The sequence below is a fragment of the Sciurus carolinensis genome, chromosome 1 (genome assembly GCF_902686445.1).
Source record: "Sciurus carolinensis chromosome 1, mSciCar1.2, whole genome shotgun sequence".
NCBI lineage: Eukaryota > Metazoa > Chordata > Mammalia > Rodentia > Sciuridae > Sciurus > Sciurus carolinensis.
The window spans coordinates 50936756-51008844 of NC_062213.1; the positions used below are offsets into that span (position 1 = coordinate 50936756).

Sequence of the window (72089 nt, forward strand, 5' to 3'; positions counted from 1 at the left end):
GCCATATTTTTGTGAAATGTTGTGATAGTGAGTAACAGGCAGGCAAGGGTAGCAAGACAGCTTCTATCTCTGGGGGTCCCACAAAGACATCCTACTTGGAGGCTCATTATTATTTGTTTATGGGAAGGAAGTTCTGAGAGTGCTTTGCATTATGGGTTCCACACATCATGGGGTATGTGAAACGGGCTTACAAGAGCCCCATGCTAGTTGTCATTACAAACACAAATCCCACACCTTGGGGAAAGGAAGTCAATAAGCTGAACACCTTCAAACTGATGTTTAAAGGCAAGAGATCACTTTAGAGAAAATTAATTCCAGCAGGGGGGCTCTAAAGAGAGCTAAAACTTGAAAAACAACAACAAAATTGCAGCTATTCAAAAAAGAACTCATTCTAAATGAAGTGAATTTCTCATGTTGCCTGTTAAAACTGTCTTTCAGTTAAATCTTTTTAGTTTTAGGACATAAGAGAATATTGCATTGTAGATCTTTCGAATATATTGCTCCCTGGGATACTCCCTAATTACTTGTTTTGCTCTCTTTATTTTTCTAAAGTATACTAAAGACTGAGAATAGAATGTGATATATTTATATATTTTTTCATGTTTTCCACCAATATTATTCATGAAAAAGAAAAATGAGTTTTCCCTGAATGATAGACTGACTTTAACGAGGTTTTGATTTGGCATAATTCCTTATGTCCTTATACTGGAATATTCTTTCAGGGCTGGTTTATAACTTGTGGAGCACATCTTTCACAAACCAAATTACGTAATTAAATAAATTTGTGAAATGAAAGCCAGAGAGTTGTTCTACAAAGTTTTTACCATTCAGAATCTCCATTGTTCAAGACATAGTCTAGGGTCTATCTAACTCTACATGCTGTCTAACGCTACTTTTTTTTTTTTTTTTTTTTTTTTTCTGGTAGCACTGGGGATTGAAACCAGGGCCTTGTGTTTGTGAGGCAAGCACTCTACCAACTGAGTTATATCCTCGGCCCTAACTCTGCTTTTTAAAACAGGGTATAGGATGGAAGGAACCTGGCACTGAATGGAACATATGTCCCATACGTGAGTGTCACACTTGACTCTCTTATAAGAATTCGACTTTTGGGCAATAAATAGCAGTTGAGAAAGATTTTTTTTTTTTTAGAAGCTGGTAGAAGGCCAATCTGTTTAATTATTCTTTAATAAAACAACACTGGAACAGAGTTCATGAACCAAGGATTAAATACTATTTCCATTTATTCGGCTGTGATGTTTACACACTAAACAAACTGATGTAAAAATAAAAGTTCATTTAAAACTGACATATCTAAAGCTCATTTTAACGACTTTATTACTTTAATTAAGTTAAAATACATAATTTAAATAACTTGAATGCTATTATGAATAAATAGCATTTAGTTGCAAATCATGTTTACGCTGTCTGCCATATAACAAAACAATTATGCACAAGAAAGAAATGTAGGCAGGGGACACCATGTATTAGGATAGCATTCTACACACTACAAATTATTCTTTCTTAGAAGTTTGTTGATTTAAGTGAGTATACTTATGATTAGTTTGACATTTTAAATTGGTGAGGCCTGAGAATGTAGCTCATGGCAGAGTGCTTGTCTAGCTGCAGGAGGCCTTGGGTTAGATCCCTAACACTCAACTAAAACAAAACAGAGCTTGGTGAAAGTCCTTGAAAGTACAAGTTTCAAATGCATAGGAAGTTAAGTTTTGTCTCTAGACCAGAATTATTTTATCAATAACACTTCCAGTTCCTGGTGCTTCACAAAAGAGAACTACTCAGTGGTTCCATCAATGTTTTCATTTTTAAATATTTGGAATCAGTGTCTGTACTAGACAATTTCAAGAAACATGGTTCAGGATTAGGGGGATATTCTTCACAAAGTTTCCTTGCTATGTGGCTAGAACATGAGAGGATTTGTAGCTGATGACGCAGAAACATGTAGCTGGGAGAAACCAGACACATGGAAGGAATATCTGCCTTATGAAATTAGGTTTCAAATTAATAGTGGATACTTCCTATTTGTTCGACCATACTTACCAAACAATCCTTATTCCTGGGGTCCCTGAGGCATGGCTACTGTTTTTTGAATGGCATTTTGATATTTAACCTCTTTCTTTTTCCTTCTTTTTTCCATTCTGCTTGTATAGCCTGTTTGCAAATTAGTTCAAAAGCTTGAGATCCAAAAGCATAGTTGTTCACCTTCTTTTTCTTCTGTTTCCTTTTCTTATTTCTGTTGCAGCCCCAGGGATTGAACCCAGGGCCCGGTGTGTGCAGGCAAGCACTCTTTCCAATGAACTAGCTACACCTTGAGTCCTAGTTACTTGCCATCTTGAAACCAACCTCCTCTGTCTTCTGGCAGCTGGAAAATTCTGAGGGTTATTTGCTAAGAAAAGTCTTTTATTTGGTTCATTTGCAGGGTGGGCTTATATTCTCTCAGCTATAACCAAGTCATCTTCAAAATACAGTTCTTCCAGGAACTTGTGACTAATTGACCCATAATAGACATGACCTATTAAGCCAAACTAAAAATTAAGTCAACTAGAAAAGAAATAACACAATTGAAAGTGCAATGGACCAGAAATTGGGAGTTTTGACCTTCATCTTGGGTTCTTCAACTTGCCAGGAAAGTGATCTTGACTTGCTTGACCTCAACTGAATTCCACTGCCACATCTTTTATATATATATATATATATATTTTTTTTACATGTATACAATATATTTTATATATAACTATGAATGAACATATTGTATATATTACATATATGCACATTCACATAGTACATGTATAGATATATAAGTGAATGAATGAAATGTATTAAAATATGATTATAATACTTACACATAATTTAAAAAACATTTTATTTTTGCATTTGCCCTAGAATATTCATCCGGGTTCTAGATATCTATTGTTCTTCTGTCTCAGGATTACCAAGAGGGTGAAGGTCATGTCTCTTTCAGCGGTAAGAGGGCTAGTGCAATGCCAGACACAGACCAGCTTCCACTGTTTGATTAATGTAATAGAGTATTGTGATTTTTTTTTTTTTTTTTGAGGGTGAGAGATATTGGGGATTGAATCTCAGGACCACTCTACTACAGAGCAACATCTCCAGTGAATTTATTTATTTATTTAAAAAAAATTTTTTTAGTTGTAGATGGACACAATTCCTTTGTTTTATTTATTCATTTTTATGTGGTGCTGAGGATCGAACCCAGTGCCTCGCAGGTGCTAGGCAAGCTCATTACCACTGAGTCACAATCCCAGCCCCTATTTATTATTTTTTGAGACAGGGTTTCAAAAGTTAAGTTGCTGATGCTCGCCTTGAACCTGCGATCCTCCTACCTCAGCCAGCCGACTTGCTGGGACTCCAGGCATGCACCACCACGCCTGGAACGCCTGGCTGTGATAATGGGCATAGCGTCTGAATATGTGCTCAGCCACAGAAACATAAAAGTTCTTCAGAAGGACTGCATACTCCATGGACTTATATGATTTTATGTGTTCACTTTCTTCACAATTTGGAGACCAGAAAGTGGTGGCCCAGAGGGTTAAGCCCAGGCTCCTGCCTTCTACACCACCTTGTTTTTACCTTGTTAAATTTTACTTGTAAGCAGTTGGTCAATGTTGATCAAGGTGCTGAGACATTTGAAGGGTTATCCTCTTAACTGGGATCCCGCTGGGGTCTCTTTTGCAGTCGCCCTGGGAGCTGGTGAGGGGTCCCGCCCCCTTCCAGCTGTCCTGAGGATAAGTGCGCAAGGCTGGGGCCGCTCCTTACTGAGCCCCCATCTTCCCCGGAGCGCTGTGGGACGCTTGTGGCACGGGATGGGTTGCGGCACCAGCAAGAAGGTGATCCCGGAGCCGCCCGCGCTGGCCGGGGTCAAGCCCGAGGGTCAAAACCGAGGCAACGCGGGAGGTGTCGGGCCCCGGCTGGAGGGGGTGGCGCAGGCGGCTCAGAGCATGCAGGTGGCCCGCTTCCGAGCCAAGTTCGACTCCCGGGTCCTCGCCAGGTAAAACGCCCTGTGAAGCACCAGGAGGGACTGGCCTGGGGCTGGGTTGAGAAAGATAAAGTATTGACTGAACTGCCTTAACTTTAGACAGGTTTATTCCAGATTGTAGGTCTTAAGTCTCCCTAAGTTCTTTCTCCTTTGAGAAAGGAACGTCTTTTTCAAGGACCTCCAAACCATCCCTTTGAATTGTCATCCTCAAGGAAGATAGGGCCACTATCTCCCAGACTCTGTGGGAGGGTGGGAGCAACTTCAGCAAGAATCAGTTAGCAAGCACTGATGGCCATCATGCCCACAGCGACCCCCACTATTTCTGCATCGGCTCATTGAAGCGCCTGAAACTTCTCTTGCTTTTTAAAAAAGAGCTTTGAGTTCACTCTCTCCCCTATTGCAGTCTTGAATCCTACTAGATGGTCTGGAATAGAGGCTTCCCCACTGTTTTTAGTAAGTGTCCAATATAAGTTCTTCTTGACATCTGTGAGCCAGGAGTGCAAAGAAGAGGAAAAGGATGGCAAGAGCAGACTCAAGAAGGGGGAGGGAATTCCTGTCCTTGAGGCTGGAAGGAGGAAGCCTCCCAAGCCCCACAAACTCCAAAGGGGAGGAATGCTGCCACTTGTATCCTGGGGCTGGGCCAGTAGGCTTGGTTTGCAAGTATCGGCTACTAATTCTATAAATAGGATTGTAGTTAGTGGAATAGGATGGGCTTTTGAGTCAGTCACACTTGAGATCCACTCTGATCTCTTCTATCATGTGCCATTTTGGAATGTTTCTTTGTCTTTCTTCTTTTTCCATTTCTGCCTCTGTAAAATGGGAATAATAATATCTATTGCATTGTTGTGAGGATAACTCAAATAATATGTATAAATCATGCTGCACAGTGCATGGCACAAGGCCTCATTTAGGTATTAGTGCAATGCTTATTTTATTTCTTTTTTAGTTCTTGAGTTTAGGTATTCAACTCAGGACCTCCTACATGCTAAGGGATCACTCTACCTCTGAGCCAATGCTTATTTTTGTCTTCATGAAATACAATTAAGACTTAGCTGGCCCTATGCAGGAAATGAGCAGACTGCAGGTTGATTGGCCTGAAAACTAATTTCCTCAGAATGTTATGTTGGACATGTCAATCAAGGGAGTCACGGAATCCCCTTTTGCTCTGCAGTATTTGGTGGGACACAGTAATGGGTGGGCCAGTTGTCTTCTCCACACTTGTAGTCCTAGAATTTATGTGCTCAATTCATTAAGGTGGTCCACTCAGAATCCATGTAGAGCCATTCCCAGCTTCCTGGAGAGCTTTACAATGATGATTGGAGGATCAGTCCAGTAGCTGCTAAGAGAAGAGCCAAACTGGTAATGTGACTGAACTTGAATCTGAGTGGACATAGGCTCTTTTCAAGACTGAAATGGCTAAATGACATCTTTGGTCATCTACTCTGCTGGGTCTACTCTATTTATTTCACTAATTCCCACCCTTTTGAGTGTAAAGGAGGTATAACATTTTAAAGACTTCCAAGACTATCTGAGAGATCATCTTTAACTGATGAAGAGTTGAACCCCAGAAGATTAAGAAGCTTGTCCAAGATCGTGGCTGAATTGGGAACACAGTTCTCTTTCCTTTCCATTTTGATTCCATCTATCACTCTAGCAGAAAAGAGATGATAGAATTTAAATCTGACTATATTTCCTTCTTTTAGGGAGCTCATTGTAATTGCTTCCACCAGGCAGTGATATTATAGTATTATTATTTCCATGTTTTTGGAGGTTTTTTTTTTTTTTTTTTTTTTGAGTTGCTGGGCATTGAACCCCAGGTCCTTGTGCATGCCAGGAAAGCCCTCTACCACTGAGCTGCATCCTTAACTCCTCCGTTTCAATTTTTAAAACCCATGTTCAAAAATTCCCTGCTGTAGCAGCTGAAGTTAAAGTAATATTTTCAACTTACACAATCTGGGTTGATGTGAAGTTGTACTATCTTACAAAAGTGATTTTGAAGCTGCTTTGTGGGAAATGGGAATGGATGAGTGGAAGTGTAGGAAATGGAAAGACCTCATAAATGCATTTACCTTGCTCTATTCCATCCCCACTTAAAGTTCAAAATATATGTAATGATTCAGGAAAAATATGTATTCTGGGAATGAGTCTCTCATTTGACTTTTTGCTGCCCTTCTGTGTTATGCACTATACAAGGTCACAGTCCAAGGTGGTCAACATCTATGGCCAGCAGGGACTCCCAGGCAAGGCTGAGGTTACAGGAATTTGTTACGGAACATGGCACAGGTTGTTAATCAATGTAAGAACATTTATTTCCACTGCTTTAAATCTTGGCTTGAAGCCTCCTGTTCCCTTCACTGCCAAATCACTAGCATTTTTCCCCCAAATATTTTGTATTTAACAGTATTGAACAAAACTCTTTTTATTTGAGCAAAATATTATAGTTCCTGAAAAATAGTATTTTGTTTGATAACTGATGATGAATTCTGTGAGCAAATGAGTTTGCTTGCAATTTTCAGGGTATAGCGATAAATTAGTATTTGCAAAGTGCTTTCATCCATGTTAGAGGTAATGTAAAATTTGATCTGAAAAGCAATAGGATTTGAAATGCCTGTGATTATCTTCAAAACCACACAGAGAATACATGTGAATAAAAGAGCAGACTTGGACAGGGGAGAGGGGAAAATCTATTTAAGATTACTAAATTGCTATGTTTTGATAAGGTAATTGGCCAGAAAATTAAATGCACTATGTAGAACAAAAACTGCTTTCTGTAAGCTGGTACAGCCAAATGTCATTTTTATTCAGTAAGGCAAAAATAAAAATATAAGAATAAGCTCAGAAAAAGAAATAAGGTCACTTAAAGTACACTGATATTTGCATTTGAAACTTTGGTATTGCGTATGTGATAAAAGAATTGTCTTCTTCCTGGGTACATTCCATCCTCTGACATCCTTCCTTGGGAGAGATTTTCAAAAAAGAGAATACTAAATTATGGTGCAAGTAAGAAAATCTGGGTTCTAGTCCTATTTTAAGCAAAAAATTGACTAACTTGTTTTTCAGACTCCCTCATCTGTACAATGGGCAATTGGGTTAAATATGGTTTCTGCTGAAAAAATAAAGGATTTTAAGTCTAGCGCTTTTTCAACATTTCTTCAATAAAGGTTGAAGGCTAAATTGGATAGGATTCTTGAATTTAAGTAGAAGTTTATTCAGAAATATTAAAATGTAAGATTCTTAGTCTGAAATCTGAGCTGACTTCCCGGCCTTTTTGTGAGACAACTAATTGACATACATCCTGTGTTAAAATTCTCTTTACTGCTGCTTAGAAATTGCAAATGCAGGAGTGTGGGAAAGAGGGTGGAGTCTGTGGAAAGCTGTGGCTTCAGGATGGGCCTAACACACTCCTACCCAGACCTCTGAAACCTGCTGTTAAAATAGCTCAGCCAAGTTTACTTTTTCTATATTAAGAACTACTGTGGATGAGGTATGCTTGGGACTGAACCCAAAGTCAGATAACCCAAAGAACATGCTGTTTGCCCCCTAATATGGTATCCTCCCTCTTTTCAGAACTTATAAACAGGAGTGAACTTCTTTTTTATTCTCTCCACCTGATTTGATTGTTACTGGGGGAGAATGGTAGAAACAAATTTTGGAGGAAGGAAAGAAAAGAGTAGAGGGAGGCCCTAAAATTCTTTAAGGAAACTGAAGTGAAAAACATTTGAAGAGGTTGAATTTGAATCCCATCAATTCCAACCACCATCTGTGAGGCCTTGGGAAGTCCTTTACTCCTTTTATTTTTTTTAAGCTTTTATTTCCTTATCGGAAAAAGGGGGCTATTATTATATCATCTACTAGAGTTCCCCTAGGGATGAAATTTAGAACAAAAATTCCTGGCACACAATAAATGCATAATAAATGGTAGCTGTTGTTATTAAGACTGTCTTTCTACCAACTAAAGATCTTTGTATCATTTGTTCCATTTCAACAAAGGATCTGGAGTAGCTTTCAAAAATAAATATGAGCAGTAATAAACAAGGAAATCTGGTGGGGGGAGTATAAGGATAGGAAAGATGTTAGCATAAAACCTGGACTTCAATGATTTTGAGACTCGTCACTTCAGAGGACAATGGCTTTGCATCTTCTTCCCAACAGATATGACATCAAGGCCATCATCGGGACAGGCAGTTTCAGCAAGGTTGTCAGGGTGGAGCGGAAGACCACCAAGAAACCTTTTGCCATTAAGGTAATGGAAACCAGAGTGAAAGAAGGTCGGGAAGCGTGTGAGGCTGAGCTCAGCGTCCTGAGGCGGGTTAGCCATCGTTACGTTGTCCAGCTGGAGGAGATCTTCGAGACCCAGGATCGAGTTTACCTGGTGATGGAGCTGGCTACTGGAGGGGAGCTCTTTGATCGACTGGTTGCTCAGGGTTCATTTACAGAGCGGGATGCTGTCAGAATCCTCTGCATGGTTGCTGATGGGATTAGGTATTTGCACGCTTTGCGAATAACTCACAGGGACCTAAAGCCTGAAAATCTCTTATATTATCATCCAGGTGCAGAGTCGAAAATTTTAATCACAGATTTTGGTTTAGCACACTCAGGGAACAAAAGTGGCGACTGGACGATGAGGACGCTCTGCGGGACCCCGGAGTACATGGCCCCTGAGGTTTTGTTAAGGAAACCTTATACCAGTGCAGTGGACATGTGGGCGCTGGGCGTAATCACATATGTTTTACTTAGCGGATCCCTGCCTTTTGATGACGAAAGCCACACAAGACTTTACAGGAAGATTCTGAAAGGCAAATATAATTACACAGGAGAGGTAAGAGAGCAGTACTGTATGCCTGTCGTGTGAGCCTAGAATAAAGTTTCTCAGACATTTAAGGCAGGATGATTCTCTATTGGCGGGGGTGGGAGTGGGCTGGGGGATGGGGTTGTCCTGTGCACCTATCTCTGGCCTCTACTCACTAAAACCAGTAACTCAGCTTCCCCAGTTGTAACACTCAAAGTGTCATTGTTAAAGTGTTTCTTGTTTGGGCATAATTGTCCCTGATTGAGAGCCCTTGGTGTCAAGGAACCAAGGACCATGATGACTGAGCTCTATGGTTAGCGGTGAATTGCTGGTATTGCAGACAATGGAGTTAGTCTGAGGGTTTTTCCTTCCCTCTGTACTGGGGGTCTGATCTGGACAAACAGAGTAATGTATCACTTAGAAGCTAGGCATGGTGCTCGGATGTTTGGTGATGGATTTTCTGCCTCAACTCTAGATGATCCAAACCCATTTTGTGATGTAGTGTTTACTCTGTGAAGTGTTTATGCTCCCAGCTTTGGTAAAATATTTAGGTATTGTTTAAACTCAGAACTCTCATTGCTCCTGAATGTGCTCACTTTTCGTTGCTCTGGGCAGGGAAGGAAAGTTGCTGAGGATTATGTGGGGGAAACTAGACAAAATAGTAAATTTATTTTATGTAGGACAAGTGACCTAACTTCTATTACTTTGAATTCTTCATAAAGAAAAATACTGACAGCTTTGTTATACCCACTTAACAAATGTAACACCTATCTATAATGCATTATCTTAAGTAAAATTAAATAACAGATTGAAAAATATTATTTTCATGTTCTAATGGAGCTTTTATTATACATGTATGTGTTTTTAAGAACTCATACAAATTAGTGAATAAGAAGTAAAACTTATGATATGGAAGTAGTAAAGGACAGGAAGAATTCAAACAGTGAAATACTATTGATTATTAAAAATTTTTAAATGTCCAGCCTCACTAATGACCAAAGAAATGCAATTGAAAACAAAAATATCCTTCTTTTTGCCTTTTAGATTGAAAAAGTTACAAAACCTAATTCAAATTAATTCTGATCATTGCTTGTAATGTATTAAACTCTTCATTCATTGCTGGTAGAGGGGGAATTGTCAGTTTTCCTGGAAAGTTGGTTGCATCTAGAACTATTAAAAAAAAAAAAAAAGTACATATTTTGATTGGCAATTCCCCTTCTAAGACCCTGAGGAAGTAATCCCAGATGAAACAAAGGCTTCAGGATGCTCATCTGAGTTGTATTTACAAACATTATCCTAGGAGAATGTTTGAATAAATTATGGAATATCTGCATGATACAGTATTCTAGCCCCTGATTTATGCTCATTTAAAAATTTTAAGGACATTGGAAAATGTTCACAATATACTGCCAAATGGAGAAAAAGGAGCTGGTTTGGGGATTATGGATCATTTGTTTTCTTCTTTACATTTTAAATATTTTATATTCTTGTATTTGTTTTGTGTACAAGTAACATATATTTCTGTTTTGGTTATCTATCTTTGCAACAGTTGGTTACTCAATAATAGATAACCACAATGAGGGGCTTAAAACAATACCCATTTTCTCTGCCTCATGATTCTGTGGTTTGATGGGGCTCATCTTAGGGAGATTTTTCCACCACGTGCTATGGGGTAGGGATGCAGTCATCCGGGGAATTGACTGGAATGGAACGTCCACTCAAATGTCTGACATCTTGGTGAGGATGGCTGGAAAGTCGGGTTCGTTCTCCTCTCTGGGCCTCTCAGGGTGTCTTTTTCTGCATGCTATTTCTCCAGCAGGGCTGCCAGACTTCTTACAGGGCAGTTTAAAGCTGCTAAAGTGGAGTACTCCAAGAGAGAGTGGAAGTTGGCAGTTATCTTTAAGGCTGGATGTGGAAAAGGCTCAGGATCACTTCTACCTCATTCCAAGTGAGAGGGAACCATATGGAGTATGGTTACTGGATGGTGTCCTCCATTGAGTGGCCATGTTTGACCAGATATCTCAATACATTTCTTTTAGTGTGAAAAAATAATCGACAATATTATGTTAAAAGTCTTTTTGTCAGGCTTATTCATAAGGGTTTCTAAGTTTGGGTTTCTCAGAAACAATCCTGAGAGGAGGATTCATGTGCAAGTGATTTACTATGGACAGACTCCCAGAGAGACAGAGCAGGTAGTGGGGGAAGCAGGACAGGGAAGCTCAGAGGCCCAGGTCACAGAGGGTCACCTCATTCAGCAGAGAAGTTATTTCTCAGTGTTGTCTGGAGGCAGAGAGGTATGTTTGTACACATACCTTTCTGCTGCTCACATGGGGTTGTTGCTGGTGATAATTCCCCAGCTTTCTGGGGTTCAGGCAAAATTAAAGAGTCAAATGTGCTGGGTATTAGAATCTAAGCACTTCAAAGGAGGGTTATATGCCTGAATACAGAGAAGAGGGCCCAGAGCCCAGATGGAGCACTGATACCTTCTCCACAGTGGAAACCCCAAACACCTCTGTTTCTCTAGGAGATGCCTGTCTGTAGCCCCAGAGTACTGACAGTTGTGGGAGTGTAGAACTTACAATAAGTTATTGCTTATAGAGTCACTTGACTGTCTTCCTCATGTTGACCAGGCAACTCACATCCGTCATATTAACATTTTCTTTTAATATTACCATAAATCTTAGTCGACTTAGGTCACCATAACAGAAATCACAGTCTGGGTGACATAAACAACAGACATTTACTTCTCACAGTTTTGGAGGCTTGGAAGTCAGGATTAAGGTGCTGGCAAGGTGGTTTCACTCTGAGGCCTCCTCTCCTAGCTTGTAGATGGCTGCTATCTTGCTGTAGGCTCACGTGACCTAGACTGGATGCTCACAGAGAGTGAGAATGAGCCTTCTGGTGTTTCTTCTTATAAACACTAATTCTCAGACCAGGGCCTCACCTTTAACCTAAGCTTAGTTACTTCTTTTCAACCTTAATTACTCCCTTAGAGGGAGTGTCTTTGAATATAGCCAAACTGGGGATCAGAGTTTCAACACATGAATTTTATGGGCACAGAAATCTCTAGTCCATAACACCTCAGAGTCATGGTGGTGGACCCCCAAAACTGTATCATCATAGTTTTTTGTCTGTCATCATATTATTACATACTTAGCACTTATTGACAAGCCTATTAATTCCTAATGCACGAATTTATTTAAAACTTAGGGTGACTACCTAGTCTGAATACCTAAGCGTGGTAGAGACAGTAAAGGCCACCAAATCCTGTCCACATCGTAATACCCAGACTTGAGAATGCTGGCTTACATGACAAAAAGGGAATTTGCAGATGTGATTAAATTAAGGGTCTTGAGATGGGGAGTTCATCCTGGATTATTTGGGACCTTAGAGTAGGTCAAATTTAGAGAGAGGAGAGATAGCTATGGAAACAGGTTAGAGTTATGTGCTTTGAAGATGGAGGAAGGGGACATGAGTCAAGGAATGATGGCAGTAATAAGAAACTGGAAAAGGCCAGGAACAATTTCTCCCCAGAGACTCTTAAAGGAACACAGTTCTGGTGGTACCTTCATTTCAGACTGTAAAATCCATTTTGAACTTTTGGTTTACAGATCTATAAGAAAGTTTACCTTTTAAAAAAAGTCTGTAAGTCTATAACAGAAATTTCAGGAATGACATATTGTATGAGTTGTGTCTTTTCTCTGGAATTCAGGTGGAAAAAGTGAATTAAATAGGATAAGAGCTTCCAGAAATCCATATGCTATATACGTCTTATGGTGAAGAGGAGAGATATGTTTAATATAAACTCCCAACTTCTCTTTCTCTCTCTCTCTCTCTCTCTCTCTCTCTCTCTCTCTCTCTCTCTCTCTCTCTTTCTTTGGGGGCAGAGGTTCTAAGGATTGAACCCAGGTCCTTGAGCATACTAGGCAAGTGCTCTTTCACTAAACTATATCACAAAACTTCTGAACACCAAATATTTTGCTAGAAACCCAGTCAATCTATGCATGAGGTCACCCACCTATAAGTAAAAATTAACTGTAATACTGCTGTTTTCTCTTTGGATTTTAGTATTAAATGTATTCTATTTCATGAAGTCTCCATGCCCAGCTAGGCTTCACCTTTTAAAGATTCCACTATCTCCCAGCACTGCAACATTTGGGGACCAAACCTTTAATGCATAGCCCTTTGGGGGATACTTAAGATCCACCCTGTAGCACTGTGGGAGCAATGGAAGAGAGACATCACTGCTTCAGAGACTTGGATTAGATTCCACAAAGAAGGTGACATTTCTGCAGTATTGGAGGAAAAGTGAGAAGTTTCTCAAAGGGAGGAGATTAACACATTCCAAATAGAACAAAACATGGAAAAGCACATAAAAGGGAATAAATTGACTATTGAAATGTAAGAATTTCTGAGCTTGTGTGTGTACTTATACATGTGTGTGTACAATGGTTAGGGACACAATCTGGAACAATACTGGCTGAATTCCATTACCAGCTCTGACATTTACTAACTCTGCAACTTTGGTCATGCTTTTTAACCTCTCTGTATCTCTGTTTCCACATTAAATAGGAGGAGAGCTTCCATTATTGTTTGTAAAACAGTAGGGTTGTTGCAAAGATTAAGTGAACTAACAGATGTAAGTGCTTAGAATAGTTTCACGTGTGGTCCAGAGTCAGAGCTATCTATGGGTTAGCTATTTCTGTTATTGTTACTATTAATTTGGGAAACTGAGGTTGAAAGTTTGCATATCACTTAAGTAAGTTATTAGTTATATATTTTTTAACAGTACAAAAATTATTTACCAGGTCTACCTTATCTTTTAAATGGAATAGTGAACAAAGCCTGGTGTTAGAATTTTAATATTAATGATACATTGTAAGCATTCTTGCCAATAAGTGGGCAACTATACATTCTTAATTCCCCTATATCACAGTAAATTTTTTTTTGGTGGGAAATAATTTGATAATAAAATGAATCTTACAATCTTGTCAGCCAGGTGACAAGGATAAACATTGATATTAAAAATGTGTGTGTGTGTGTGTGTATTTTGTTTATTTAAAAACCCACATGGACATTGATTAAAAAATGATCCCCACCTGCTTAGACTCACCTAGGATCCCTAGAGGAAAGTTGATTGATATACTCCCTTAGAAGTAACAATTTGATAGATAATGCTTATTTTCACCAGATACGACCCCAATTTCATTCTGTTCTGTTATCTCCACGAATATCTCTTTATTTAGTCTTCATTTGGGTGGTTAAGCAGGAAAAAAAAAAAATGGAGAGGAGAGTAGAAGATTCAGTGCTGTAATTCCATTTCCTCTTTCCGCCACAGATAGAATTCTAGTAAAGATTAGGCCCTATTTCAGTTAGGACTGCTTAGCCATAATTCCTGCAATTTAGCTTTCATTTCCATGGCTTAGTTTATATATATATACACGCACACACACACACACACATATATATAGACAGAGAAAGAGAGAAAGATGCTCAGTAGTTTTTAATTATGTTTATTTAAAAATATACTTTAAGGAAAATTTTAATGGTTATAAAATCTCATAAAACACTCTATCACTTCCTTCATCTTTGCTCCAAGGACTTACCTTCAAGGGAACACATATAAATCATCTTCCCTTAAACCCAATCACAGACAATGAGTGTTTTTCGGGACTGGAATTGGTGCTGCATTATTTTGTCTGTGCTGATGTTACCTTTAGACGGGGATGGTGATAAATGGAGTGGAAGAGAAGCCGGGTCATCTGCTCCTTTGATTTTGCTGCACTTCTCCACTTTGCTATCATTGGTGGAATTCTGGAGCTGAGGGGGAAAGTGTTACATGTATAAAATTGATAGAGACCTGGAAGTATCTGGATTTCATATTGTGCTTATATCATTTATATTATGACTTCTGAGGGCCATACTATAGGAACTAGTTCTAAAATGTATGTTGGGTATGGAAGAAAGAATCAATTGCTGATTTGGAGTTCAAGAGGTAAGCTGTTTGTTTTGATGACTCTTTTTAGGTTCTTTTCTTGGAGAAGGTGGAACACTTCTCTTTTCAACCTCTGATGCTTTGAAAAATGATAGGTGCTCAAAAAACTTAAACTACTCAATCCTTTTCAATTTCAGCATTATCTTGGCGGGTAAAGAAGTGGGATCCCTTCCCTATGGCAGAACCTCTTCACTCACAAAAGTAACCTCTTCATGAGCCTGGGACGGGGTTAATTTCCTCACCATATTTAAGTTATGTGTCGCCTATAACCTATGAATGTGGATTCACTTTTTCCAGAGTTCACAAATGCCTGGGAAAATGGAGCGTTTTAAATCTGATATAATTAGCCAAAGCTTTGTCTTGGAGCAGTTTCAGCTTTGGCAAAGGTAAAGCATAATTTAAAGTCTGCTTTATAGATGGGGAATAAAGAAAAACATTAAATATTGATGACATAAAGAAAATCTATGGAATCTCTTGCTGTGTGAGAAGAGGAAGAATACTTTCCCCCTAGTTTATTGCTAATGCAGTCATGGGGAGTTAATCCATCCTTTTGGGCATGTTGCATAAAATTTGATTTTGAAGGCTTGAGTAAATCATACCAAGACTAAACACTAATGTTAAGGAAGGAGAATGCAAGTTGAGGGTTGTCACCAGTAGAAATTTTTACTAAAATTACTATTTTTTAGGGGATAAATGCTACATTGAGAAGTTTTTATGCAAGGATTTGAATGATAACTTCTTCATATTATTATTATTATTATTATTATTATTATTATTATTATTATTATTTTGGTGCTGGTGAATCAAACCCGTGACCTCATGTATGCTAGGCAAGTGCTCTGCTCCCGAACTACAAACCCAAGCCCCACAATTTGCTTTTTTAAAAAATAGATATTTGTAGATTTTTTGAAAACTATTTAACTCCATCCTCAATTACCATATTCTTCAACAAACTCTATATTTAGGAAACTGTAATATTAATTACAACCCTAAATTTCAAAGGTTTGCGTGCAGAATTTAAGAGACTGTCTGATTGTGTGTGTGTGTGTGTGTGTGTGTATGTGTTTGTAATGCGCGTCTCTTAAATAGGTATTTTTAATGATTCTCTGTGGGCATTTCTGCAAAAGAACTAAGAAATATGAAAACTTTGACTCGTCACAGGAATATTATTTGTTTTTAAAATCAGTTTCTTAGTTTTTATATGTTTATCAATCTTTTGCACACACTTTAACCCTACTAATAGGTGTTCATGAAAAGAAGAAAATAAAAATACAAATTCTTTTTTTGCTTTTCTCTGTGCTGGAGATTGAACCCAGGCCCTCACATAGGTGAGGTGAGTGCTTTATCATCCAGCTACATCTCCATCCCTAAAATGTGAGTCTTAAATGATTGGGTCTTTTGTCTTCTGCAGGGGATGCTGGGAATGTCCCTGGGGATTCCCAGGGCTCAGGTGAGAAGAAGGAAAGGGACTACACGAAGCTGTGTATGACCCTTAGAAGCAGAAAGTTTAATTTAGGAGCTGATACAGGAAATGAGAAGGAAGGAAGTAGGGCCTGATTGTGGGATCAAGGATGAGGACAGAAAAGAGAACAGGAGAGGACGGATGTGGAGTACAGAGCCAGAGAATGGAAAAGTTGGGAGATAGGCCAGAGTGGGAGGACCATGCTGAGAATAAACTGGCAAGACCCTCACCAGGGTAGGGTCAAGGTGTGTAGAGCTAAGAAAGCCAGAGTCTTATAAAGGTCCTGGACTAAGTAAGCACTAGGAGAAAATTGTTCATCAAGAAATTAGAAAGCAATAAATGACAATCATTCCTTACTTTTCTGTTTGAAGGAAAGAGTCAAGACATAGAACATAAGATACCATTCCTTCTAAATTTCTTTTACTGCTCTGAAGCTAGTAAGTAGTTCAATTCCTAGTATTAAATTTCAGTTTTATGCCTTTTTTTGTTATTGTTGTTCTATACAGTTTAGCCAATCTTTATTATAGGAAAAAAGAACAACAGGTGAAGAACCAGAATTAGATGAGCAAAGAAAATGTAAAAAAGGCCTGAATTATTTACGAATATTATCATTTACTTGCAAATAAATTAATCGAACTATCTTTGTATGAAAAAGTTCTATCTTTATTTTCACATACTTCATTAACCCAGAACATTTTTTCCGGGGGATGCTGGGGATGAAGCCCAGGGCCTGACATGCTAGGTGAGTGCTCTACCCACTGGGCTTCACCCCAGTCAACATTATTTTTTTGAAATAAAATATGGTAATAAAATATGGAGCTGGTTTGGAAAGTACTGGATAATTTTCATATTCCATTCCTCTAAATATCATCAGCCAATGTATCCACAAGAGCTAAGGAAGGAGTTGTGAAGATATAATAGTAACCCCCCCCAAAAAAAATACAGTAACAAAAAACTACATAGTATGGTATAGTTTGAAGATTATTTTTATATACTCGATTTGATCCTAGTACCATCTTGTGAAAATGGTATGAGCATCCCAATTTTTCTGAGGAGTAATCTTCGAGCTGAGGTTGCAAAGCTGAGTGTGGCTGGGCAGTCTGTCTAGTACAGGTCCACTGACCTCAATCTCTTGTTAGTTCCTCATTAAAGTGGATTAACAGGCTGTCCCAAGGCAGTGTCAACCTGAGATTGCTGAAAAAAGATTGACGAAGGTGAATTTTCGAGGCAGTGGGGATGGTTGAGCCTGGGAGGAGAAATTAGAAGGAAAGCTTCATTGAATGTAAAGTGAATGTAAAGTGAATGTAAAGTGAATGTAAATGTAGATGAAGGCCTTGAATGATGTCGTCAGGTGACAGCTGGTCCAGAGTAGGGATTTGATTCACTGTGCGATCTCCTAATTGGATTTAGTCCTATATCACTATTAGCTGAAAAAGTTTTGAGGATACTCACTCATTTGCTTTTCATTTGCAGAATATGTGCATGCATAGATATTAGTTTATTTTTTGCTTTATTAAACATAGACAAAAATTAAATTTGGAATAAGAAGATAAAAATGAAATAGAAGCTCATTTTCTTCCTGTACCTACCCTTTTCTCATATGCAATGTGAAACTGACTCATAGATACTGTCTGATCTTTATGGCTCAGGAATTGTGTAATTTATAACTTGTATTTGAATAATAAGCTTTGGCTGAAGAACTTTTTTTCCAGCACACCAGTTACCTTATTTTCTGAAATTGCTGTTTTAATGTTCATTCACTTAGGGTCATTTTAATGAGCTCTCCATAAACCTTGCAGCACATATTTTATATTCTTTCCAGAAAGATTCAGTTGCTTGTCCGAAAATGTTCCATTGGAGACATCTAATTTAACATTCATTTAAATAATTTTGAGCCCAGATAAATGTGTCTGGATCTAGGGCCAAACAGATGTCTAGCCAAAATCAGAGGGCGAGTCCCTGTGTCAGCCCCGGATGTGCTTTGTCTAGACTAGCAACGTGTGCATTTTATTTTTCCCATATTTTGATATTTGAAAAATATGTTCATTTACTTCATGGCTCCTATTTTGGGGATAAATATTTCTCATGTCTCATTTATCTAAATAAACTGAAGCAAAAAAGAAATTCTTTCGCTGGCTTCTTGTTATTCAAATTTAGGTTAACAGACTACTAAGAGATTGGAGTATATGATGTCTACCAATGGACGTTGATTTTTCCTTACACAAAGGAAATGGCAATAGATTCTAAAGATTCCCTTATATAATATAATAGATAAAATTTAAAACACACACACACACACACACACACACACACACACACACCAAGCAGATATTATGTTTTAGATACAGAAAATGCGCAGTTTTTTCAACATTTCTTCCTTTGTGGAGGCTGGCTGATACAGAATTTAGTTTTTTTCTAGGTATTTGCTATGTAGTTGGTAATTAGAGTTGTGTGTGTGTATGTGTGTGTGTGTGTGTGTTGGGGATCAGATGCAGGCATAACTAGGCAAGTGTGCCACCATCCAGTTACAGCTTCAGTCCTGTGTTGGTAAGTAACACAGGAAACAAGTTTAAATATAAAGCAGTAGCTCATTTGTTCCCTTTTATAAATGTTGCCGTAACTGCTCCTGTTGTACTTAAGGTATGTGTGAATGTGGTGCATATGGACAGAAAGAGTCTGAACTCTCAGGCAGCTAGTTGTGCATACCACACTGTGCTGTCCCTCTGCTACAGGCCGAATTCCATTTGTAGTCAACTGATTGGGAACAAAGAGAGCCCTGTGTGTTTGAGGGAATTCACCACAGGAGGATCTGTTGCTGAATTGCCCTTGCTGTTCTTCCCCTTCTCTCTCCAGGCTGCGGAAGCAGAGGCATCCTAAGCTTGGAGTAAACTTTCAAAGGGAGAGGCAAGTTGTTAATTCCTCAATCCACTCTGTTTTCCATTCTAGCTCATTCTTGGAGTCATGGGGATTCTGTGAGATGATCGCAGTGTGATAAACTCTAACCTATTGATGGGGCTTATCAAAATCAGCAGCTTTGCCTGGTTCAGCTCCTATGTGGGAACTTGAGCTGTGAATGGTGGCTTGCTAGACAGATTTCTGGAAAGAAATTCTCATTTGCTGGTCAGAGAGTTTAGAGGAGAATTTCTATGTTTGCTTTTTTTTTTTTTAATTTTGTTAAATAAATTTATTGAGGGTTTCTCCCAAAAGTAACTTTTTAGATTCACTAATATGCTACAGTAACATAGTATTCAAATTGTTTACTTGAAAAAGTCATTTGGATTTGATAGACCCTGGTCTGTTCAAGAATATGAATATCTTTGTGTGGGTTTTTATTTATTGTATTTTACTCATTTATTTTTCTTCTCAGCCTTGGCCAAATATTTCTCACTTGGCAAAGGACTTTATAGACAGACTACTGATTTTGGAGGCTAGTCATCGAATGTCAGCTGGCCAGGCCCTGGACCATCCCTGGGTGATCACCATGGCTGCAGGGGCTTCCATGAGCAATCTTCAGAGAGCCATTTCCTGGAACCTCACGCAGAGGACATCTCCCCAGTCTCAGAGTTCAGGATCTGCACAATCTTCTAAGTCACGTTATTCTCACAAATCAAAACACATGTGGACCAAGAGAAGCATAAGAAGAGCTGAACCACCGCTATCTGCACTTTTGTAAGCAGATGATTCTAAAACCATTTTGTTCAATGTTAAGCCAGATTCATGAGCTCCATTAATAGCATCAGCTTAAGGGGGACCATTTCATCATGACTAGGACAGCTTAAAGCTCCAAGGACATGAGAGCATATGGTTATTATTGATAACATTGACCTTTATCTTTAGCATTTTTTGGGTCTATTATTCTTCCTATATCTATATTTATTTCCTGAAAATATAATTCTGCAAAAAGATAAATTGTGTAGGAAAGCTGGGTGTGGTGGTGGGTGTCTGTAATCCCAGCTGCTGTAGTCTGGGGCAGGAGGGTTGCAAGTTTAAGTCCAGCCTGTCATCCCAGGAGGAACCTGTCTCAAAATAAAATGAAAAAAGGCTGGGGATGTAGATCAGTGGTATTTTCCTTGCCTAGTGTGTGAGGCCCTGAGATCAATCCCTAGAATGCACACACACACACACACACACACACACACACACACACAAAAGTGTTGATTCTTTTGATCTATTAGTGGCATTTCTAGAAATTGTCCTACATGTATTGCATTCTTGCCAGAGTGTATAAAGTATTGCTATTTATACAAACAGAAACTACAAGTAAATGCCTTTCAAAAGGGCAGCTTGAAGTGTGTTACATCTCAGCACAGGGCTACCATTTATGCAGTTATTGAAAATGATGTGACAGACTTAATGTCATTTTGTAGGATATGTTATTGTGTTAAATGAAGGAACAAAATGTTGATGACTATTGCAGTCTGATCTTGGTGTGAGAAAAATGTAGTCTGAAGCTCAAAAGATTGGTAGGCACTTGATCAAAATAGTTATTATTTCTGGGAAAGGAATAGGAAGTTTTGGGTGGGAGGGAAATGTTTACTTTTCATTTCACATGTATTCCTGACTTCAAAAATTTTTAATTGATGTATTTATCCCAAGTCTGTAGTAAAAAGGAAATCCAATTAAAAAATGCAAGTTGCAGGAGGGAAATCATTGAAAAGAGAAGAAGCTTGAATTAGCAGCCCTACAGGAATTAGTGAATGACTAATCAGATGTGAAAACTGTTTCTTATTAATTGGATATTTTATATATTTGTCACTTAAATTTTTCAGAATTAAAAAATCAATCAAAATTTATAATGATATTAGTTATCTTTAGTGATTGTAAAAGTTTCAAAAAATTAAAAAATAAAGTTTTTTTTTTTTTTTAACATGTAGCCGTGTAATTTTATTCTAACATTTATTGAGCATTTACTCTGTGCCAAGTACCATGCTAGGATCTTTAACATACATTATTTTATTTGCTTCTTATAACACACCTATGAAGTAAGTTTTATTCTTAACTTTCTTAACTTGGTTTTATATATGAAACAGAGATATGAAGTAACTTATTCAAGATCACCCATAGGTAAATAACAGATCTGGAATCAGAAACTCAGAACTTGTTTAACTTCTATGTTGGATCATTTCCAAGAAATAAGAATGCAAAGTGTAGGTCATAATGCCTTAGAGATTTTTTTTTTTAAATACTGCCAGAAAGAACCAATGGTGTACAATGTTGTGCAAAGTTATAGTGTAAATATTGGTAGTTTCCATGGATAATTGATTTTCCTGCCCTTTGCCAATGTAAGTGACCTTGAGGTGTTTTTCCATCAACAACGGCCTTTCACTTGCTTCCTCAAATCCAGAGGTAGGACTTGGTTATTGCTGGGGCAACAGAGGCATGGCTAGGAGAGATGGGCCTGGGCTGGGGAGAGGGGTCAAGCTTCTCTGCAATGGCAGAGAGCTGGGAATTGAGGGAGGCTATCTGGGATAGAAGGGACCAGGAGAAATCTAGACCGGTGGTCAAGAAAAGGAGGGTCAGTGTTGTGATTTGGATCTGAAATGGTCCCCCAAAGTTCATGTGTTGTGGACTTGGTCCCCAGTGCAGCAATGTCCAGAGGTGGGGCTTTGGGGAAGTGATCGGATCATGAAGGCTCTGACTTCATCAGTGGATTCATCCATTTATAGCTGAATGGACTACAGGAAGTAGTGAAAACTGTAGGCAGGTGGGACAAAGTTGGAGGAAGGAGGTCACTGGGGGCATGCCCTTGGAGACTAGACTTTATCCCTGGTCCCTTTCTCTCTTTCTCAGCTTCTTCACTGTCATGAGCTAAGCAGCTTTCTTCTGCCACATACTTCCACCATGATGCCTCACTTCAGAGCCAAAGCAATGGAGCCGTTGGACCATGGACTGAAACCTCTGAAACTCTGAGCCAAAATAAAGCTTTCCTTGTCTAGCTTGTTCACATTGGGTATTTTAGTCCTGAAGGTGAAAAGCTAACACTGAGAAACTCAGGTAGAAGGAGATAATGAAGTGTCAGAGCGTCCCCTTAGACTTGGAACTGAGCCAGGATCCTCTGAGTACCTGGTTACATGGTCATGGAAACCATTTCTGAGAGAACCTGCAGGATGCAAGGACTGAGGTAGACAGCGGCTTCTGTCTCAACTGCAGAGACCAGGCCTTATCTTTGAAAGCCCAGAACTTGGTAACCCACACGTAGCAGGCACACAGTGTTTGAAAATGACTTGAGGACTGTTTTCTGTGTTCCCTTTGCCTCACAGTCCCCTGCTCTGCAGCTTAAGTTCCCACTGAAGATTTTCTAAATGGCTTGAACATTTGTAGAGTTTGGGTAAGTGAGAGGGGAGAAGGCGTGTGATAATGGCAAAATCTATGCTGGGAATTTTCATTAGTGGAAAAATAATCCTTCTGTTTCCTGTGGAGCACTTGCTGCACCCTCACTAATGGTCCCCTAATCTTGAAAAACTGGTTGAATAATTAGTTCTCGTCTCTCCAACATGTGTAAAGTTCTTACACATACACATCACTTGGTATTGTGAAATCCTGAGAAACATACACTAGCCTCTTCATGTTTTGACCCTCTTCTGCCATCCTCTGGTGGAATTAGGTATTGCAATCAATCCAATTTCTATATATTTGGATATTATTTGTTTACACCAACAGATTCATATGAATAGGGTGAAAAGAACACCCAGATTATTTTATAATAAAAACATTCTCTCTCACATTTCTTTTCTCATTACTTTAAGGAAACCACTACTTTTTTTTCTAGTAGAAAACACAAATTTCTCCTGAGCAATATTAACTTGCCTTTTATTACAGTCTCATATTCATTTAGGTTTTATCTTGTATTATTATTTGTCATTAGTTCTCTTATCTTAGTATTTTATTTCTCACCTCTTTTTCCTGTCTCCTGGATTCTGTGGTAGCTCATTATCATCTTTGCTTGCCATGTTTTAAAACTGTTTGTCCAAAAGATCTAATTTCCACGATGCATGGAGAATGTTGGTGACTGTACGCTGAGGAATTCCATGTTTGACATAATCTAAATAACAGAAATCAAGTTCATATTAATTATATTTAGTCGTCTTTTCATATTAGCATGTATCATGCCACTGTTCATTAACCACACAGCTATGGGAGGGGAACAGTCTTTGAGATGTGTAAAATTCTGTTAAAGTTAAATTGTTTAGGCTACAGTATATATGCCTTCAATTTAATATGGCCAATAATTCCTCTTCGTGTTTTTTTTTTAAGCCTATCATAGAAGCTTTACATTTAAAAAGCCCCACTTTAAGTAAGCACAAGTTAAATTCACAGAGAAAGGTTCTAAATCTTAGAACATGAGTCCATGAAAGCATGACTCTTGAGACCTAAGATAGTGTATTAGTTCCCAGCGCTGCTGTAACAAATTTCCTCAAACTGGGTGGCCATAAACAATAGAATGAAACTCTCTTGCAGTTCTGGTGGCACCACTACGGTTCCTTCAGGAGGCTCTCTCTGTCCTTCTTCTGGGGGTTGCTGGCAAACCTTGCCATTCTGTGCGTTGTGACGCTACCCCCAACCCACCCCTGATTTCTGCCTCCTCTCTCACTTGACCTTTCCTCTGTGCGTCTGTCTTTTCCTTTTCCATCTTTTCTAAGGATACACCCATCATTAGATTTAGGGCTTATCCTAATTCAGGATAATAACATCTCTTGATCCTTACCTTAATTACACTTGGGAAAAACCCTTATACCAAGTAAGGTCACAGACTCTGCTTGGACATATCTTTTAGGGATCACTGTGCAAACCATTACAGATGGCAATTAGCACCCATGGTGGAGAGAATAGTTGATGTCCTTCCTTAGAAATGGCTTTCCAGGGCTGGGAAGATAGCTCAGTTGGTAAAGTGCTTGCCTTGCAGGCACAAAGCTGTGGGTTCCATTCTCAGCACCACAAAAAAAAAGAAAATGGCTTTCCAAATCATTGTCTTTCCTGTTGCCTCTGGCCTGGGCTTTGGGGACCCTCTTTCAATATTTCATGGATTGTTGCTTTTGGTATTAACTAATAGATTTGTTTGGAACAGTGTTCTGTATAATTGTTCCAATTCTATAAAGTTAAATATTCTTGCAGTTTCACTTCAGGAAGAGAAAATTTTATTTGTCTCAGAAATAATTAATTCAAAGAACCAGATATTCCAGTCTTTATTCATTTTTTCATATAGTTTCCTATTTTAAAGGTTTTAGGTGTTTTATTCTTTTTACTTTTACCTTTTTTTAAAAATTCATTTTTATTGTAAACAAATGGGATGCATCTTGTTTCTCTGTTTGTACATGAAGTAGAGGCATACCATTTGTGTAATCATACATTTACCCAGGGTAATAGTTTTTGATTCATTCTGTTATTTTTTCCCTCCCCCCCACTTCTCCCACCCCTCTTATCCCTCTATAGAGTCCCTCCTTCCTCCATTCTTGCCCCCCTCCCACCCCCATATGTGTCATCATCCGCTTATCAGTGAGATCATTCATCCTTTGGTTTTTTGAGATTGGCTTATCTCACTTAGCATGATATTCTCCAACTGCATCCATTTGCCTGCAAATGCCATAATTTTATCATTCTTTATGGCTGAGTAATATTCCATTGTATATATATACCACAGTTTCTTTATCCATTCATCAATTGAGGGGTATCTAGGTTGGTTCCACAATCTGGCTATTGTGAATTGAGCAGCTATGAACATTGTTGTGGCTGTATCTCTGTAGTATGCTGATTTTAAGTCCTTTGAGTATAGGCCAAGGAGTGGGATAGCTGGGTCAAATGGTGGTTCCATTCCAAGTTTTCTAAGGAATCTCCACACTGCTTTCCAGAGTGGCTGCACTAATTTGCAGCCCCACCAGCAATGTATGAGTATACCTTTTCCCCCACATCCTCGGTTTTAGGTATTTTATATAAGTAAAGATACAAAAATCATTTTTTTGGAATGGAATAGGAGCTCAGGAAAAAATATAATAAAAATATAAGGGATAGGAAACAGCTAGAAGGCAAGTTTATAATCTAGACATTCAAAATGAAAATTAAAAAATTAAAAAACATAAGTTGTTGACGGTAAGTTGCTAAGGATAAGCTTCATATTTGACTCCCTGTTTTCTAGCAGATCATTCAGAGGAGGTAAGTAGTACATGCTTTGAAGTATTCACAACACTAAAGCAAATTAATTTCAATTTGTTGTAAAGGATAGCTCACATGGCTTTCATGCAATCTTCCAAAAATACTCTTTCTTGCCATGTCTTGGTTTGTAGCACACAGTGGTGGTTCTAGGCTGTGTTGGTGACCAGTACCTTGAAGGTGACTGCCCAGCAGTGTCAGCTCTGGGTATGGCCATCTGCTTTAGCTGGCACCCGTGGGGCTAGCCGACCGCCATGCCGAAGAGAAGCTGCCTCCTCTTCATGCGGAGGTAGGGTGAGGACACATCTTTGGAGGCCGCCAGGATTTTCTCCCGAAATTGGAGCCTGCTGCAGTGCCCCAAAGAAAGGCAAACAAGGTCACCCAAACTCCACAGTAAATGTCACGGATAACTTATATTTGAAAAAAATCTTAAAGTGTCTGTGCCCAAATACTTGGGTTGCAAAAAAATAAAATATCAGCAGAATTTCACAGAACTGTTAAAATGATTCTCCTTTCCTGTTGTGCTTTTTTCCTAAAATAAACAGGGGTATTATTATTTCTAGGGAAATGGAATAAATTAACATCTGTAGAACTAATATTTTTGTTAGTTGCAAATTGAAGGTCATCTGACAAAAATGATAGCTTTGGTTTTAAAACAGATCACCAGCCCCGCTGCAGGCCTCAGATAGCAGGTTTATTTATCTATTGGAAACACACTTGGAGGCTGGGGCAGAACTCGGTGGCAGAGCAAGTATGTAGCCTGTGTGAGGACCTGGGTGGGATCCCCAGGACCCAAGGGGGGAAAGCAAACCTAGCTTGTGGCAGCAGAGCTTCGTGATACACATTTTAAAACAGTCACTCTCTATGACATTCTTTTATATGGAATTTCTTATCAGTTATTAACACATTTTCTTGATAAAATAAGTGATCTAGCTGCACAAAGGATCTCCTCTCATTGGCCAGGGAAAATTCTCGTTTTCATCCAAAGAGCAAAGGAAGGTTTCCTTGCTTCAGCCAGACCAGAGAAAAGCCAATTTCATTTGCTTCCCATGGTAGTGGGAAGTTATGGGATGGGGGAAGGAGGGTGATGTTGAATATTTGACCCTGCACATCTCCTGTCCCCTTCACCATTTAAAGTGGGCAGAGTCCACAGCAGGAGGGGTGCTGATGCGCTCCGTGTCTGCGGTGCTGTCCAGGGGATTAGCTGGCGGGTGCAGTTGGGTAGCTCTCCTCTGGGTGGAGATGCAAGAGTGCTACTTGTTCTTGTAAACCATCTAAAGTTAGATTCATGCCCCGGGCGATGTTCCTGGTTCCAACCTGGTGTGGCAGCTCTGACCCCAGTTTAGAGCCACTTCAGAAGAGCCCTGCTTCACTGGGTGCCAGCGCTGACCAGTGAGACGCAGTACTGGACAGCTTGCATTAGCATCACTGGCGTGTTAAGAACATTCCCTGCGGTAATAAAGGCCATCTTGCTGTGCCTTGTGTCTGTTAGGGACAAGCGGAATAGTGAGAAGAGGGAAGATGGGGTGGGAGAGAGTGCTTCCTGGCCCTCTTGGGAGAGTCCTGTGTTGGCAAGAAAAAAGAGAAAACAGAAGGAGGAGGAGTCAGGACATGGCCACTTAGCATACACTCCACACATGACGGCAACCAAGGGACTCATCTTCCCCAGCAGGCGTTAATCTGAAACAAAGCCTACTTCCAAAGTGGAGAAGTTCCCAGAGTGGTTTGTGAGTCACAACTTGGGTTTGAGGGTTTCCCTAATCCAGGCTCCAGCCAGGACAGGGGACCTGGGACTGGCACCTTTCCAGGGGATGACGGTCTCCATGGGCAATTCCAGACGAAACCGGAGACAAGGTGACTGAGGAGACTGCACTCAAAAGCCAGCATGAAAGCCAGGGAGGACAGTCCCAGTTTGGAAATGTGACTGTGCACAAACGTTAGCTGCCAAGGGCTCTGGGTACAAAAACTGACCACAGAAAACAGTCTTCTTAGTGGAAAAAAGTGCGGTGCCCTGGTGAGAAATGTCTTCCATGAAAGGTCAGTGTTTTGGAAACAAATGTTTCCATCTTCACATATGGGATACTGACTATAGGGCCTTCTTCCTAAAAGGTATCAGTGGCTGCTGGATGGTCTTCAGAGTTCCTACCCACTCACCAGGTGCGGTGGTACATGCCTGTAATCCCAGCTACTTGGAGGCTGAGGCTGAAGAATCCCAAGGTGGAGTCCAGCCTCAGCAACCTAGCAGAACTCGTTTCAAAATAACATTTCACAAAAGGGCTGGAGATGAAGCTCAATGGTAGAGTAGTATGTGCCATTGAAATACACACACACATGTGTGTGAGGAATCATTTACAGCTTTGACGGTCATTAAAAACAGAGAAGGAATGAATCTCATTTAGAAGCATCTTATCACAATGGTGCAAAGTATCATGGAAGACTTCCAATAATGATATAACTAATCATATTGGTCTTATTAAATACATATTTTAATGAAATAAATATTTATTGTTATTTTACACTAATATAATTTAAAATTATTTTGAATCAGTTTTAAACATTTAAAATAAAAATTATGTAAAAAGTAGTGTTGACTTTCCCTTATGAAATTTCTAATTTAGCATTATTTTCCTAAATTATTTGTTAATATAGTGGCATATTTGTATAATTGTAAAGTATAGCAAAATACAGGAATGTATTTGCTGATAAGAACTAGAAAGTTTAGGTACCATTCATAAAAGCTATCAGAAGACTATTTTTAACCATCAGCACACTCAGGTAAATGTAAGTTATTGATGTTAGAAGTCCTGAGGTCTAGAGAGCCTGCACAAAGGGAGAAAATCTTTATTACCAGCACCTGGGAGCATTCATCTCCAGGATATACAAAGAAGTCAAAAAGCTTAGCGCCAAAAACAAACAAACAAACAAAACAAAACAAAACAAAAAACCAAATAATCCAATCAATAAATGGGCTAAGGAACTGAATAGTCACTTCACAGAAGAAGAAATATCAATGGTCAAAAAACGTGAAAAAATGTTCAACATCTCTAGCAATTAGAGAAATGCAAATCAAAACTACACTGAACTTCCATCTCATCCAGTCACAATGGCAGTTATCAAGAATATAAGTAACAATAAATGATGGTGAGGATGTGGGGAAAAGATTCACTTATACATTGATGGTGGAACTGCAAATTGGTGCAATCACTCTGGCAAGCATAGAGATTCCTTAGAACACTTGGAATGGAACTATCATTTGACCCAATTATCCCACTCCTCAGTTTATACCAGAAAGGAGTTAAAATCAACATACCACAGTGACACAGCCACTTTGATGTTTATAGCAACTCAATTCACAATAGCCAAGCCATGGAACCTACCTAGATGCCCCACCACAGATGAATGAATAAAGAAAATGTGGTATGTATTCATAATGGAATACTACTCCACCATGAAGAAGAATAAAATTATGGCATTTGCTAGTAAATGGATGGAACTGGAGAGTATCATGCTAAGTGAAAAAAGTCAGTCCCTCCAAAACAAAGGCAGAATGTTCTCTCTGATATGTGGATGCTCACCCACAACAAGGGAGGGGAAGATTAGAAGTTCATTGGACTAGATAAAGAGGAAAGAAGGAAAGGGAGGGAAATGGGAATAGACAAGACAGTAGAATGAATTGAACATAACTTTCCTCTCTTTACATATGAATAAATGACCAATATAACTCCACATCATATGCAACCACAATTATTGAATCCTATTTGGAACAAGTTATACTTACTCTATGTATGTATAATGCGAGAAAATATACTCTTGTTATGTATATCTAGAAAGAACAAATAAAAAAATTAAAGTCTGCTTTGAGCTCAGGAACATACCTTCAGCTGAGTCTTGTCCACAGAATAAAGTCAAATTACAAAATAAACTGGTTAATCCTAACAGATCTACCCCACAGGGTGCTTTGGAGCCTGCTTGTGGCCTGTAGTCCAGCCTGTATTTTATCCAGAAGAGGAAACAAAAAATGGCATCATTTCCTGCACAAAGTCTAATGAGCTAATGGTTCATAACTTCAGAAAAGAAAAGATTTGCTCTTTTTAAAAAATAGGAAAGATCACATCTTGTTCCAGAGAGAAGGGATATAGTTACTCATCTTATGAAGGTAATCAGACCAGGTGGAAGCCTAAACAGTCCTGGGGGTAAAATGTCACATTGTTAGTCAAATCCTTAGTGATTTTTCAGTCTTCCCTAAATAAAAGTTACTATTATTCACAAAATTTTTCTAAAATTAACTTTAGTCTTTAAGAATAAAATAGCTGTCCTTACCCAATTCTATTTTATCCTCAATGGATCATAGTAAATCTTCTAAGTAATTATAAATATTATGCTTTCAGAAGTTATGTCAAATTTAAAATTTGCTTCAGTGAATGGTACCATCCTAAATGTGCAAGAGGAGTTTGGGAAGCCAGATGCAGACTGCAGGAGTCAATGACCAGGGCACGTGGACGCTTTGCCTGCAGGACTGACTGTCCTTTTCCCGAGGGGCAGGTGTGACAGAGGTGTGACTCCTGGTCATGTGTGGCTCCTCTGGGGGATCATGAGTAACTATCACTTCCACCCATCAGGTCTTTCTGCCTCTCTTTCTAATCTTTGAGGCATTAAAAACCCTCTTTTTAGTTTCCTTACCCTTTCCTACATGTACTACCTACTGCACGTGTGGTCATAGGGTGACCTGAAGTTCCAGAAACTGCAACTTACTTCAGTGATCCTGCTGTGGTCTTGGCATGATCCCGTGGGAACTGTGCTCACCAGTCACCTACACACAAACTTGACACGTGTACCTTGCCTAATGCAGTCCTGCTGCAGGACAGCACTAGCATAAATTGTTATGAAAGCAGAATCTGAAATGGACTTGAGTCATCTCATCACCTGGATCCTAAACAGTGCTGACACTTGGCTGGCCCCCGCTATGGTTGACAACTCGCAGTTACAGAGTCGTGATTATCTCAGGAGAACAATGGCTGTCTCTGTCTTCTCGATCAGTCTCATGACTATCCAACTCATGAATTTCTAATTTTTTATACATAACTTTTATTGTTTCTTTATTCTCAGATTATAACAGATGTACGTGCTTTTTGTACCAATCTCTAAATCCCAAAGAGAAAATCAAATTATTTGGGATAATAACCCTCAGAGCTCTCTGCCGCTCCCGGTGCCGTACTTTGTAAATATGTACACGCTGTGTAGAACTGTTTTTGTTTTTATAGTGAAATTTTCTCTCTTTAAGTATTCTTCCATAAGTATATTTTTATGACTACTTGGTGCTTCATCACATGGATATATCCTAACTGAGCAAGTCATTATCCTACTTTGAAGTATTTTTAAAATTTTGCTATTGTCAATAAGTGGTATAATGAAAATCCTTACAACATCATTATTTCTACATTTGTTCTTGGCATAAATTCTGAGAATGGAATTGCCAGATCCAAGAGCATGGACTTTTTACTCTCTTGAAAGTTTGTATGAAATTACCCTTTCTTCATTTTTGCCAGTGTCTTAGGTGGGTAGTTTAAAAAGAATCCACTTACTCAAGTGAAACAATATATCTTGATTTAATTTGGATTCCTTTGTTTTACAATTATAAATGATCTCAAAGTAAGTTGGAGGGTAGAAACTAGAGCTAAGGATATATGTGTGTAAGGATAGGTGTTTGTTATTTTGACAAACTTATTTGTCTCCACCTTTTATTTTCTTGCCTGTAAGAATAAAACAAAAACCCACTCGTTAAATACTTTGTTCTATAATTTATTGAAAAGTTACATAAAATAGCTTATTTTAATGAGGTGTTCTGGTAACCTCCTTTAAACCACCCCTGGAGCATCAGAGCCTAGTGAGTGGCAAGATCAAGGCTTGTCTGCTGTAGGCCTGAGGGATCATGGGCAGGTAACTTACAACCTTCAATCTGAGGCAGCGGTCGGAACAGACTGTCGTTTGTACCAACACTTGTGTAGGATGAAATGTTGATAAAAGGAGGGAAATTGCATTTATCTTGTCTCCATAGTACCTACAACTATTTTCACTGAAATGCTGTGGTTCTGACAGCTGTCATACTTGCAGTGTATGCTGGTGTCTAACAGGCACTTTATTATCCAAGGAGTAGGAAACATAAAAACCCTGACACCACTCACTGGAGACTTCTCAGGAGTGAAAATACCAACTTTTTATTCTATTTTGTTGAAATATTTGAGATGGTTCAATGTACAATTACGAAATCATGTCCCATTCTTGAAAAATCAATAAGCAAGAAACGAGCAAATATGGTGGGTTGTTCCTCATTAGAACTGGGCAGGCTAATCCCAAGGATATTGAGCAAGAAAGTTGAGCCTGCATATGCTTCTCATTAGGCAAATGTTAACACTGCACGTTTTGAACCTTAGTTCCTCTGTCTCAAGTGTAAGACATTTTCTGTGAATAAGGACCCTTGACAGCCACATAAGCAGGCCATTGAGATAGAAATGCCCAATGCCTCAGTTAAAGCAACTTACAGAAAAAATGATTGACTACCAGACATTTTTGTTATTCTTTGTAAAAGTACATGTGTATCTTATAATGCAATCATTTGGGGTATCAAAATTTTCCTTTGAAGGTAGTCTAATGCTACTAAATTATTGACATTTCTTCTCTCATCCATTCAGATTTACTTAGAGCCTCTCTTATTCCAGGCAGTATGCACACAGTATGACGACCACAAACATGAATGAAGGCGGGTTTCTACCAGTCCAGGAAAATGGAAATGGAAACACAAAACAAAACACATGGACTTGACAGTAATTACTTTTTTTTCTCCCCTGTTTTGTACCAGGAATTGAGCCCTGTGGTCCTCTACCACTGAACTACATTCCCAGCTCTTTTTATTTTTTATTTTGAGACAGGGTCTAGCTAAGTTGCTGAGGGCCTCACTAAGATGTTGAGACTTGTCTTGAACGTGCCGTCCTCCTGCTTCAACCTTCTGAGTGACTGGGGTTAGGGGCATGCACCACCTCACCTGGCAAAAATGATTGCTTTCAAATATGTACAGAGCAAGATATTAACAGAGAGGACTTCCAACTTCATATGCAGGCACTCACTGCTCATTCTTACCAATGTTTTGTGAAAGTTATGTACTATGATACAGATGCTTATTTCTAGGAAAGTGGGTTGTATTAATAACCATTTGACACTAGATGGTGCCATAAGACATTCATATGTTAATATTTTGGCAGATGAGTGATAGTTTAAGCTGAAGCGTGAGGTTGAAACACTGGGGAAAAATGCAGTTTATAAAGTCAATATGTTTTGCTTTCATAAAATCAATATATTTTAAAAAACACATACCTTTTAGATTGTTATAGAATAGATTTTTCATTTAAAATTTATATATTGATATTGTTACCATATAGCATATAGTTCCATTTTTTAAAAAAAATTTCAGACCCAACCTTTATTAAACAGTTACTGTTTTCTATGTCAAGAAAAGTGGAGGTGGAATTTCTCCTAGTAATGAAGAAAATGCATTCCAATGAACCTCTTTATTTTCAGAAAACTGAGAAGAATAGATAAAATTGGAGAGGAGAAATATTAGAGAACTAAGGTTATAATATGAAAAAAATTTGATAATTTAAACAAATTCTAATTTAATGAATAAGCAACTAATGAGTCTTCCTGTGTATTACAACCTGGGTTAAATGCTTTTTAAATACAAATATCACAGGCGCTGGGGCTGTAGCTCAGTGACTGAGCACTTCTTTGCACGTGCTAGGCACTGGGTTTGATTCTCAGCACCACATAAAAATAAATAAATAAAATAGAGGTATGGTGTCTATCTACAACTAAAAAAAATTATAAAAATGCAAATATCCTTATTGATGGTAGAGGAAACTAGTCTCATAAAAATTAACAATTTGCAATAAATCACAGTTAATAAGTGCCAGAATGATTAAACTAATGTTAGATTGTCAACAATCAAATGCATACCTTAATGTGAATTTTAACATTCAATTCTGTTCTTTAAATATCTGTTCTTTAAATTTGTTCTTTAAATATCTTTTCTGTACCATTGATATTCACTCTTTCTGCTATTTCTATTAAACAAATGTTGGGGCTCCTTCATTTATCTTTCAGGTATTTCATTTTTCATTTTTTTTTTTTTTATCATTCCATGGCATGTTCTGGATAATTTCCCCAATTTTATCTTCTGATTTTTCAACTTTTTTCGACTCTGTTCAATCCGTTGCTCAATCTTCTTATGAGCTTTTTGTTCTTATAGTCGTCTGTTTTGTTTGTTCCTTTTCAGAAGATCTTGTCTTAGAGATTCTATTGGGGATGAAGTTTAATAAAAGAGGTTAAATAAAGGGGAAGCTCTGACCCTATCATGCATCCTGATACCCCTGGTTACTAGCAGTGTACTCTGGGGGGGTTTGCATAACCTCTCTGGGCCTCAGTTTCCTCATTCATAAAGCTAGTAGTACCTACTCGTAGGGTTACATTGAGCAAGTATAAATCACCCGTGTGACACAGTGGGCATAGCGCTTTGTATGGAAGTGCTCAGTAACTGCCATCTTTGTTAGTAAGCCTTTGTTTGTCTCTGATTTGCTCCATGATCAGAAGTTCTTGAGACGTGACCTCTGTTATCTGTTGTATCTGCTGGCGTTCTCCAGGGCTGCTCATTCCTCTGGGCAATTTGTGATTTTTATCGATGAACTTAAATTGCTTTCCATGACATCATGCTGGTGCCCTGGTTGTGAAGTGTCCTCGTGGGGTGGGGCACATTTGCCTTTGCAGGTCTGGACCAACTTGGATGATAATTTCTCAGTTCGTGTGGGGCCTGATGGAGGCAGTGCCACCTGCGTCCCACACTTATTTTGGGATGTTGGGACTGTTGTTCTGATCTTTTAGAATTGACTTTCTTTGCATCCAAGTCCCCTTCACGCTGTGTCCCTGAGCCCAAAGGAGTGGGTGGGGCCCTTTCTAGCTTTACTTCCAGAATTGATTGGCTTTTTAGGGCTGCCAGATTTAAATAGAAAAGATCCTCGCTTTGGTGGCCCAGTTCTGTCCATATGTGGGCATCCCCATCCTCTCAGAGGCTCAAATCTCAGTTCCAGTCCTGAGGCCTCTATTCAGCTCAAAGACTGATGGCCTGTCTGGTTTGGCTTCTTCTCACGACTCTGGCACCCAATCTGATTTTGTTTAAAATGTACTTGTGAAGAGTATCTCCCTTTTGCACTTAGGCTTTCCACTCTTACCTGTTATCTAGAATTTTGGAGTTTTGGAAAAAAGAATGTTTTCCTACTCATTCCATCTACCATATGGACTGGAAGTCCACTTAAACCATTAGGAAGAAACCCTGCATTGGGAAAGACAAGATGAGGAAGGGGTGAAACAAGTAGTGGCTGTGCTCAGGTCCTGTGCCCAGCATCCCACTCCCCTGGGGAATTACATCCTGAACTCTGCCCGCTGTGGAGATGCCGACCCATAGCCACTTCACTCTGGTCTTCCAGCTGAAGCAATCTGAGGCTCCTGGCTTTCTCACCCTACCTGTGGATGCGGGTTGATGGAAGTCAGGTTTTGTGCCTCTCTCAGGGAGTCTCCCCCCTTGATTTTGCCTCTGATTCCTAGTGACATGACCAGTTTGGGCAATGTTCTCTTTGTGATCCTTGCTGCTTCCAGATCTGCAAGAGGATCACATAGAATGTGCTTCAGATTGTGCCAATAACTTCTGCATCATTTCTACTCACCCTCATTTCAATAGTCCTGCCTCTCCTCCACCCAAATTCCCACCTCCCAGCATTCTGATCCTTCTAAGTCCTGGCCTCCAAAAGCTATGAAACTGAGACAGAAATTGTCTTGGTGGCTGGGTGTGGTGGTATATTTCTGTAATCCCAGTAGCTTAGGAGGCTGAGGCAGGAGGATCATGAGTTCAAAGTCAGCCTCAGCAACAGTGGGTTGCTAAGCAACTCAGTAAGACCCTGTCTCTAAATAAAATACAAAATAGGACTGGGGATGTGGCTCAGTGGTCAGGTGCCCCTGAATTCAATCCCTAGTACAAATGAAAAAAAAACAAAAAACAAAAAACAAAAAAGAAATTGTCTTGGCTAATACTTTTAAAAGAAGACAAATCAGACTTTTATTCCTGGGTAATTTGCTAATAGGGAAATCATTGTAATGAAGATATCTTTCATCCAGTGATGTGGATATGTATTTAAAAGTTATTCCTTAGAAAAACACCCCCTTCACTCCCCAGTTTACATAGGCATCTTATAGGATCCTACAGGCAGCATCAGATTGGCCTTGAGAACAGCTGAGAGCACTATTGATTCATTGGTGTGAAGTCATTCCGCTCTTTTGGTTGCTACCTCTCTTCCCATATTGAACTTGCTCTTCTCTCTATAACCTTAATGGCATCAAGACTTCCCAGTGTTCCAAGCCAAAAATCTCAAAGTCAGCTTCATTGTATTTTGTCCACTGTGTTCTTTGTTCAGATATTCACCAAGGCATATCAAATTCCACTCAGGTATCCCTTAACTTCTGTTTTATTGCCTTCTCTTTGTCTCAGGCTTCCTTGATCTCATCTGGGTTATTTAGTGTCTTTTCACTTGTCTCCTTGGCTTCAGCCTCTTCACCCTCAAATCCATTGATCATAGCCTGTCCTACTGTGACAGCTGCCCATAGCCTGGTCTCTCCAGGATAAAATGCCTTATGTGTGACCACAAGGGCCTTCATAATCAGATAGCAGCCCATCTGCAATTCTTCCCCAGGGTCAGTCCTGTGGTTCTGACTATAGAATCAATCCTGGAAGTTTCACGGCCCTTGGGGCTGCGAATTTCCTCACCTCAGCTGCCATACATGGACCTGGGTGACCGTTATTAGAAAGAACATCTTGAGGATGTGCTCAGAAGTAAACAGACAAACCTGGGCCTCAGTTCAGACAGACAATAAGAAATAGCCAACATGCAAAGCCAGAAGAAGCAGATACTGAAGGGAACTGACAAGCAGGGAGATGGAGAGGAGGGAAGGCAAATAAACCCAGCATCAATATGTTGGAGGGGGTGGGTTGGCTCTTCACAGGGATGCTGGGAGTGTTTAAAGGACCTAGAAGGAGCCCCTTCCCCTCTCTCATTTTCTGCCCTGACTGCTGTTCTTAGGCACACAGGGGACTTTGCTCTGTGCGTCTGCTCCTGCATCCTCTCTGCTTAGGGCTCCTGTAGCCACCCCAGCTCCTCGCCTGCCTACCGCCTGACTCCACTACCCAGTCCTCCACATATTCTGAGAAATGGAGCTTTTTTATTGGCTCTTACTGACCTCATTGTGCTGAGACAATGAGAATCCCTGGTCTCAGTCTGTCACCCTCTATAGTCACTCCCTCCTGTTCCTTTCATTCTTACTACCCAGAACAGCTACTTAACTTGAATGACGATCAATCAAGGAGTGATTAAATGTAGTCAACAGTTTCCTTAAATAAAAATAAAGAAGAGTTATGTTCTGGGTCTTTGAAAATAACTCTTTATATTTTAGTAGCCTTGTCTCTGTGCCAAACTGAATATGCATCTGGGGCGTATACACTTAGCATCTATGAGCAGTTGCTTGCTCTCTTATCCCAGAACACTCTCCCCACTCTTCTTCTAGCTAACTATTGCTTACTTTCCCTGTTCCAACTGAAATGTCATTTTTGGAGAGACACTTGAGAATGTCTAGTCCCTGCTGGTTTTGTGTTTCTTTTCTTTTCTTTCTTTTTTTATTTTTTAGTGATATTGGGATTGAATTCAGGGCCTTGCACATACTTGAGAAGTGCTCTACCACTGAGCTACATTCTCAGCTTTTTTATTTTGTCTCTTTTGTTTTATTTTGTGACAGGGTCTCATGTTGGCCCAGGCTGGCATCAAACTTGAGATCCTTCTGCCTCAGCCTCCTGAGTAGTGTGGATTATGTGTGTGCCACCATAACAGGCTCCCTGCAGTTTTTAAAATATTATTAAAGTATCTTTAATACTGTGCTTATAAAACTGGAATCATATACTTATTTGAGTAAATGTTTATTAAACCTTTCTTTTCCTCTAGACACTAAATTTTATGAAACTCTTGTTTCTTGATATCTCACAGTACTTTGTATGTAGCAGGTATTCTAAATACTTATATGAAGATGTTAATGAATCTTTCTCCTTTAAGGAACTGTTCTCAAAGCTAATAACTAAAAGAAATTTTTTTGGAGGGGGCTAGAATATTTGAAAAAATATATATTTAACTCCACTCAAACACACACAACTCAGGACAGATTTCTTTCTTGGACAAGAAAATTGCTTTCTAGTTTCTAATGGTTAAGTTACAAATAACCTGTCTAGTCACATGAGGTTGATATGAACTTGAAGTTGAAAAATAAATGGATTTTAAAAGGTTGGGTGAACCTGGGATAATGGGGTGGGGAAGCACATATTGTCTTGTGGATCTAAGACTTTATATGTCACACGCATAAAAAATAGGCACGTGTTGGCAGAAGGAAATTGAAATTCAGGGAAGGGATAGCAGTTGTAATCGTGGTTTTCTGCTGTGGCGATTCCAATGTTGCCAGTAGTAAATGATAAGCTTTGTGGTTCACAACTGAAAAAATGGTTTTAGTAAAACAAATAAGAACAATAATTGTGATAGCTGTGAAAATGTCCAGTGCAGAAGAGAGATGTGGAAGGTTGTAGAGAAGAGGTGACATCAAATTTGGGGCTTGCCAGGTAACAGATGGAAGGAAGGGAATTTCAAGGAAGAAGAAATTAGAGATAGGAAGAAGATATTAGAGAACGTGGTTTTTCTGGAGATGGACGTCGGGAGTGGATGGGGAGAGGCAGGCGGTGGGCAGGTGGGATGCTGGAGGATGATACCTTGCTGGACTGTGAAAAGGTGGCCATTCTCCATGACAAGGAACATTTAAGGTATCTGTTAGGAGGGCAATAGAAAAACAGTTTGCATTAAAAAAAATAGCAAATAATTCACTACTTCCTGTGAGAAATATGTCCTGGCTGGAATATCTCTGGTGAACTCTTCCCTCCTGAGGTTTTGACACTAGAAATTAAGGAAGAGAACAATCTAAATATGGCTGCATTTGTTACTTTGGCCATTGGGAGTGTTTCAAAATGCAGTAACAGATGTTCTGATTCCTAGCTAGAGTTCTAGAAAGAGAAACAGGAGCAGTACTATATAGTAGTTCAGAGCAAAAATGTTTTGGCTTTGAACTGTCTGTTTGAATTCTAACTCCACCTTGAACAAGCTCCTTAATCCTATAAAGTCTCAGCTTCCTCCTCTATGACACGGGTAGGAAAATTACCTTAATCTCATGGAGTTGCATAAGGATTGAGATAACTTCTGTGAAACACTTAGCTGGGTGTCTCCAGTACATGGAAGTACTCAATATACATAAGCTAACAAGGGGTTTGACATCCAAGATGTGTTCAGCGTGCCCTGGAATCCAATCTCTCATTCACTAACACTGAATTGGTCATTGTTCAACCTGAGAGCTACCTCATTGGCAGTCCCCTGACTTTGAAGTGTGTCTCATTTATTATGGGGCTGTAGTGAATAGTCTTTCTCATGGTCTATACAGAAATTCTAATGGCTGATGAGCAACAGCCACTCTGCATATCTGTACATTATCATTAAGATAATCTGAGTATAAGTAGTTGTTTTAATAACGAAGAGATCTGAAATCACATTTTTGGTTGTTGTAAAGGAAAAAGATGAGAGTTACTTTGAAGTAGTCATTACTCTTGTTATCATGAAAATGAAAGAATAAGGGAGACTGGGGTCACAGTGGTGCCCATCTGTAATCCCAGAGACTGAGGAGACCAAGGCAGGAGGATCCCAAGTTCAAGGCCAGCCTGGGCAACTTAGCGACACCCTGTCTCAAAATAAAAACTAAAAAGAGTTGGGGATGTGACTCAGTGGTAGTGTGTCCTGGGTTCAATCCCCAGGACTGAAAAACAACAACAACAACAACAACAACAACAAAACAAACTAAATGGAGAATCACACACAAGTCCTATTACATGATTTAGGAATTTCAAAGAAACATTGTGGTTAGCCAAGAAGGACAAGGAAAATAAAGACCATGGTAGAAGAGTTTTCAAAAGATGGCTGGTAAAATAGACATTCATCTTTTTTTTTTTTTTTTTCCCTGCTCTCCCAGTCTGAAGGAGTTGGGAGGAACGGGTGAAATGCCTGGCTTATCATGGCCAAGCACAGTGATAACTTTCAGGAAAACAAAAACAAAACAAAAACCTTAGACCCCTTGAATTTTTTCCCATATTTTTTATTGGTGCATTATAGTTATACAAAATGATGGAAATTGTTACATATTCACACATGCACACAATGTCACAATATAATTTGGCCAATAGACATCTTGAATTTTTTACAAAGAAGAGAAAATAAAACAAAATATGCAAACCATTTCTTTGGAAAAAGTTGTGAGGGGCACCTCTTCACATTTTATCATGAAGAGGAAAAGCTTTTTCCTACAGCTCACTTCTGTTCACTGCCATGGTGGACGAGGGTACAGACAAAGGAGGGAGGTAATTCTGTGCAGAATCCACCCTTCCTGAGAAGGCAGGAGCCCAGACATGTAAAAACGTGGGTGGAAGATTGGAAGATTTCAAGAAAAAGAATGATGTTACCTTAGAAAATCGAGGCAAGTCAGAACGTTGATGGAACTCTGGGGATTATGAAAATGAATTTTTCTCATACATGATGATTGAATAAGGAATCTCAGTAAGCTTGTACTCCTGTTTCTTAGGTCTGCTGAGGATTGCATTGTCTGACTACTCATTTTCTCAATCTCTTAATCCTCTGTTGAATAATTTTGGTTAATATTTCTGGGAGAAATTAACATTAAAACAAAATCAGTGGATGATGAGATGCATGACAAGCATGTGTATAGCTGTTACCTACTTGGTTTGAAAGTTAAGGGCAAGAAGCATCATGTTGTCGCCACAACACCCTGCATTCACTGTGAACGTGACCTTGAGTGAGCCACATAAGCTGTTTTGCATCACAGGTTTTATTAATTATAAGGTACAAATAGTGGTTCCTACCTCATTTAGTTGCTTTGATAATATAATGAAATGATATGGGTAAAGTGTATCTCACGGTGCTTGACATGAGCTCTATTTGCTGAGTTTGTGAATGCGTATACCTTCTCAGAGGGCGAGATTTCTTGAAAATTTTGTCATTTTATCCTGCATGAGTTGCCTAGGACTAAACACAAGGGAAATTTACTGTCTTAACACAACAGAAATTTATTGTCTCCTGCTTGTTGTGGCTATAAGTCCAAAATCAAGGTATCAACAGGTCCACACTCCCTCTGAATCCTTGTCTGTTCTGCTGGTTTGCTGCCTCTTTCCTCGGTATTCCTTGGCTTGCAGCCGTAGTGCTTCAGTCTCTTAGCACATGTCCTTCTCCTGTCTCCCTTTTTATAAAGACACCAGTCACATTGGATCAAGGACCCACCCTACTCTGTTGTAACTTCTTTTAAAATAATTACATTTCCAATGACTCTACTTCCAAACAGTCACACTCAAAAGATTACTGGGGGTTCAGACTTCAATATATCATTTGGAGTATACCACTCAACTCATAACACGATTTCATTGTGTCTTTACTAATCCTACAACTATATATGATTATCAAGTATTATTTCACAATTAAATAAACTGTGAAAAGAGAGATTGTTTAAACTACCCAAGATCATAGAAGATGAAAAGTCAAACTCTCTGCTTCACAGTTCTTTCTATAATATGAAAACCCACCTTCAGTAATGGGATAGCAGATAAATGATTAGCAAATGAAAGATCACCTTTTTTCCAGTAAGTGATTATTTGATTGATATCTACATACACTTTGTGCGGTCAATAAAAATACTTAATATTAAAAATTTGAATCTTGCCTGATGCGGTGGCACATACCTATAATCCCAATGACTCGGGAGGCTGAGATGGGAGGATCCCGAGTTCAAAACCAGCCTTGGCAAAAATGAGGCACTAAGCAACTCAGTGAGACCCTGTCTCAAAATAAAATACAAAATAGGGCTGGGGGTGTGGCTCAGTGGTCAAGTGCCCTGAGTTCAATCCCTGGAAAAAAAAAAATTGAATCTTGAACCAGTTACCCTGGCCCTGCTGAAACAATACAACAATACGTAATGTAACTACATGGCCAGCAACCTGGAAATAGAGCAAATGGTCTGAACACACCTGGCACAAGTGAGGAGACAGATGTGAACTGAAGGCTTTTGCTATTAGTTTGTTTGTTCCTTTGTTCATTCAATCGAGGAGGAAAGATAATTTTCCAAGAAAAAGACTAGAGAGAACCCAAGAGAGGTCAGAGCTAAGTTAGAGTGTTCAAAGTTGAAAAAGCAGACATACAGGAGACCAGTCTACATGTCTGGCTTGCAAATGACCTGAACAGTGCAAATGATCAAAGATGAGGTGACAGATGCTCCTAGCACCCTTTCCGGAACTAGGAGGCAGGGCAGTTAGTGTGCTAGGCTTCAGACCCTTGCTCAAACTGCTGTCTCATGTAGTCTGTATTCGCATGACTGCAGGTCTCCTGTCTGGCCTCATTGCTGGTCTTCATGACAACCTCATAAAGATTTCTGGGTTCCAGGTCTTGTATCCAGGTCACTCAAATACCACCTCCTGAGAGATGATGCCCCTGGTTAGTAGTTATTGTCATCTGCACCATCCTCAGTTTAGGGTCCCATCACACTGACTGTTTTAGTCAGCTTTTTTCCTGCTGTGACTAAAGGACCTGACCTGAATAACTGTAAAGGAGGAAAGGTTTATTTGGGGGCTCATGGTTTCAGAGGTCTTAGTCCATTGAAGGCTGCTCCATTCCTCAGGGTTTGAGGTGAGGCTGGACATCATGGCGGAAGAGTGTGGCAGAGGGAGGCAGCTCACATGGTGATCAGAAAGCAGAGAGAGAGAGAGTTTCTACTCTCCAGATATAAAATATATACCCCAAAGCCATGCCCCCAAGTCCTACCTCCTCTAACCACACCCCACCACTTCAGTTACCACTTAATCCCTATCAGGAGATTAAATCACTGATTGGGTCAAGAGTCTTATAACAAAATTGTCTTAGTAAACAAAATGAGTTCAAATATTATCTTCAGTAAAACAAACAGGTTTGCAATAAGGTCTGCAGTTTCTAATGGAGGACAAAGAGGATGCAGAGGGATGTAGAATGTGACTGTTAATGGGATAAGAAAAGAATATACAGAAGTTCTAGAAAATAGAAAGGGTGAGAGTGTAATCAAAAGAAATTGGATGTTAGCATGTGAAAAAAAGGGAGAAAGAGACTCTGAGGGAACAGGTAAACAAAAGGAAAAGAGAGCAAGAAAAGTAAAGAAATAAAAACTTACATTTTTTAAAAAGGAGAAAAAAGAATATCTACTGTATAACAGTCATATACTAATGAAACGTCCCAGTGTTCAGTAGCCTGATGCATGAGAGGTACCTGACAATGAGCTTCAAGCCTCCAGCAGGCGTTGCAGGATGGGATTTGCCCCACACAAAGACCGGAGCTACAGCTTCCAGGATTATTCAAGATGGCCGCTCTGGCTTCAAAATGTGTTGGCAAATGGGGAGCTGCAGCTCAGGGGTGGTCAGCTGGAGGTCCTGGAGACGGTATGCGGTTGGTCTGGCAGGGGTTCTGGTGGTCCCGTGTGTTTGGTGTGGTTGTGGGATCCTGGAGGCCGGGTGCAATCAGTCAGTCTGGGGTCCCGGTGATAGGGTGCAGTCAGTTGGTCTGGGGGTCCTGGCGGTAGGGAGCAGTCAGTCGATGTGAGGGCCCCAGAGGCAGGGAGTGATCGGTTGGACTGAGGGATCCTGGAGATGGGGCTCAGTCAGTCCAGCCAAGGGTCCTACGGGGCCTGACTGTTGTCTCAAAATGGCGGCAGCCACGTGTAATGAAACCTGCAGGTACTGTGACAGAGAACTTCCAGGCAGCAGCAGGCAGCTGGTGCTCCACTGGTGGTCGGCGATCAGTTTGCTGACTGTTGTCGGACGATCGGGAGGCGAACCTCGTGCATTGGGTGATGGATAGGTGTAAGGCAGGCGATGGACAGGCGAGAGGCAGGCAAAGGGTGGATGATAGACGCCTGACAGTGAGCAATCTGCACTCAAAAAAGGCGTCCATATGCTGGCAGACTGCAGGTCATCACAGCAGACAAATGGGGTAAACACCAGGGGATCGATAAGCAGCAAAAACTGCCTCACCGAGAAACAGATATCCTCTGCTTGAAACTGGAGTTACGGAGCGACAAGGAACACAGCCTCCCTCTAGTCCGCCATCTTGGATCTGGGTCAAGAGTCTTATGACCCAATCATTTCTCCTCCAAACCTTCTTGCACTGTCTCACATGTAAGTTTTTTGGGGACACCTCACATTCAAACCATAACCCTGACTGAAGCATTCCTAATTTTGCTTGATCATATTTTCTAGAAGTGAAAATATTTCTATGTTGAATTTCTACTTGAAACTCAGCTCAAAAACTGACATAAAAGCCAATGGAATTCTAACTATGAAACATCAAGTGAACAAAGTTTAGTCGAAGTCACTGAACTTGGTCCTTTTTACCCATTACTTTGATCCTCAGAACTTCAAGAAACAGAGCCATTATCAGTTCCTGTTCAGAGATTAGAAAACACATGGAGTGAGGCTGGTGCTTTGTCCAAGGCTTTCAGAAGGAGGCCATTCAGTCTGGAGTGCTCTTAGCCTCATTTTGGTTCTTAGTGCCTCTGTTCTCTTCTGGGTGCTGACGAAGCATAAGGCTCGTGCTGATCATGCTTTTTGTACATTGAAGGCCATCACTCTGGAATGTGTCTTAGCTAAAATAATAAAGCATATCTCAAGTGCAATTAAAGTGCCGGGTGCTCCCAAAGTCACATCTCACGGTGCTATGTGGCTCTTCCTGGGAAGCATTGCGTCTGCAGAGGTTCAGCTCCAGAGTGCACAGCATCTGCTGTCATAAATCTCTGCATTTTCTAGCCACATACACACAAAAATCTTCCAAGGAAATACACAGTTTTTTTTTTTGAAAAGCAAACATTTGTGCAAAAATGTTGCTTTCAGTTTTTTTTGTGTGTGTGTTGTTGCCTGTGATTCTTTGGAAGGCAATTATTATACTGAGTGATTGTCAGCACAGAGCATCAGGGCCCTCATGATCTTATGCAGTCAGCACTTCTATTGAATTATAGATGCTGCATTCACATTCCCAAACCATTTTTGTCTTCCTGGCATTTGCTTGAACAAGAAAATTCCATTGCTCATTTTAATCATCTATCTCTCTATGACATATAATTATTCAGATCTTCCTTTATATAGAAAATGAGCAGTCCCTTCCTTTGATGAGTGGCTCAGCCATTTCTGACATTGAGGGAAGATGGTAGCATGTAGAAATTGAAGTGTGTGAGCTCTGGGGCCCCACAGAAAGGCAGAGTCCCAGTTTTGCTTCTTTACAGAAAAGTGTTTCCCCTTCTTGAGTGTTGGGTCACCTAATAGTAGAATAAGGAGTATAGTAATTACATGTTTCTTAGGGATTTAGTGAAGATTAAAGGAGCTTGTATGTGGAGAAAAACTATTTTCCTCTTCTATTCTCTCACAGCACTTATGGTCACCAAAACTTATGGGGATTTCTCTCACACCAAGCGTTCTTAAAATTTCCATAGATAATCAGTTCAATTCTGATGCTGCTTGGAGTTAGTGCTATCCTCCAGGTTAAGGGCTCAGTCCCATATGACTGCCCCTACTTAAATTCCAAGTAGTGTGTTCTCAGGTTACCCACATTTCTGATGTACCAGCTACAAACCAGAGGTTCTTGCAACCCTCTTCTTGAGTTTAATCAGTAGCTAAAGTGGCTCACAGAGCTCAGAAAGAGGTCACACACTGGAGGTAGTGTCTGGCTAGAAGCAGACCCTTCCTCCTCTCTCATCCAGTGCATTGCCCATTCCCACCACATTTGCCTCACAAACACTTCTTGCTTCCCTACTACCTCATGTCTTCAGATGTTCGTCAACTCTGGCCTGTACTATTGCAATGGTCCTGGTGTTGTCTCCAGGCTTGTTCCTGTCCAGTGCATTGTCTAATAAAACGTAAGTCCAGATTTCAGAGAAGAAACTAATCACAGTGATTACTGCCAAGGCGGAGGTGATAGTGGTGGGCAAGGGACAGGGAGGAAGATACTATTGTAGTAAGGAGAATGCGCTCACCATGGATCTGCAAGCATCAAAAGTTTCTTTTAGTAGAAGGAATAAACAAGACTAGAGAGAGTTGGGTATGGGAAGGGAGATGAAAGGGAGTGGACTGATTGGATAGTAGACCAGAGGACATTTTATGCCAGCCTGGGTCACCTCTAGTGAAAAAAGGATGTCAGTAATTACATGTTTCTTAGGGCTTTAATGAAGATTCAAGGGGGCCGTATATGGAGAGAAATTATTGATACTGATAAATATTTTGTTGTGATTGATCAATGTGAACATAAATTACATCTAAATTTTTATGAGGCAAAGAATGGAACTTTCAAGGGCCTATGTCTAGCCTTGTCATAGAGAAATTCTAAGTCCTGTGGGGACTTGCTTCTTTGTACTCAGCCCTTTCCAGAAAACAAAGGATTCGCAAACCTTGCCATTTTCCAGGATCCCAGGGCTCACATAAGTTCAACAGTGTCACTAACTGCTAGAACTCTTTTTGAACGTAGATATCATCAAGCAATGATCATCCTGGCTTAACACAGCTCAGTGGTCTCAACACAGTGTAAAGTCCTTGCTTACCTCTCCTGCCTTAGACTTGTTCTCCAGCAGCACAAACTGCCTGTTGCTTGTACCTGATGCCCTAAGGTTCCGATCTCTACTCACTGTGCTGTTCCCTATGACTGTAGTGCCACTTCTCCCGGTACTTGATTAAACCTAACCTCCTAATTATCCTCAAAGTCCAGATGAACCAGGATATTCAGGAGACCTCCCAGTCCTGTGCCGAAGCTGGCCAATTTTTTTCTGTTTCATAGCAATTTGAATTTACAGCTCTTGCTGCATTTGGCTTGTTGGAATAATCATCTTTTTGTGTGTGTGTCTTTAGCATTGAGGACTACATCATAAGTCGTGCTAATTAACATTATTTTGTGTTTGTCTGATTCTTTGTTAAGTGCTAAGTTCACTTAACCTCCCTTTTTCAAACAGGAAAACTGAGAGGAAAATAAGCAACTTGCCAATTATCAGGCAGAGACTGCATTGAGTGTAATGAGCATGCTTATATTAAGATTGTTTTAAAATAGAATCTTTAGCATCCTTTTATTATTTGCCCTAGTGGTGACTGGATGTTGGACCTTGGAGGGGTGGTGGTGTTCATTCAGCTCATTGCTGACAGTGTACGATTATTTAACCTTTAGGAGGCAGAAAACACAGAACTCATTGTACTTGAACAATACTGGCTGTTCTAGTTCCTGTTGAGGTTTTGGGATGTCAAATATGTATTTCTTTTGTAGTGTAACACTGCAGCTAACTAGTGTGTACTGTACACTGCAGTGTGTACAGTACATGCAGCTTTAGAAAGTTGATACCTTTATTTACAGTTCTGAGTAGTAGTCAGCAGCTGCTTCACTTTTGCTCCCAGAGAAAGTTTTCTAGTATCACAGGAACTCCTTGTTTATGGTAGACAAAGACCTACTGAAAAATCCAGTGGTCATATTGTCATTTCATTCATTCACTCATGTAATTAATTATTTAGATACCTGACCAGTATTTAAGAAGCACTTTGTTAACTTGTTCCCAGTACTATCCTACCTGGGATGAAGAGAAAAACAGGAAATGGTTCCTAGAATTTATAAACTTCTAGAAGAATTAATCAGGTAAACAAATTAGAAATAGAAAGATAACAGAAAGAATGCTGGGGAAAGATACAGGAATAATGGAGCTGTGATTTCTCAAAGTATTATTTAGGGTAATTATGGTATTATTATGGCAAGACTGTGGGCTCCTTGATTATTATTATTATTATTATTATTATTATTATTATTATTATTTTGGTGCTGGGGATTGAACCCAGGGCCTTGTGAATGCGAGGCAAGTACTCTACCAACTGAGCTATATCCCCAACCCCATCATTGATTATTCTTAGGCTTACAGAACTCACATAATTCTAAGGATCAGAGTCAGATCACTAAGCAGATTCCACTGAGAGGCAACATGATTCCACTAAAACACTGTTACAGTTTTTTAAATTTAAGGGTGTGCATATGGCAGAAAATTATAAAAGTGCACTTTGAATCATTAACAAAGCATGACACCCTGGACTGGACAGAGCACATGGGTGCTCATCACTGAGTGTGTACAATGTAACCATCAAAGCATCAGCAATGAAATTGTCTGCAATACTTTCCTGGTAAAAATACCATCATAGGAAACAGAGGGTTTTGTTTTGTTTCTCTGTCTCTTACAGGTGGGTGACAAGATTATGTTCCTCATATTTGTTTTCTTTGTATCTGTGCTGCTGCATATTCTTGTTAGGGCTCTGTGCACCTAGTGCAACCTGCCTTATATCCAAGAGCACATAAAAAGATTTCCCTTTCTGGTAGAAGTCTGCTAGGGGCATATCAACTTACGAAGAAAATATCCTGTGAAAGAAAAGTACATGCAAATCCAGGAAACATCTCAAGTTGTTCTTATTCAAATGAAAACAAAAGGTGGAAACTTATTCCAACTCTTGGTGTTGCCTGTGGCATCATCCTCTTTGCTGAGCTAGTGAATCTTTGCAGGACTTCTTTGGAGACCTGGCCAGGTTTCAACACCAGTTATCCAAGCCATTTTGTCTTCTGAAAGTGAGGACTGTCATAGTTTTCTTTCTTTGGGGAGATAAGTTTATATTTGCAAAGTTCTGTCACACTGTAATGGCTCAATTTCAGGAAAATGAAAAATATATACAGTACGTTAATCAGCTTTTCATTGCTGTGATGAAATACCTGAGAAAAACCAACCTAAAGGAGAAAAGATTTATTTTGGTTCAGAGGTTTCAGTCTATGGTTGGCTGGCTCCATTGCTGTGGTGAGGGAGAGCATCATGGTGGAGAGGTATGGTGGAGCAGAACTGCTTATCTTAAGGCAGCCAGGAAGCAGAGAGAGAGGGAAGGGAAAGGATGGGAAGGGAAGGGAAGGGAAGGGAAGGGAAGGGAAGGGATGGGGACAAGATATATTTCTGAGGGGTGCACCCCCAGTAACCAACTTCCTTCAACTAGGCTCCACCACCTTAAGTTTCAGATCCCAATAATGCCATCATTAATGAATCTGTCAATGGATTAAACTATTGATGAGGTCAGAACCCTCAAGATCCAATCACTTCCCCAAAGCCCAGCCTGTGAACCTTGCTGCATTGGGAAACAATTCTTCAACACATGAGCTTTTGAAGGAAAATTCAGATCCAAAATGTAACACAGTCTAATAAATACACAAAGTAAAGTAAAATGATGTCTCAAAGTGTGGTAGACCAGTAGATCTGGAGTTGATGGCTCTTGTATTTATTAGTTAAGCGTCCTTCAGTTAATTTTGTAACTTTGTTTTCCTTTTATATGATGTAATACCTTTTAAATGTGTTTGAGGTCAAGGATGCTGCTAAGCCAACAAGTGCCAATAGCATAGCCCCACCCCTAAGCGGTGACAATAAGAAATGTTTCCAGACATTGCCTAGATGTCAGAATTATCCCAAAATGAGAACCATCACTAGAGAGAAGGGTTCCTTGAGCTCAGAGCAGGGAGAGTGAGATCTTTTGATCATTTCACTTATCGATTCTAAATTTTTTTTTAACATTTAAAATGTAGGGGATAAACAAGAGAATCTTTAAGGTATCCTACCTCAATAAACTGTGATTCTAGTTTAAATTAAAGGAGGAAATAAAGATATTTGATATTCTGGAAAGCATGGAGGGCAGGGAAATCTAAGAATTTTCAGGTAATTTCTTCATCTCTGAGGAGACAAATTGTCCATAACTGTCTATGGTTGGCTGGCTCCATTGCTGTGGTGAGGGAGAACATCATGGCAGAGAGGTATGGTGGAGTAGAACTGCTTATCTTAAGCTTATGTTCCTAAACATAAGCAAATAGGAAAAATTAAACAGGATTGCTGACTAGAGATAACCATGCAAGGAAGAAAAGATCAGAAACTGAGTCATGGAATTGGGACTTCACATATAATATTGATGGTGATGGTGATGATAGTGTTAGTGATAGTGATGGTGGTGGCAATGACAGAGCCACTAACATTTATTTAGCACTGAGTCAGGATCAGGCTTTTGGACTAGAGAGGGGGCAACGAATGTCGGTAGGTAGCCTAGGGTGGAGTATAAGGGTGGAAACCACAAAGAATAGCTGAAGAACCAGACAGCATTCAGATTTGGGATCAATCTCAGTCAAGAGAAAGTAAGAAATTTGGTGCTTTAGCATATGTTTTATAGAAGGAAAGAATGAGACAAAGTTAGTGGAGAGTGTACCTTTGCCGATGAAAGTATTAATATTTGATTATTAAAATCTTAGTGGAGTAATTTGCAGTGGCAACGGAAGAAAGGAAAAAAAGCGTAAAGGTGCTAAGAAGCAGTAAAAGTAGTCGAAGTGTAAATCAACCTCATTAGTGGAAATATTTCCAGTTCCTATCTCTCTTAGATACGTTTTGTTATTTATTGTATTTATTTTATTTTAAAATTGAATGGGTCAGGGAAATTAGTTTTGTTTTATATTTTAGGATTAACCTGTAGTTACTTGTCAGAAATTTCATATGATTATGGAGATGTATACACATTTCACATCGTCTTTTGTGAATCCAGTCCAGCTTTTCTTGAGTGTTAAGGAGCAAATTAATCCACTCTGAATTTTATGTTTCATCACCCCCTTTTCTTGGCTTCCAGATGCCTGTGCAGCCACAGGCCCAAAGCAACAAGGTCAAGAGACCATGGACTGAAACCTCCAAACCTATGAGCAAAAATAAACCTTTCCTCCTTATAAATTGATTATTTTAGGTATTTTGTGATTATTTTGACAACTTAGTAATATGTCTATGTAAATATAGGAAGGGGGAAAACAAAAATTGAACAGGAAAAGTTAACAGTAATGTAATTAATGGTGGCAAAGATACAAGTGGTAGCATAGCTAAGATACTAATATTGTGTGGATAGACTAGAAATCAGTTTTGGGAAAATAATTAAAATTAAAATGAGCTAATAAGACTAACAACAAAAATATTAGTATTGATTTTTTCCTTGAGAAGAACACTGATGGTTTTTAGCATTAGGATTCCTTCATATCTCTTATTCGTATTTCCAGAATAATAAACAGGTGTATCATTTCCAGGTGTGAATATGGAGAGGGTGATGGGGAAGATGGTATATCTCTGGCTACACGGGACTGATCAGTCTTTCTCTCTCTTTCTCTACCTATCATTTGTATTTATCAAATACAAATGATTTTATTTCTACTCTTATTTGTATTTTTTGTGGTATGGGGGATTAAACTCAAGGCCTCATGCATGCTTAGCAAGTTCCTTACCTCTGAACTACATCCCCAGTCCAGTGTATTTTTAAATGATGACAATGTATTTGTAGAAGATAAAGAATTTACAAGCAATTTTATTATCAGATGTAAGAAAAAATTTTGGATAAAAATTTGTAATGGGGCGTCATTCCCCCATAATACTGTTAATGTAATTAGTTGAAGCTCACTACATGTGTTTTTATGTCTTTTCATGATTGCACATTAACTTGTGCAGAGATAAGAGTTTTATTATAAATTTTAACTAGGTGTGCTTGAAATCCTAACCTATCAGTACTACTTTTTAGAGTGATAAAGAATAACATGTTATAATATTATAATATTATTAATATAATAATGTTGAACAGTAGCGAAGAAAAACCTATCACAAATAAAGGTGTTCCTAAACATAAGCAAATAGGAAATGTTTGCTTACATTTTTTTTTTTTCATTGCATTGCTGGTAAGGGCCCTACCATGGGGCTGCATCCCGTGGAGATGAAAAAAATTGGCATTTTCATAGAAATATTTAGAAAACTCAGTGGTGGGTCTACACTAGCCTTGAAAATTATCTTGTTTTACTATAATATTTATCCTCAAGGAAATTCACTAAATTAGTTCTTTCATGTGTCAAATAAAGGCTACAAGTATCATTTCAAATAAAAAGAGGAAAAGAGCATTTTCCTCGGCCTGGTAGAATGATGAGACTTGAAAATCGGTTTTCAATCCATTGAATGATGAAGTGAGCCTTTCAAAGTATTCCACACTTTGCTTCAGCCCCGTTTTTCTGGTCATTACTCCAGAAATGGCCTCCATCTTTATTTTTTGGTTTTATCTTCCATTTTCTCATTATGCCCATCATACTGTAGCCAAGTTAAAGAGTTTTCTTAACCTCTGTCTCTCTGCTAGTGCATTCTCTCTTAGAATTTCCATTCCTTCACCTCCATTGGAGGAATTCTTCATAGATATGAGTACCACATCCACTGCAGCATCCTCTTTGAGCTCTCTCATGATCCCTTTTATTGGGTGACGTGTTTTCTCTTTTTATCGAGCAAACAAAACTGTTGTCATTTCTTACATAATGCCTAGTGCAGAATGCTATATCCTATGAGCTCATTAAACATTGATTGAATGAATTATGTGTGGAATGATTGTTGCAGAGGGCAGCAGAGATTTTTTCTTTTCTTTTCACATTCACAGAGCATATATATACCCTTGTGGGAAAACATGGGAAGAAAATGAATAAATCTGTCGTGGTCCAGAGGAACAGTCAGAATAAAGTATAGGCTGCTGAATCAAAGACATCTGAGCATGCCACACACAGCAGCTTCAGGAGGTGAGACTTCTTTCCCTCTCCTACACAGTATCTTATCAAGACTGTGGACAGCTCTGTTTGGTATGGTCATTCAGGGACACAGGTTGCTTCCATCATTTTCTCTATCTCTTGAGTGGAAGGCATGTCTGTGTCTATAACAGAGAATTAGAAGCTGCCTTTGCTTAAAGCACCAGCTCTTCATTTGGGCCTGCAGATGTCCAATGGGTAACAAAAAGCAGGATGGAGCTTGGTGTCCCTGACTTCATTTTGGATCTGTCTTCAGATTCCTGCTCAGCTCTGTACACAGGTAAGGTAATCATTTAAGGAGTGTGCATCTAAAAACTGGTAATGCAAGGTTTCTTAACTCTGAATGTACCTAACCTATTTCATTCTCCTTCAAAACTGAGGACACCGAAATGAGAATAGCAGAGGTATTTTCAAGACGGGCAGGGATGTTTAACTTCCAGAGTTTCAGACTTCAGGCGTGGTGCTTTGAAGACTCTAATCATTGTTCTATACCTTCCAGGAACAGGGAGTCTTACTGACAGATCACTCTCTGATGAGACTGCCCCCGTAAACCAGAGTAATAATGTCATGGGAACCAAATGCCCACTTCCAGGGTCACAGGTCTAATGAACATCCTAGGCAGCAAATGGAGATTGTCCCTTCAAGTGATAAGTACTTTTTCTGGAACTGCCTTGCAGAACCAGAACTGAGATAATGAGCACCCAGACCACAGTTTGACTATGACTGCTTAATTATGCACACCTTGTGTGCCCTGCTCCAATTCTTTCTCTATTTAAACCTAAAGCTCATGTCAGTACCCCAAGGACAGGACTTGATCTCACTTTGCCTTTGCAATATGACCATCTTGGTTAAAATTCCTTTTCTGCTTTTCATCATTACTTTTCCATTTTTTGAGTTGGGGAGTGAGCTGCTGGAACTGTTTTATTGGCTGCCCCCCAACAGCTTCCCTACCTCCAGAGTGCAGCCTCTGGCCTAGGATTCTGATAACAGGTCTAATTACCACAAAGGGATAATGGAGCAAGTCAGGGAAAATACTTTCTTGTTAAACAGGTGAAGCAGAAGTCACATCCATCATTTATGATTATTTTCATTGGGGAATAATTTAGTTATTTGACCACCACCAGTTGCAAGGGGGATGTGACATTTAGTTTCTAGGTTATGCCTGAGAAGAAGAGGAGAATGGATTTATTGAAGAGGACACTATAAATCTGCCTCAGTTAGTAACTCCAGCCCAGAGAAGATCTGATTGTAATTCTGTGGGTCTATGCTCACCCATAACCTCATTTCCACCCCATCAGAACTTCCTGAAAGAGTAAATCCCACAAATAAATGTTTAAATTCAGTTTAAAAAGGAGCAAAACATTAAAACAATAATGTCAAGAGTTATAATAATGCAAAACTAAAGTTGTCATTGTAAGGGGACAAATGGTGAGAACATGAGGTTAAGAGAATAATTCTATAAAATGAGCCAACTATATTAACTCCCCACATGATTTGTTTGCGAAAAAGCAATCTAACTGCAACCCTGCCTGACTGGAGGGGACAGGAAATGTCACATTCCTCAACAGACTGAGGCAGGAAGCAAAAGGCCTGGCGGTCAATGTAGGTGATGGCTAGCTATTAAAGAAAAGACAGGGGGCTGGGGAGATAGCTCAGTTGGTAGAGTGCTTGCCTTGCAAGCACAAGGCCCTGGGTTCAATCCCCAGCACCGCAAAAAAAAAAAAAAAAAAAAAAAAAAGGAAGAAAAGACAAAGGGTTGCTAACATCTCTGGAATCACACTTCCTAGGGTTGCTAACACTAACCCCTATGTGGCATCTATAAAAGAGCAAGACACACCCAGTTCTGGGCCCTCTTCTGCCCTCTGGGTCCTCTTCTCTCCAGAGAAATCTGCTACCTCTGTTTTTCTCTTAAATAAAACTTGCTTTCTACGCTTGCCTCAACACCGGGGGAATGAGCACCTGTTCCTGATCTCCAAGACTGGCATCACCATGATGAGACATTCTTTATTTGGAGGTGAGAATGGAGAAAGACCAAGAACAAGAGCAATGAGGACCAACTGAATTTCTTTTACCACAGGTCCAAAGTGGAGCCACTTCCCCAAGGTCAAGGATTGATAGGCAGCCCTTTACTGTATTGCTGGCCTGATGAGGTGGAGCTCACTCTGGTCCGTGAAAACTGCTGATGTGGAGAGAGAGCAAGACCAGTTGCTATTTTTTTCTGTATTTTTATTGGTGTATTACAATCACCCATAATACTGGGATTATTGTTACATATTCATGCAGTCAGATGTTGTAACAATATAATGTGGTCAATATCATTCCCCAGTATTTCCCCTTTCCCTCCTATCCTCTTGGTCCTTTTCCTCTACTTTATTGGTCTTTTCATTTTCATGAGAAACCCCACGCACCCCTTTCTTTTTCTTTTTCCTCTCTAGTGCGCACATATGAGAGAAAACATATGCCCCTTGCCCCTTAACTATGAGTTTGGCTTATTATGCTTAACATAATGTTCTCAAGTTCCATCCATTTTACTGCCAATGGCATAATTTCATTCTTCTCAGTTCCAATTTTTTGAGAGCCACACAAAGATTTAAAATGTTAAAATTCTAGAGACTTAAACAGACTATAGCAGTAATAGAACAATTTAAAACACTGTGAAGGAACAAGAGAAGCCAAATTAACCAGTGACAACCCATTTGGAAGTGACATTTACACTGAATGAGTTAGGATCTGCAAAGAAGCCAACAGAAAACTCCCCCAGGGTCATTGATTGCCTGTGGTGGAAGGTGTGAGCATTTCAGAAAACCACTTTACTAACCTTTCTATAAATTGCTAAAGCAATCTGGAGAATGTTAAGAGCCTTATTCTTTTTCCTATGGACAATAATAAAGTCTGTAATAGTTTTTCCTAAATGCTGGCAACTCGGAGAACTCTGTTATTGTGTCTGAAGGAAACCAAAGGAAGAACAGGTATCCATGGGGGGAATTTGAAAGAGAAATTGTATAACAAATACAGTGCATTAAAGTTATAAATAATTTACTTATCCTAAAAACCGCAAACATGGGACAGAAATTCTTAGAGACTAAAATGATGAGAAATATTCATAATAAAAATTGAATTGAGATTTAGTTTTGATAAACAAATGCATTATTTTAATAGGAAATTGGAGAAGGCTGACTTTAAGACCATGGGAAATGACAGCTTTTAGGAAATAAATGTATTCATGTCACTGCCAAATTGTGTACATTTTTTGAACTGAACTAACAGTATAAGAGGTAGCAGTTTGAGGACATAGAAAACTTGGACTCAGTGTCTTCAGCTTCCACATCTTTTCTGTCATTGTTTTTGTCTTCTGAAATGTCTCCCCCACATCACCTCCATGTCTTATTCAATTCTCTCTTCTGTACTCAATAGATCTATGACAACCCTGTCCCCAGAGGTTTCACTGTTCTCTCTTAGAATGTTTATTATTTGTGAGATCCAGTTGGTGACTTGGATTTGTTCATTGCCTTGTTATTTAGGTTCAGAAAAGTTTTTCAAGTCTCTTTTTATTTATGGCAACTTGACTTCCTTCCAAATCCAGCCTATGGAGTCAGGAGTCACACAGAAGTTGCTTTAGTGATGCACACAAGAAATCTGAAGGTTATATAAAATAGTGAGTGTGGGAAGGAGAAAGATATGAAGGATTTGAGACATTGAGTTTGTTCAATATTTGTTATTGAATTATTTTATTTAACAATTGCTGACACAGAGTTTACTATGTGCCAGGTCTCTTCTAAGCTCTTTGCAAATCATAGTTCTTTTACTGCTCATAAGGGTCCAAGTAAGCAGCCCCTATACTTCTGGATAGAAACTACTCTCAAACTCCATTTGTGGAAAATTTTAAGTTGTTATTTTCCCAGCTTGTGTGTGCAGTTGGGTTTTTTTGCTCCCATCTTCAACCTCCTAACTTTCTTGAGACTACACTCCATATACCAAATCTCAGAGGGAGATGAGAAGACTTCATGCCTGAGCCAACATCTGGCTTATAGGAAGAGAAGAACCAGTACCATTATCTTATATGCTGAATCATTCTCTGATGCACCTATGTCCTCTGAATTCTTGCCATTCTGTAGGGATAAGGGGTGGGACTTAATTCTTACCACAGTTGTCCTCTCCTGTGCTGGCTATAGAATCCTTTTCTGACCCCTTAGATCTTCTTTTTCCCACTTTGTCCTCCAAAGCCTTTTCTGACCATAGTGTGTTAGAGGTTGGGCTTGAGTCAGACTTTTTGGGTTCACATTCCAGCTTGGCTGCTTAATGGCTGTTTGACATTCATCTGTAGAATGGCATAATCACTTCTCACTTGGTTGCTGTAAGAATTAAATGAGCCAATTTTGTGCACAGAATTTAGAACAGAACCTGACATGAAGCACCCATAGGCTTTTAGCTATCATTATAATTCTCTATTACAGTTTTGCTACATTTATCAAAACACATTTTAGACTTTGTTCAAAGAAATGGTTTTCCTCATACCTTTTAAAATCTCTCGTATAGACCCTAGGGACTGTTGGGCCTATAACAAGGACAGTGAGAAACACTGAAGGAAAATGAGGCAACCTAGATACCAAAGCTCCCCTAACTGGGCCTTGGTCTCAGATCTACCATTTACTGACTGAGTCTTAGTTCCCTCACCTATTAATTAGGATATTGATTAGTTCCTGTACAATAGGGCTGTTGAAAAAATTAAATTACCTACATGTATATGTACTCACACACACAACTATATATATAGTAAGTATTCAATAAATAACAGTATAGTAAGTATTTCAATAAATAACAGTTACTTCATAATATCATGAAGTTAACATTTATCTCTCCAAAGCCTGAGGTCAAGAGAGAGTCAACATGAACAAAATGAATACACAGTGAGCTCTATGAATAGTGGTTTTCAGTGACAAAAGGTGTTGTGTCTCTGAGTTCTGCTAAAGACTTCTAATAAGCAATTTGGACTGTAGAAAAAATTTTAATCATCATGTCACAGATGCAAACCTATTGTTTAAAGTGCCAAGTTCGCAATATAACCAAGAGCTTGGGTCTGTAACAGATACATTTTTAGATGAAGAGCTTATAAAATAAACTTTGTCTTACTACTGAAAGGTCTATTTGGTGTAAATGACTTAATTTTCTGCTCTTTCAGTCTCATTAAATTATATTGTTCAGTAAAAAGTTTGCTGCTAACTACAATTTATCATCAAGATTAAGCCTAGGAAGTGAAAACTCAGTAATTTGACTCTTGTTAATCTTTCTAAAGGTTTCTGTATTTTTTTCTTTTTTAAAACAAAGTTTGTTTGGCAATAATCACTTTTCTAAATTATTAGAAAAATGGAATGTAAATTAATTGAATCATAATTGTATTCACTAATAAGAATGTGTTAGATGATAGCAATTTACCATGATATTGAATGTTTAAAATCAAACTTCTGATGATGCTAGAACATCTTGAAATCAAAATAGGAAAATGTACTTATATCTACTGATTGATAAATCCTGCTCTGAGTCAGATAGGTCTTGAGGTTTCAAACAGGGGTTGTTGCCTTTGCTGAGAGTTTGCTCATCTATCAGAAGTTTAGATGTCATAATGTACTCACAGTTTTTTTTTTTATTCTATCATTTTTTTCTGACTTTAGTAGGAATAAATGCACAAGAGAAGGTATGATCTCAGGTAGATATTAGTTTGTCTGAGTTCTTCATGTAAAACAAACAAATACTCTTGGGATGATTACTGTTTGCTAATGATAGTAATATCACATCCTAGTTTTTCACATCCCATTTCCCAGCATTTGAAAATTCAATAAATGTAGAAGTAACAGAAAAATTAGCAGGAGTAATAGAAGTGGGATATTGGAGTGGAGGGATAATGAAGACAGAAGCAATGAAAAGGAGATAAAGAAAGAAAAGGACACAGTTCCATACATTCATATTTTAGAAAAAGACAAGACAAGAAATTAAGCAGATTCAGTTTGACATGTGCAGTGAATCAAGAGAGGTTTTGAAATATCACTGTGTATTGAATGCCCAGTAAGCAGAAAAAATTTTTTTTGGTCTTTTAAATGTTGTTTCCCAAGAACCTTGCCATATAAAGGTTATGGTGAATGTTTGACCTAGTTGTAGGAGACAGAAAATCACCCTGGGGTAGACTGGCTGGGTGCTGGGAAGATTCATTTAGATGCTTTCTGTTATGATTCTATGTTTTAGAAAACTGCACATATTTATTACCATAGGTGAAATGTATAACTGGGAAAGATTATTTGTTTATCATAGAATCCTTAGTCATTTCTTGGTTTGAGAAAGTGGGATGCAGCTCTACAAAGAGTGGGAGATTTTAGTAAGGAGATATTTAGTCTTCCAGGACGAACAAAATTCAGAACACAATTCCTCCTCTTCTGAGAACTAACGCTATTAGGCACTTTCTTCTGGATTAAAAAGGCCCTGGTTGAGCTAACCTTGTCAGAATACCCCAAGTCTCCCTAAAGGATATTAGTTATGAAGAAGACAGAAGACTGTTACATATGCTTATTGTCAGGGTATATTAGTCAACTTTTCATTGCTGTAACCAATATACCTGACAAGAACAACTTAGAGGAGAAAAAGTTCATTTTGGCTTTGTGGTTTCAGAGATTCAATCCATGGTCAGTTGACTCCAAAGCTCTGGGCCCAAGGTGAGACAGAACGTAATGGCAGAGGGTGCAAAAGAGGAAAGTTGCTTGGTTCATGACAGCCAGGAAGCATAACTCTCCACAAAGGCATATCCCCAATAACCTACTTCCTCCAGACACACCCTACCTGCCTATAGTTGCCACCCTGTACTGTAGGCCTTTCAGATTATTAATTCAGCAAATGAATTTATCTACTGATTAGGTTACAGCTCTCACACTCCTATCATTTCACCTCTGAAAATTCCTGCATTGTCTCACACATGCACTTTTGGGGGGACTCCTCATATCCAAACCACAACATGAGTTTAAGTGGTGAGGCAAGTCCCAGGTATAGCATATGCTAGGGGCTAGAAACCTCTTCTGAGGTTAGGTCTGTGAAGAGAACAGTCAGATGGTATTTTCAGAGTAGCAGTGTTATGGGTTAACCACAGCTAACCATTAGGGAAAGACCTCGTTGTCCTTGATATATGTGATCTGACACACTGCAACTAGGTCTGCAGGGGCCACAGCTTTCAACATCACAGGAAAAAACAAAACAAAACAAAGAAAGAAATATATTTTCTGTTCCTTGGGAGAACTCTGGTACACACTATCAATAAGTAAAATACATAGGTCTATGAGTGTTTTAATTATGTGGTAAATGATTGACATTTTAAACAATAGTGATCTAATTTGATGCTTTTGGTGAAATAGACTAAATTGTTCAGCAGAAATGAAAATTTCATGTCTCAAAGAATCGACTGACCAGTATGTGTATTCTGACCCCAAACACACTGATATAAAACATACTATAACATCATAGAGGTCACAGTGTCAAACTAAACTAAATTTGGTCCAAAGACACCTCTGTAGAGGAATCCTTACATAAGTAATTGAAACTTAACTTAGTTTGTAAACTAATGGAAAGTCTAATTAAGGAGAATATTTTTGTAACAAATACCTGAGCCTCAACTCATCCCAGCAGATGAGTTTCAGTCAATAGCAGGCAGTTGATGGTTCAAATCATGTTCAAATATGGCAAACACAAAGCTGTGGGTTAAGTTGTCTCTATCTCATTTCTGTTTTCTGTCCCCTACATCTTGTTGAAATATGTTGTAACCTCAGAATTCTTTGAACCTGTTCTGGTTGGGAGGGATGCCTGATTCTTGAATTCTGAATTAAAGATAATTAAGACTTGAAACTGGTCATTTCTTGGTATTTGCCGTTTAACAATGGTTAACATGTAGAAAAGTAGAATTTTTTTTTTTTCCTTTTCTCTATGGTGTTATTAGTTAAGTCATTCCTAGAATTCTGGAAATGCATAACTGCAAGAGATTAAAGATGGTATCAAGATGATGATATAGGAATGAGGGTATTAAGAAAGTGGAGGTGTTGAGGCTTTTAGAAAGTTGATAATAACTAGCAATCACATCTGACGTTATAATTTCATTGAGAAAAGCCATGAAGAGAACCATATGTTACTTATTTCTATCCACAGCCCTGGAGATATTCTGAACAGTTACTTCATTTTTTTCATACATTCTAACCCTGATTTCAGATGAACATTTTTCATTGTGAAAATTGGTATCATCAATAACTCATTTAAATGTGTTGCTGTATTGCCAAATGTGTGATTTATGAAAGTTGCTTTCTTTGTTACACTAATGATAACATTAAGGTACCTATAATTTGGCATTGCAAGTGCCATCCTCATTACAAGGCAAGCACTCTCACAGTCATTAGACACAAACGTCTCCTATGATCGAGATGAGCAAGGCAGGGCATTTCTGTTCTTCAGGGAGAATTCTAAATAGGGCATTATTCAGTCAGGCATCTTTACAAACAACTCTCTTAAAAAATAAAACTAGAGGACTAACACGATGACAGGATGTGGTTATTTGTACAAGCCTCACAGAAAAAACCTCACAGGACCATTATCTGACCTTTTCAGAGCACCTTCCTTTCCCACATTTGAAAATTATCTGTACAACTCTGCAGTAGCACCACTTCTCCAGGCAAGATCACACATTAGCATTTTCCATGATCATCTATCCAGACTGAAGGAGGATCCAGTCTTATTTGCCAGGATGCTTCAGTGTTTATTGGGAACAAGAATCAAGTCTTAGGATCTGGTACAGCCAACGAACCAAGAAATGTGACCCCAGCAACAAAGGAGATAGGATGAACAATCCCTTCCTCCTCTGCTCTTTGCTCCTTCCTACTCTTCACCTGGTCCTACCTACCCTCTTTTTACCCTGGGTGGGTTGGGAGGGAGCCAGGCATCTTATCTGGGGTAGCTGCTGCTTCCTGCCCAGAGAGTTGCAGTCATGGCTGTTATGGGCTCGACTCCAAGCTGGTGTTCTCTCAGAACTTAAAGGGAAGTGAGTAGGAATGTCCTGACATTTTATGCCACTTTCCTGGGGAGGACTGAAAGCTGAAATGACCACAGGAGGCAGAATGCTGAGAGGAGAAAAAAAAAATGTCATTCTTCTGGGACTGGAACTGCACAGATGGACTGAGTTGAAGACAGAGGCAAACCTCTCTCAGTGGCAAGGGTCTGGCTGACTGATTTAGCTCTTCTGCTTCTAAACATGGATTTCTACATTCATTATTTAGTCAACAAATGTTTCCTGCATGCCTACCATGGTGGAGAAAATGCCATTGTCCAATTTCCAAGGCTTTAGAGGAATATTTCTGAACTTGGTTTTCTTCTTGGCAGGCAGATGGTATTTTAAAATGTTACTTGCCTTTTTATTCATAAGACTCTGACCTGGGCTCCATGAAAAACCACTTCTTTCCTTTTTCCAAATATTTTAAGAACATTTTAATGCATAAAACTGAAAAAACTGGTAAAATCCCAACTCCATAATTATAGTTAAGGATTTTTTTTCTTGTTCTCATTTGAATATTGAAAAGCATTGAGATGGCAAGATCCTTTCTTGTTTCCTGCTTGTGTTCTGGGAAGATAAGATTTAAGTTATTCAGTTGTAAAACAAAGAGGCATTTAATGTCCTAGAGAAGGTATAATAGGACATTTTTTTGGATAGTTTTAGTTCTGCCTTTATTTACTTAGTGCATGAAAACATCCATGTTTTAAAGATTCTATAACTAGAGACCACTTTTTCAGTATGGCATTTGTTTTTTAAAAAGCAGTAATATCTTAATTGATCACACAGTAGTTATGAGAATCTCAGATATAATGATGTCTAAACAAGACAGGTTGATTGAGAATTTGCATAATGTAAAAATATGCTTATTACAAGTTAGCCACATGGATAGATACATGCAGGGGAAGAATAGTTGGGGGATCCCAGTATATGATGAGCCCAGGACCCAGATGCAGTCATGCTGCTTTTCCATCCATTACAGTAAACAGCTCTCATGGATAGTTGCTCCACAGACATCTAAACACAGGGCACACTGTGACCTGCTGCACACAGTCTGAGGTGGACTGACTGTGATCTTTCTGTGACATTCCATAAAAAAAAGTCAGTAGTGAATCCCAATTATTCTAGGTTGGATCTAGAGGGTATTTAACTCTGGACATGAATGTTTGTCAAAAGCATGTGTCTCCTTTTGCTTTTTTATTCACAGTTGACATGCATGTAGAGTGGGAGAATCCTGACAGTTGTCTGACTGAACTACTCTTAAGAATGTGAGAACCTAGCTGGGTGCTGTGGTGCACACCTGCAATGTACACAACTCAGGATGCTGAGGCAGGAGGATCACAAGTTCATGGTCAGCCTCTGCAACTTAGTGATACCCTCTCTCAAAGTGAAGAATAAATAGGGCTGATGATGTAACTTAGTGACTATAGAGTGTCCCTGGGTCCACTCTCCAGTACTGCTGCCATCCAGAAAAGAACTGAACAACCCCCAAAGAACTCCAAGGCATATGCTGCAGGGGAAGTGAGGGTAAGTAGCAGGTTTGACTTTGAGGATCTCTCACTTTAAGGGGCAGCACTTGAATTCCAGTCCAAACTGCTGGAAAGAGACTCAAGAAATGATAGGCAAGTATCTAGGGCAGGAGATCTGGAATTGTCATTGAGGGCAACCCTAAAAGAGAAGAAAGTCACCTAGGATTAAGTAAGACTGAAGTTTGAAGTGATTTTAACTTTGGTAATATCATTGTTATTCAGTAATATTTTAATGTTATTTTGTAGGTGATAAAATAACATTATGGTTTCACTTCATAAGGAGCATATTTGAATTTTCCCCAAGCATTTTAGAAGCAGAGTACAAACTGATTAAAAAAATTATAAACATAAACTCAAATTTTGTCCTTTCTTGTGAGATGATCCAAATTCATTCAGTGGGATGAAAAACTACATTTGTTAAATCTCGGGCTAAGTGATGCAATTCTCACACCCCAGATATACATGTGAAAACTTTTTAACAGGGTCTAGAAATATCACAGAAATTGTTGTTAAAAAAAAAAAAAGATAAGATCTTTTCTTTTCATTTGTCAGTGATTTTATCTGCTACACAAGATTGAAATTCCACAAAATACATAGTTACCATTTATTAAAGTAGTGGAAAACTGAGGAATAAAGGTCAAGGTTCCCAAGAGGATAAGATATTTTAAAAGCTTTCAAAATATTAGCAATTATACCTGTTATTTATTTATCTATAGCCATATCTGATGTCTTCCTAATCTATATATGTATATCTGTATATCTAATGCTGAAGGCTGAACCCGGGGTTTCATTCCTCTGCCACTGAGCTACATCCCCAGTCCTATACATGATATTTAAAATTTTATTGAAGAAAATCATTCCTCAAAGCCATGTACTCCTTGTTTCTGTTCCTTGACTATGAGATATCCTGTATAGTTTCCCCATTTGTTTATGCAATTCTGGTTTTGCTTGGACATTTTATCAGAAGCAGTATTGGTATCAGCTACATCTAATTTAAAATGTGTTGGTGTATTGTCAACATTGTGTGAATCATGAAGGGCAATTTCTTTAGAATACAATGATAACATCATGGTGTCTGTTACTTGGCAGGTGCTCACAGATGTTTTTTTCATTATGAAGCTTGCACATGTAGATCACATAGCAAAAATAAATCTATTGAAGAGTGTGACTGCATGCTTGACTGATTTTGTTCCTGGAAAATTTTAAAGAGGGTATTATTCAGTCATATAAGTGGTTTTAGAAATAATTCTCTTTGGGAGGAATAACATGATGTCAAATTGTTGCGGTCGCTCATAAGAGTGTTAGTAAAACAGTGTTGTATGATGAATACCTATTTTCCTTGCAGCATTCTCCATCTCTCAATCTCATGGCAGTTCTTTCTTTGGGATCATCTCCATAGTTCTCTAATATGTTGACATCTCATTTCTGGGTAAAGTTACACATGACCATCTTCTGCAACCATCTGTGAAGATTGAAAGTAATTTCGTACCCACTTGTCAAGATGACTCTGAGTTTATTGAGGATGTAAGATCACATCTTGGGGGCTATGGCACTGTCTGATTCACTGAACACAACATGCAACCCCAGCTGGATCCAGGAAGGAAATGTGAGTCAGAGTAAGCTCCCCATTCCTTCTTTATTTTCTACTTCCTCTTTCCCACCATTTGCAGTGTGTCTTTTGAGAGGGATCCAGGATGTCACAGGGAGAGCTGCTTTTCAAGCCATGCATCCAGAGTCAGGCCGGCTGTGTGCTCACTAAAGACTGGGAAGATCGTCTGGAAAGGATCCTGTTAGGCTTTGACTTTCTTCTCAAAAGGAAATTGAAACTGAAACGTTCACTGAAAAGAGGTTGTCAAGAGAAAAATGGAGAAAGATGTCGCCTTGCCAACACCATTAAATCTTGAGTAGCCTGTTAGGAGGCAGATTTCGTTCTTGTGCTCTCACAAGAAGGCACTTGACAGGATAAGGACCCGAGTCCTGTAATTCAGCTTAACAAATATATTAATGAGGAAATACTGTTCTTGACCATTTTTATTTTTATTTTATGTTTTTGGTATTGGGGAATGAATCCAGGGGTGCTCAACCACTGAGTCACATCCCTAGTGCTTTCTTGTATTTTATCTAAAGACAGGGTCTTACTGAGTTACTTAGGGCCTTGCTAAGTTGCTAAAGTTGGCTTGGAACTTGCGATCCTCCTGCCTCAGCCTCCCAAGTGGCTGGGATTACAGGTGTACATTATCACACCGGGCTGTGCTTGCCCATTTTTGAAAGCTCTAACGAAAACATCCCTACCTCCATTTTCCTGCTTAGATAGCACAATGGTCTGAGAAATATGTCTTTTAAGATACTTAATTCTGTCTAGACTCCATGAAATTTCACTTTTCCCCTTACTCCATATGTTTAAAGAACATTTTAATAAACAAACTGACTAAATCTCAACTTCTCTTTTACATTTAATATTTCCAAGCTGTTTCTGAGTAATAATAGTTTTCATAGTCATGCAAGTGGACCTACTAAGAGAACATGCTGTGTTGTTCATAGTCTCATATCAGTTTTCCAGTTCATGCATTTTGCTAGAGATGTGGGTAACCTACCTTAATGTGAGTAAGGGGCAGAGAAAGAGGAGATTCCTCTATGTGAAGGAAACCAAGTTGTACAATGTAGAATTAAACACTTGGTTTCAAAAGAGTTAAGTGCGTTGCCCTTTGTAACAACGAATCAGCTCTTTTGGGAAGGTAGTACTGGCACTGCTTAGTGGAAAGCTTATTAGCCCCAGCGGACCATTTTTTAGGCCATGAAATGATGGTCCTTCTGCTAAAGTTAAATAATATTTCCATGTGCTTCAATTATCCTTCCCCATTTATAGCATTCAATAGTCCCATAAATATGTATTTAATGTGTTTTCCTTCATCAACTTTAAACCCAAGAAGGCAAAGGCCACCACACCTGGCTCACTGAGTGTGATAATCCTAGTGGCTAGCATGAGCACTCAAGAAAATGATACAGAATTGAGTTAAAATAAAAAGTTTAACTTTTAAAACAGAAATGGATGACTCAAAATTATTCAATAATAATAATTTATGAACTCTGACTTAATTCCACTGTTATAAATTCATAAAAATTAACTTGGTATATCAGGATTTATTACACAGAAAATTAAGACAAGCGGTTTCATGGAGTACCTTCAGAAATGATCCTTTTATATAAATTCTTTTTTGGGGGTGCTGGAGATTGAAACTGGGGGCCTTGTACTGGTAGCCAAATAATATACCACTGAGCTACATATAAAATCTTCATGTACAAGGAAAACTGTTTTTCAGATAGAGAAGTGTTCTTACACAAAAGAGAACGGTTTAATTTTCAGAGGTAATTCAAGGATAACTTGCCCATTGCCTCCTGTTCTCCATTAGCATTAGCTGCAGAACACAACCTGTCTAGTGACATTTATGACATTGTATATGCCTTTCATGGTGAAAAATCAAAGGCTTATGAGCCTTTAATGATTGTCTTATTATTTCATATAAAGAAAAGGCAGTAAGTCATAATTAGGTTTTGAGATGTAGATTTTCAGTGTCAGAGAGGGAAGGACATCTTTCTCATTACTAAAAATATAATTTCTGTGTTAAATTCCCTGCACATCAGCTTGCATATTTATCCACTAATACATGGTCTCTAAATCATGATACCATGTGTGAAATACTGCATTGGTTGCTTAATAGCAGTTACTTCCAGAATAGAAATGATTTAGCAACAATAGAGATTATGTGTACCCAGGGCATAAGATCACCTTGAAGCTTGCTTCAGAGAATTTTTCCTGAGGCTGTAACCATTGCATCAGCTTTTCATTGCCCATTACTTCAGCAATGATGAAAATGAGTTGTTAAACATGTTCTAAAAGAATTTTAATATGACTATACTAACAATTGTCTTCAAATTAATTAAAATTCTGAATGCTACTGTGGCTATAGCTGCTACTGAGAGTACTTGCTGAATTTAATGCTAGATTCTGTAGTGGACGTAGAATTAGACATAGTCTCTGTTCATTGGGTTGATAATCTATATGGGCCATAGGGAAGGCATAGAGAAAAGACAGGTATCACTCAATGTGAAAGGGATTTTGATAGGCTAGAGTACAAGAACACTTGGTATTATTCAGTTGACCTGGAAGATCTTCAAGTGATGGAAGCTGGCTGCAAGGCTTGAGAAGGGATTAAGAGGAAGAAAGGAAAGGAAACAAGTTGGTGAGTTCATTGATTTCATACATATGCATATAAAGAAACAAAGAAAAGTAAGGATATGAGAAAAGTTGAGGATCTAATAAGGAATGGTGTTCATTTAAATTGAAAAAATTATAAGTCTTTGAAAGAAACAAACAGCTGAGTCAATCAGGGAAAAAGAGAGAAAGGTCTTAGGAGCAGCAGGCTGCTCATGTTTGATCTAAAAGTCAGGGGAGAAAATTATGGCCCCTGGCCTGACAAAAATAAGTATACTAATGAAAGCATAGACTGTGAAATTACAGACATGCTTGTTGTAAATACATGAAGGGAGCCTGGATCCAGAAATGTGTTCCAGTCCCAGTTGAGCTGTTTTCTGGCTGTGTGATTTTGGCTTTAGTTCAGTTCAGCAACTTTTGTTTGAACAACACCTATATGGCTTGCCCTCTGCAGGGAGCCAGAAACAGAGATTAAATACCTGCCTTTGGGGCTGGGGATGTGGTAGAACAATGCTTGCATCTCATTCATGAGGCCTTGGGTTCCATTCCCAGTACTGCCTTTGGAGAACTAGTAGTGCAACTGAAGAAGCTGCCACACATATGGACTGAGCTGCTGTTTTCCTCAGTTTAAAACAGAGATAATACATTTCATTTTGATCCAAATGGGATTCCTAGGAGATTAAAAATAAAAGTGTGCTTCAGTGAAAATAAGAGTTCTGTAGACTTAATATTTGAGATCAAATAGAAGTATATCAAATCTGCATGGTAATTCAAATTTAGAGGTTTGTTTTCACTTAGTTGAAAGAAATGTTTGGTAATGACTTACCAGATATCACATAATCTTAACTATCATAAATGTCCCAAGAGGAGAGTTTAATTTTCTGTGTGAGGATGTATATGGGTGTGGGTGTGTATTCTGGGAAGAGACTAAGATTTGGGAACACTTGTTGGTAGGTTCAAACAAGATCTATTTGGAAAACCATTGTATACAGTAGCAGCTAAAAGTTTCCTGAGAAAAGAATGGAATTGTATCTACAAATGAGTTTTAAGCATACACAACCCTATCTGGAGAAATAAGAGGGCTGTGGAGGAGAGATAGCATGAAATTCCAAGGGGTACCAATGAGACAGAAATCATCCTGTGCAAAGATAGTTTACACATGTCATTAAGAAGACCTGAACATTGGTGGACTTTCTTGGTACCACTTGTATACTATTAGCTAATGTTACTTTGAACTGGGGAGGTATTTGTTGGAAAGAAAGGTCTAGATGTAATTCTTTAGATCCTCAAAGAAGACCTTTATTTAGTTTTTCATTTGTAACCAATTTCTAAGTCATCCCAGAGGTTGACTGGATCCATGGTGACAACAGAAGCAGTCATATTGTAGCAGGTGAACTTTACTTGAGACTAGCATTAAACAAGGATGGGGGTATAGGCTGTGGCAATCTGAATGCAGCATTACTAGGACTATGGTAGCCAACCAGAGTAAAGCACTGATTGGTAGTCATAGAGGTAATCCCCAGTTTAAAATGATTTGAAGATACTTATAAGACACCCCTCAGCAGTTTCCAGAAATCCCCGTATTATAGAGAAGATGATATAGGTAAAGGGCAGAGATACTGATATTAATACATTTATAATATGCTTGGTGTCCACAGTGTAGGGAGAACAGACGATATTCTTGTTACTTTTAGGGAGCTCAGCAGATCTTATGGGAGCTCTGCTTTAATACATAGCTACACTATAAGTTAATCACTGCTTGTCCATTAGAATCATTTGGTTCATTTGTGACAATGGTTGTGAACCTGCTGAAGGACTGCAGCTTGAATGTGAACTCTTAGAAATCAGCTGGTTGAGTATATGTACAAACCATAAGGAATTTGAATTAAGATTTCAAAAGGTTTTTTTTTTCCCCCCAAACTGATAACATATAAAACATTTGACATTCTTGTCAGGAAAAAATATTGTGGATTTAAGCTAATTAGAGTCTACTTTAAATGAATCCTCAAAAAAATACAGGGAAAGTTATTCTTAACTCACTTCTCCAACCTATGGCCTTAGATGTTGACCTGAGATGTTGATTTTCTTAAAGGACCTCTCCTGTGCTAAAAAAATGTAGAGCATATGCTACAGAGTCAGATTTCTTGGATATGACACCCCCTTTAAAACATTAAGCTTGGAGATACTAGTCATGTAGAAAGAATATTCATTGTAGGCCCCTTGGTCATTGTAGGCAGAATCTCTCTCTACTTCAACTACATTTTATCAAACATGTAATGACCTCCTATGTATATGGTACCCTGCTCAGAGACTATGGCATCCTGGGAAATACCTTTGAGGGGCACTATCTAAGCCAACAGGAGTTATTGGTAGAGAGGTCCATTTTAGTTGGAGGCATCAATAAATATGTAATATAAATTAATTAGTATATACATGGTGGAATTTGAAGGATAAATAGGGTTTGAATAGATAGAGGAGGCATTTGGAAAGCTGTTTCAGGATAAAGAATGTAGGAGAAAATTGTACTTCATTGGAACTATGAATTGCCTAGAGCAAACCTCTTCTGGTTATGTTGTTCTATTTTGTAACTCTGTAGATTGTAGGTAATTGATAATCATATGTATTAGTTTCCTGAGGTTGTTGTAACACGGTATAATGCAACAGAAATTTATTCTCTCATATTTCTGAAATTCAGATGTCTGAAACTGATGGATCAGTAGGAATTCATTTCTTCTGCGACTCCAGGGGAGGTTTCTTTCCTTGCCTCTTCCACCTTTCAGTGATTTTAAAGGTTAGGATATTTTGATAATTATCTTTTAAAGAGAAGAGAAAGAGAAAAGTGTTTATTCAAAGTTTAATTTTTTAAATTTTTGTGGGTTTTGGAGTTTGAACCCAAGAAAAATATTGTCTCATTTATTTACTTATTGTTTTGTCCATTAGTTATGTCTATAGTGCAGGCATTTTTATCTGTTTTGTTCACTGATATATTTCCAGTGATGAAAAATGTGCCTTGCGCATAGTCAGGATGTCATAACTATGTTTTGTTTTTCTTTTTTAAAAGAATGAATGTTGATTTATAAATAATGAGTAGTAGATTAGCGATGTGGCTCAGTGGTAGAGCACTTGCCTAGCATGCATGAGACCAGAGTTCAATCCCCAGCACCATGAAAAAAAATAAATGAATAAATAATAAATAAACAAAACAAAAAATAATGAGCAAGTTGGGGTGTTTTATATTTGAAATTATATGTGACTACATATGCTGAAGAAGCAGGGTACAAATTATTGGTGATCTTGAAAGTCATGCAAAAACATTTTGACTTACTCTAAGGGCAACAAGGAATCACTGAAGGTACAAGCTGTTCTCTTATTGGATTGTATGATTGTCTAAGTCTGTTTTTCTGAAACCAGACTTGCAAATTTTTGCCCAATAATGTATTGATTTCTGCCCTGGGTGTAATGTTTTCTCCTATGGAGGGAAGAGAATTTGAATTTTACTAAAATGGAGATTTAATAATGATTAAAGAAAATAATCATAGTAGTTTCTGAAGTGGTATTAAAAGACCAAGGCTCAATTTATGGTTACTGATCTGTGACCAAGGGATGAAGGATTTGACAACGGGCAAATACTAACATAAATTGATTTTAGTGTATCTGTGTATTTATCAGAAATTCTTTTTGTTATAATATTGGGAAAGATTACTAATATTTACTTCAAATAAAATATGGTATTAATGACTTTCAATTCCAAATCCTAGAAATCCTTAAGAATTGAAAAAAAAATCCGGTCTTTTAAAACGAAATGAAACCCAGGGACACAATGGAAAATCGTATCTATTTTACAGTTTTCTTCCTCTTTTTCATATATTTCCCCCTATTTAATTGTGTAAACACATATTCAAATATTTTTCTTTGTAATAGAAGATCAGTTGGGATAATATTCTTTCACAGTCAGAGAATGTCATCTCAATTCAAAAATTTACAAAAAAGTTTTGAAACTTGGTTAAATATCTTCCAATTTGTCCACCACACTGTATAACAAAAGAAGATCTGCTGAATTCATTGTAGGCTTTTACAAATTATTTCTTTTTATAAACAACCTGTATTTTGCAGTTTTGGCATTTCTTGAGCTATTCACTATGAGGAACTTGTATTCAGACTGAATGTAGAATAGTACAAAATATTTGGTGAAGTTCTGATTTACTGAGGTCCAGGAGAGATTTAAAGCAGCCACAGGGCATCTCTTGTTCAGGGACAGTCCCTACTCCCTCTTTGTATTCTGAATCAATGGCTCCCTTGTAGTCAAGGCTACGATGACGCATTGTGAGGCCTGGGAGAAACGTAATCCCAGCCCTGAAGTTGCTGGAAACAATACAGATTTGCAGGACACAAATTAGACTCTGGAATGTGTAGTGATGCTTCAGGTCATTTGTTTACACAAATAGCTTTCAGGATTCTGTAATTATTACCCCAACCAAAACTACCTTATTGTTTTCCACCAAACTGATCTCTCTCTCTCAACAAATCAGTTATTCATGCAAGAACTGGCTTTTTAAATACTGACAGAGTTAAAATACTGACAGGGTAAAGGGAAATCATGGTTTAAAGAATAGAAAAAGCTACTGATATCTTTATGCCTTTACAAATCTTACCAAAAGTTCTTTCTTTAATGGGCTAGTGATGAGATCAGGAAGAATAATAGCTGGGAGACCTTTAAATATTTTCTATCAACTACACAGAAGAAGTATAAGGAATATTCCTATAGGAATATCTGGTTTAGAACTAGTGAATGTTCCTTTTAATTGGTTGAGAAACACTATCATGAACTGATAGTATCTTTTCTTGTCTTCACCTACGTGCTGGGAAACTTCTTTATTAACAAACAAGTCCTACTGCTTCCATCAGATAGACCTTTACTGATGTGTTCCAGACTACTTCATTCTTCATGATTTGATTAAACACACACACACATACA

At 38.8% G+C, this 72089-nt stretch overlaps 1 protein-coding gene across 1 annotated transcript; it reads left to right on the top strand.

Annotated features, from left to right (window-relative positions):
- Nucleotides 1–3839: 3839 nt before the first annotated feature.
- Pskh2 (protein serine kinase H2) lies at nucleotides 3840–20263 on the top strand. The gene is made up of 3 exons (XM_047560911.1): nucleotides 3840–4024; nucleotides 8165–8831; nucleotides 19626–20263. Exons 1-3 carry the CDS (start codon nucleotides 3840–3842, stop codon nucleotides 19929–19931), a joined length of 1158 nt encoding a protein of 385 aa, XP_047416867.1. The 3' UTR covers nucleotides 19932–20263.
- The last annotated feature ends 51826 nt before the right edge of the window (nucleotides 20264–72089 follow it).

What these genes read in the sequence shown, in the direction of transcription:
- Pskh2 (XM_047560911.1), top strand. Translation starts at nt 3,840, where the DNA reads ATGGGTTGCGGCACCAGCAAGAAGGTGATCCCGGAGCCGCCCGCGCTG. An exon ending in GACTCCCGGGTCCTCGCCAG is followed by an intron (nt 4,025 to 8,164) that starts GTAAAACGCCCT and finishes TCTTCCCAACAG; the next exon opens with ATATGACATCAAGGCCATCA. An exon ending in AATATAATTACACAGGAGAG is followed by an intron (nt 8,832 to 19,625) that starts GTAAGAGAGCAG and finishes TTTTCTTCTCAG; the next exon opens with CCTTGGCCAAATATTTCTCA.